The sequence below is a fragment of the Kogia breviceps genome, chromosome 7, assembly GCF_026419965.1.
Source record: "Kogia breviceps isolate mKogBre1 chromosome 7, mKogBre1 haplotype 1, whole genome shotgun sequence".
NCBI classification, from domain to species: Eukaryota; Metazoa; Chordata; class Mammalia; order Artiodactyla; family Physeteridae; genus Kogia; species Kogia breviceps.
The window spans coordinates 95,208,855-95,279,552 of record NC_081316.1 but is presented as its reverse complement, the minus strand read 5'-3'; positions in this window follow the sequence as shown (position 1 = coordinate 95,279,552).

The window sequence follows — 70,698 nt, the reverse complement described above, 5'->3', positions numbered from 1 at the left end:
CAGAAAACGGACATTTTTCCCTGCACGAAAAGGGCTCTTGGTTTCTCAAACGGAAAAACAAGCTGTCAAAAGTAAGTCAGTATTGGAGAGAGGCAGAAGGCTGTACTTGGCAGAGGCTAGGGTAAGAGGTTCCTCAAAGCAGCCCTCTCAAAGGGCATAGAAGCAGAGGCCTTATCCAGCGGGCTCTCCTCCACAGTCTATCCACAAAAGGAACACCTTGAAGCTGGCTGCGAATGTACAGCTTAGGAGGAAAGCAGTACCCGCATGCTACGAATGTGATCTCTTGATGGTGCCCCAGAAAGGAACTCTGGCACTTGTACTTCCCAAGTGAGCTTAGCTGCACAACGTTTGCCCCACAGTGGCGAGCAGAAACATTGCTAGTGGCCAGTGAGCCACCCCATACACCGGGGCAGTAGCACCACACACAACTCCCAGAGAACAGAGACTTCCCAATCCGTGCGTGTTGTCTTCGAATGGAGAGGGTAGTTTGCAGTCTGCGAAGCACAGACATGGCCCACAGCGCTGCAGGAGTGCCATCTCCAAAGTGAATGGGAAGCTGCCCTCCCTCGAGTGGGTAAAAGCCTAACCACAGCCCTGAAAGCACGTCACCGTGTGCAAAAGAAGAACAGAAAACGGACATTTTTCCCTGCACGAAAAGGGCTCTTGGTTTCTCAAACGGAAAGACAAGCTGTCAAAAGTAAGTCAGTATTGGAGAGAGGCAGAAGGCTGTACTTGGCACACGCTAGGGTAAGAGGTTCCTCACAGCAGCCTTCTCAAAGGGCATAGAAGCAGAGGCCTTCTCCAGCGGCCTCTCCACCAGAGTCTATCCACAAAAGGAACACTTTGAAGCTGGCTGCGAATTCACAGCTTAGGAGGAAAGCAGTACCCGCATGCTACGAATGTGATCTCTTGATGGTGCCCCAGAAAGGAACTCTGGCACTTGTACTTCCCAAGTGAGCTTAGCTGCACAACGTTTGCCTCACAGTGGCGAGCAGAAACATTGCTAGTGGCCAGTGAGCCACCCCATACACCGGGGCAGTAGCACCACACACAACTCCCAGAGAACAGAGACTTCCCAATCCGTGCGTGTTCTCTTCGAATGGAGAGGGTAGTTTGCAGTCTGCGAAGCACAGACATGGCCCACAGCGCTGCAGGAGTGCCATCTCCAAAGTGAATGGGAAGCTGCCCTCCCTCGAGTGGGTAAAAGCCTAACACCAGCCCTGAAAGCACGTCACCGTGTGCAAAAGAAGAACAGAAAAAGGACATTTTTCCCTGCACGAAAAGGGCTCTTGGTTTCTCAAACGGAAAGACAAGCTGTCAGAAGTAAGTCAGTATTGGAGAGAGGCAGAAGGCTGTACTTGGCAGAGGCTAGGGTAAGAGGTTCCTCAAAGCAGCCCTCTCAAAGGGCATAGAAGCAGAGGCCTTCTCCAGCGGCCTCTCCTCCAGAGTCTATCCACAAAAGGAACACCTTGAAGCTGACTGCGAATGCACAGCTTAGGAGGAAAGCAGTACCCGCATGCTACGAATGTGATCTCTTGATGGTGCCCCAGAAAGGAACTCTGGCACTTGTACTTCCCAAGTGAGCTTAGCTGAACAACGTTTGCCCCACAGTGGCGAGCAGAAACATTGCTAGTGGCCAGTGAGCCACCCCATACACCGGGGCAGTAGCACCACACACAACTCCCAGAGAACAGAGACTTCCCAATCCGTGCGTGTTCTCTTCGAATGGAGAGGGTAGTTTGCAGTCTGCGAAGCACAGACATGGCCCACAGCGCTGCAGGAGTGCCATCTCCAAAGTGAATGGGAAGCTGCCCTCCCTCGAGTGGGTAAAAGCCTAACCACAGCCCTGAAAGCACGTCACCGTGTGCAAAAGAAGAACAGAAAACGGACATTTTTCCCTGCACGAAAAGGGCTCTTGCTTTCTCAAACGGAAAGACAAGCTGTCCAAAGTAAGTCAGTATTGGAGAGAGGCAGAAGGCTGTACTTGGCACACGCTAGGGTAAGAGGTTCCTCAAAGCAGCCTTCTCAAAGGGCATAGAAGCAGAGGCCTTCTCCAGCGGCCTCTCCACCAGAGTCTATCCACAAAAGGAACACTTTGAAGCTGGCTGCGAATGCACAGCTTAGGAGGAAAGCAGTACCCGCATGCTACGAATGTGATCTCTTGATGGTGCCCCAGAAAGGAACTCTGGCACTTGTACTTCCCAAGTGAGCTTAGCTGCACAACGTTTGCCCCACAGTGGCGAGCAGAAACATTGCTAGTGGCGAGTGAGCCACCCCATACACCGGGGCAGTAGCACCACACACATCTCCCAGAGAACAGAGACTTCCCAATCCGTGCGTGTTCTCTTCGAATGGAGAGGGTAGTTTACAGTCTGCGAAGCACAGTCTTGGCCCACAGCGCTGCAGGAGTGCCATCTCCAAAGTGAATGGGAAGCTGCCCTCCCTCGAGTGGGTAAAAGCCTAACCCAGGCCTGAAAGCACGTCACCGTGTGCAAAAGAAGAACAGAAAACGGACATTTTTCCCTGCACGAAAAGGGCTCTTGGTTTCTCAAACGGAAAGACAAGCTGTCAAAAGTAAGTCAGTATTGGAGAGAGGCAGAAGGCTGTACTTGGCAGAGGCTAGGGTAAGAGGTTCCTCAAAGCAGCCTTCTCAAAGGGCATAGAAGCAGAAGCCTTCTCCAGCGGCCTCTCCACCAGAGTCTATCCGCAAAAGGAACACCTTGAAGCTGGCTGCGAATGCACAGCTGAGGAGGAAAGCAGTACCCGCATGCTACGAATGAGATCTCTTGATGGTGCCCCAGAAAGGAACTCTGGCACTTGTACTTCCCAAGTGAGCTTAGCTGCACAACGTTTTCCCCACAGTGGCGAGCAGAAACATTGCTAGTGGCCAGTGAGCCACCCCATACACCGGGGCAGTAGCACCACACACAACTCCCAGAGAACAGAGACTTCCCAATCCGTGCGTGTTCTCTTCGAATGGAGAGGGTAGTTTGCAGTCTGCGAAGCACAGACATGTCCCACAGCGCTGCAGGAGTGCCATCTACAAAGTGAATGGGAAGCTGCCCTCCCTCGAGTGGGTAAAAGCCTAACCCCAGCCCTGAAAGCACGTCACCGTGTGCAAAAGAAGAACAGAAAACGGACATTTTTCCCTGCACGAAAAGGGCTCTTGGTTTCTCAAACGGAAAGACAAGCTGTCAGAAGTAAGTCAGTATTGGAGAGAGGCAGAAGGCTGTACTTGGCACACGCTAGGTAAGAGGTTTTTCAAAGCAGCCTTCTCAAAGGGCATAGAAGCAGAAGCCTTCTCCAGCGGCCTCTCCACCAGAGTCTATCCACAAAAGGAACACCTTGAAGCTGGCTGCGAATGCACAGCTTAGGAGGAAAGCAGTACCCGCATGCTACGAATGTGATCTCTTGATGGTGCCCCAGAAAGGAACTCTGGCACTTGTACTTCCCAAGTGAGCTTAGCTGCACAACGTTTGCCCCACAGTGGCGAGCAGAAACATTGCTAGTGGCCAGTGAGCCACCCCATACACCGGGGCAGTAGCACCACACACAACTCCCAGAGAACAGAGACTTCCCAATCCGTGCGTGTTCTCTTCGAATGGAGAGGGTAGTTTGCAGTCTGCGAAGCACAGACATGGCCCACAGCGCTGCAGGAGTGCCATCTCCAAAGTGAATGGGAAGCTGCCCTCCCTCGAGTGGGTAAAAGCCTAACCACAGCCCTGAAAGCACGTCACCTTGTGCAAAAGAAGAACAGAAAACGGACATTTTTCCCTGCACGAAAAGGGCTCTTGCTTTCTCAAACGGAAAGACAAGCTGTCAAAAGTAAGTCAGTATTGGAGAGAGGCAGAAGGCTGTACTTGGCACACGCTAGGGTAAGAGGTTCCTCAAAGCAGCCTTCTCAAAGGGCATAGAAGCAGAAGCCTTCTCCAGCGGCCTCTCCACCAGAGTCTATCCACAAAAGGAACACCTTGAAGCTGGCTGCGAAAGCACAGCTGAGGAGAAAAGCAGAACCCGCATGCTACGAATGTGATCTCTTGATGGTGCCCCAGAAAGGAACTCTGGCACTTGTACTTCCCAAGTGAGCTTAGCTGCACAACGTTTGCCCCACAGTGGCGAGCAGAAACATTGCTAGTGGCCAGTGAGCCACCCCATACACCGGGGCAGTAGCACCACACACAACTCCCAGAGAACAGAGACTTCCCAATCCGTGCGTGTTCTCTTCGAATGGAGAGGGTAGTTTGCAGTCTGCGAAGCACAGACATGGCCCACAGCGCTGCAGGAGTGCCATCTCCAAAGTGAATGGGAAGCTGCCCTCCCTCGAGTGGGTAAAAGCCTAACCACAGCCCTGAAAGCACGTCACCGTGTGCAAAAGAAGAACAGAAAACGGACATTTTTCCCTGCACGAAAAGGGCTCTTGGTTTCTCAAACGGAAAGACAAGCTGTCAAAAGTAAGTCAGTATTGGAGAGAGGCAGAAGGCTGTACTTGGCACACGCTAGGTAAGAGGTTTTTCAAAGCAGCCTTCTCAAAGGGCATAGAAGCAGAAGCCTTCTCCTGCGGCCTCTCCAACAGAGTCTATCCACAAAAGGAACACCTTGAAGCTGGCTGCGAATGCACAGCTGAGGAGGAAAGCAGTACCCGCATGCTACGAATGTGATCTCTTGATGGTGCCCCAGAAAGGAACTCTGGCACTTGTACTTCCCAAGTGAGCTTAGCTGCACAACGTTTGCCCCACAGTGGCGAGCAGAAACATTGCTAGTGGCCAGTGAGCCACCCCATACACCGGGGCAGTAGCACCACACACAACTCCCAGAGAACAGAGACTTCCCAATCCGTGCGTGTTCTCTTAGAATGGAGAGGGTAGTTTGCAGTCTGCGAAGCACAGACATGGCCCACAGCGCTGCAGGAGTGCCATCTCCAAAGTGAATGGGAAGCTGCCCTCCCTCGAGTGGGTAAAAGCCTAACCACAGCCCTGAAAGCACGTCACCGTGTGCAAAAGAAGAACAGAAAACGGACATTTTTCCCTGCACGAAAAGGGCTCTTGGTTTCTCAAACGGAAAGACAAGCTGTCAGAAGTAAGTCAGTATTGGAGAGAGGCAGAAGGCTGTACTTGGCAGAGGCTAGGGTAAGAGGTTCCTCAAAGCAGCCTTCTCAAAGGGCATAGAAGCAGAAGCCTTCTCCAGCGGCCTCTCCACAAGAGTCTATCCACAAAAGGAACACCTTGAAGCTGGCTGCGAATGCACAGCTTAGGAGGAAAGCAGTACCCGCATGCTACGAATGTGATCTCTTGATGGTGCCCCAGAAAGGAACTCTGGCACTTGTACTTCCCAAGTGAGCTTAGCTGCACAACGTTTGCCCCACAGTGGCGAGCAGAAACATTGCTAGTGGCCAGTGAGCCACCCCATACACCGGGGCAGTAGCACCACACACAGCTCCCAGAGAACAGAGACTTCCCAATCCGTGCGTGTTCTCTTCAAATGGAGAGGGTAGTTTGCAGTCTGCGAAGCACAGACATGGCCCACAGCGCTGCAGGAGTGCCATCTCCAAAGTGAATGGGAAGCTGCCCTCCCTCGAGTGGGTAAAAGCCTAACCACAGCCCTGAAAGCACGTCACCGTGTGCAAAAGAAGAACAGAAAACGGACATTTTTCCCTGCACGAAAAGGGCTCTTGGTTTCTCAAACGGAAAAACAAGCTGTCAAAAGTAAGTCAGTATTGGAGAGAGGCAGAAGGCTGTACTTGGCAGAGGCTAGGGTAAGAGGTTCCTCAAAGCAGCCCTCTCAAAGGGCATAGAAGCAGAGGCCTTATCCAGCGGGCTCTCCTCCACAGTCTATCCACAAAAGGAACACCTTGAAGCTGGCTGCGAATGTACAGCTTAGGAGGAAAGCAGTACCCGCATGCTACGAATGTGATCTCTTGATGGTGCCCCAGAAAGGAACTCTGGCACTTGTACTTCCCAAGTGAGCTTAGCTGAACAACGTTTGCCCCACAGTGGCGAGCAGAAACATTGCTAGTGGCCAGTGAGCCACCCCATACACCGGGGCAGTAGCACCACACACAACTCCCAGAGAACAGAGACTTCCCAATCCGTGCGTGTTGTCTTCGAATGGAGAGGGTAGTTTGCAGTCTGCGAAGCACAGACATGGCCCACAGCGCTGCAGGAGTGCCATCTCCAAAGTGAATGGGAAGCTGCCCTCCCTCGAGTGGGTAAAAGCCTAACCACAGCCCTGAAAGCACGTCACCGTGTGCAAAAGAAGAACAGAAAACGGACATTTTTCCCTGCACGAAAAGGGCTCTTGGTTTCTCAAACGGAAAGACAAGCTGTCAAAAGTAAGTCAGTATTGGAGAGAGGCAGAAGGCTGTACTTGGCACACGCTAGGGTAAGAGGTTCCTCACAGCAGCCTTCTCAAAGGGCATAGAAGCAGAGGCCTTCTCCAGCGGCCTCTCCACCAGAGTCTATCCACAAAAGGAACACTTTGAAGCTGGCTGCGAATTCACAGCTTAGGAGGAAAGCAGTACCCGCATGCTACGAATGTGATCTCTTGATGGTGCCCCAGAAAGGAACTCTGGCACTTGTACTTCCCAAGTGAGCTTAGCTGCACAACGTTTGCCTCACAGTGGCGAGCAGAAACATTGCTAGTGGCCAGTGAGCCACCCCATACACCGGGGCAGTAGCACCACACACAACTCCCAGAGAACAGAGACTTCCCAATCCGTGCGTGTTCTCTTCGAATGGAGAGGGTAGTTTGCAGTCTGCGAAGCACAGACATGGCCCACAGCGCTGCAGGAGTGCCATCTCCAAAGTGAATGGGAAGCTGCCCTCCCTCGAGTGGGTAAAAGCCTAACACCAGCCCTGAAAGCACGTAACCGTGTGCAAAAGAAGAACAGAAAAAGGACATTTTTCCCTGCACGAAAAGGGCTCTTGGTTTCTCAAACGGAAAGACAAGCTGTCAGAAGTAAGTCAGTATTGGAGAGAGGCAGAAGGCTGTACTTGGCAGAGGCTAGGGTAAGAGGTTCCTCAAAGCAGCCCTCTCAAAGGGCATAGAAGCAGAGGCCTTCTCCAGCGGCCTCTCCTCCAGAGTCTATCCACAAAAGGAACACCTTGAAGCTGACTGCGAATGCACAGCTTAGGAGGAAAGCAGTACCCGCATGCTACGAATGTGATCTCTTGATGGTGCCCCAGAAAGTAACTCTGGCACTTGTACTTCCCAAGTGAGCTTAGCTGAACAACGTTTGCCCCACAGTGGCGAGCAGAAACATTGCTAGTGGCCAGTGAGCCACCCCATACACCAGGGCAGTAGCACCACACACAACTCCCAGAGAACAGAGACTTCCCAATCCGTGCGTGTTCTCTTCGAATGGAGAGGGTAGTTTGCAGTCTGCGAAGCACAGACATGGCCCACAGCGCTGCAGGAGTGCCATCTCCAAAGTGAATGGGAAGCTGCCCTCCCTCGAGTGGGTAAAAGCCTAACCACAGCCCTGAAAGCACGTCACCGTGTGCAAAAGAAGAACAGAAAACGGACATTTTTCCCTGCACGAAAAGGGCTCTTGCTTTCTCAAACGGAAAGACAAGCTGTCCAAAGTAAGTCAGTATTGGAGAGAGGCAGAAGGCTGTACTTGGCACACGCTAGGGTAAGAGGTTCCTCAAAGCAGCCTTCTCAAAGGGCATAGAAGCAGAGGCCTTCTCCAGTGGCCTCTCCACCAGAGTCTATCCACAAAAGGAACACTTTGAAGCTGGCTGCGAATGCACAGCTTAGGAGGAAAGCAGTACCCGCATGCTACGAATGTGATCTCTTGATGGTGCCCCAGAAAGGAACTCTGGCACTTGTACTTCCCAAGTGAGCTTAGCTGCACAACGTTTGCCCCACAGTGGCGAGCAGAAACATTGCTAGTGGCGAGTGAGCCACCCCATACACCGGGGCAGTAGCACCACACACATCTCCCAGAGAACAGAGACTTCCCAATCCGTGCGTGTTCTCTTCGAATGGAGAGGGTAGTTTACAGTCTGCGAAGCACAGTCTTGGCCCACAGCGCTGCAGGAGTGCCATCTCCAAAGTGAATGGGAAGCTGCCCTCCCTCGAGTGGGTAAAAGCCTAACCCAGGCCTGAAAGCACGTCACCGTGTGCAAAAGAAGACCAGAAAACGGACATTTTTCCCTGCACGAAAAGGGCTCTTGGTTTCTCAAACGGAAAGACAAGCTGTCAAAAGTAAGTCAGTATTGGAGAGAGGCAGAAGGCTGTACTTGGCAGAGGCTAGGGTAAGAGGTTCCTCAAAGCAGCCTTCTCAAAGGGCATAGAAGCAGAAGCCTTCTCCAGCGGCCTCTCCACCAGAGTCTATCCGCAAAAGGAACACCTTGAAGCTGGCTGCGAATGCACAGCTGAGGAGGAAAGCAGTACCCGCATGCTACGAATGAGATCTCTTGATGGTGCCCCAGAAAGGAACTCTGGCACTTGTACTTCCCAAGTGAGCTTAGCTGCACAACGTTTTCCCCACAGTGGCGAGCAGAAACATTGCTAGTGGCCAGTGAGCCACCCCATACACCGGGGCAGTAGCACCACACACAACTCCCAGAGAACAGAGACTTCCCAATCCGTGCGTGTTCTCTTCGAATGGAGAGGGTAGTTTGCAGTCTGCGAAGCACAGACATGGCCCACAGCGCTGCAGGAGTGCCATCTCCAAAGTGAATGGGAAGCTGCCCTCCCTCGAGTGGGTAAAAGCCTAACCCCAGCCCTGAAAGCACGTCACCGTGTGCAAAAGAAGAACAGAAAACGGACATTTTTCCCTGCACGAAAAGGGCTCTTGGTTTCTCAAACGGAAAGACAAGCTGTCAGAAGTAAGTCAGTATTGGAGAGAGGCAGAAGGCTGTACTTGGCACACGCTAGGTAAGAGGTTTTTCAAAGCAGCCTTCTCAAAGGGCATAGAAGCAGAAGCCTTCTCCAGCGGCCTCTCCACAAGAGTCTATCCACAAAAGGAACACCTTGAAGCTGGCTGCGAATGCACAGCTTAGGAGGAAAGCAGTACCCGCATGCTACGAATGTGATCTCTTGATGGTGCCCCAGAAAGGAACTCTGGCACTTGTACTTCCCAAGTGAGCTTAGCTGCACAACGTTTGCCCCACAGTGGCGAGCAGAAACATTGCTAGTGGCCAGTGAGCCACCCCATACACCGGGGCAGTAGCACCACACACAGCTCCCAGAGAACAGAGACTTCCCAATCCGTGCGTGTTCTCTTCAAATGGAGAGGGTAGTTTGCAGTCTGCGAAGCACAGACATGGCCCACAGCGCTGCAGGAGTGCCATCTCCAAAGTGAATGGGAAGCTGCCCTCCCTCGAGTGGGTAAAAGCCTAACCACAGCCCTGAAAGCACGTCACCGTGTGCAAAAGAAGAACAGAAAACGGACATTTTTCCCTGCACGAAAAGGGCTCTTGGTTTCTCAAACGGAAAAACAAGCTGTCAAAAGTAAGTCAGTATTGGAGAGAGGCAGACGGCTGTACTTGGCAGAGGCTAGGGTAAGAGGTTCCTCAAAGCAGCCCTCTCAAAGGGCATAGAAGCAGAGGCCTTATCCAGCGGGCTCTCCTCCACAGTCTATCCACAAAAGGAACACCTTGAAGCTGGCTGCGAATGTACAGCTTAGGAGGAAAGCAGTACCCGCATGCTACGAATGTGATCTCTTGATGGTGCCCCAGAAAGGAACTCTGGCACTTGTACTTCCCAAGTGAGCTTAGCTGCACAACGTTTGCCCCACAGTGGCGAGCAGAAACATTGCTAGTGGCCAGTGAGCCACCCCATACACCGGGGCAGTAGCACCACACACAACTCCCAGAGAACAGAGACTTCCCAATCCGTGCGTGTTGTCTTCGAATGGAGAGGGTAGTTTGCAGTCTGCGAAGCACAGACATGGCCCACAGCGCTGCAGGAGTGCCATCTCCAAAGTGAATGGGAAGCTGCCCTCCCTCGAGTGGGTAAAAGCCTAACCACAGCCCTGAAAGCACGTCACCGTGTGCAAAAGAAGAACAGAAAACGGACATTTTTCCCTGCACGAAAAGGGCTCTTGCTTTCTCAAACGGAAAGACAAGCTGTCCAAAGTAAGTCAGTATTGGAGAGAGGCAGAAGGCTGTACTTGGCACACGCTAGGGTAAGAGGTTCCTCAAAGCAGCCTTCTCAAAGGGCATAGAAGCAGAGGCCTTCTCCAGCGGCCTCTCCACCAGAGTCTATCCACAAAAGGAACACTTTGAAGCTGGCTGCGAATGCACAGCTTAGGAGGAAAGCAGTACCCGCATGCTACGAATGTGATCTCTTGATGGTGCCCCAGAAAGGAACTCTGGCACTTGTACTTCCCAAGTGAGCTTAGCTGCACAACGTTTGCCCCACAGTGGCGAGCAGAAACATTGCTAGTGGCGAGTGAGCCACCCCATACACCGGGGCAGTAGCACCACACACATCTCCCAGAGAACAGAGACTTCCCAATCCGTGCGTGTTCTCTTCGAATGGAGAGGGTAGTTTACAGTCTGCGAAGCACAGTCTTGGCCCACAGCGCTGCAGGAGTGCCATCTCCAAAGTGAATGGGAAGCTGCCCTCCCTCGAGTGGGTAAAAGCCTAACCCAGGCCTGAAAGCACGTCACCGTGTGCAAAAGAAGACCAGAAAACGGACATTTTTCCCTGCACGAAAAGGGCTCTTGGTTTCTCAAACGGAAAGACAAGCTGTCAAAAGTAAGTCAGTATTGGAGAGAGGCAGAAGGCTGTACTTGGCAGAGGCTAGGGTAAGAGGTTCCTCAAAGCAGCCTTCTCAAAGGGCATAGAAGCAGAAGCCTTCTCCAGCGGCCTCTCCACCAGAGTCTATCCGCAAAAGGAACACCTTGAAGCTGGCTGCGAATGCACAGCTGAGGAGGAAAGCAGTACCCGCATGCTACGAATGAGATCTCTTGATGGTGCCCCAGAAAGGAACTCTGGCACTTGTACTTCCCAAGTGAGCTTAGCTGCACAACGTTTTCCCCACAGTGGCGAGCAGAAACATTGCTAGTGGCCAGTGAGCCACCCCATACACCGGGGCAGTAGCACCACACACAACTCCCAGAGAACAGAGACTTCCCAATCCGTGCGTGTTCTCTTCGAATGGAGAGGGTAGTTTGCAGTCTGCGAAGCACAGACATGGCCCACAGCGCTGCAGGAGTGCCATCTACAAAGTGAATGGGAAGCTGCCCTCCCTCGAGTGGGTAAAAGCCTAACACCAGCCCTGAAAGCACGTCACCGTGTGCAAAAGAAGAACAGAAAACGGACATTTTTCCCTGCACGAAAAGGGCTCTTGGTTTCTCAAACGGAAAGACAAGCTGTCAGAAGTAAGTCAGTATTGGAGAGAGGCAGAAGGCTGTACTTGGCACACGCTAGGTAAGAGGTTTTTCAAAGCAGCCTTCTCAAAGGGCATAGAAGCAGAAGCCTTCTCCAGCGGCCTCTCCACCAGAGTCTATCCACAAAAGGAACACCTTGAAGCTGGCTGCGAATGCACAGCTTAGGAGGAAAGCAGTACCCGCATGCTACGAATGTGATCTCTTGATGGTGCCCCAGAAAGGAACTCTGGCACTTGTACTTCCCAAGTGAGCTTAGCTGCACAACGTTTGCCCCACAGTGGCGAGCAGAAACATTGCTAGTGGCCAGTGAGCCACCCCATACACCGGGGCAGTAGCACCACACACAACTCCCAGAGAACAGAGACTTCCCAATCCGTGCGTGTTCTCTTCGAATGGAGAGGGTAGTTTGCAGTCTGCGAAGCACAGACATGGCCCACAGCGCTGCAGGAGTGCCATCTCCAAAGTGAATGGGAAGCTGCCCTCCCTCGAGTGGGTAAAAGCCTAACCACAGCCCTGAAAGCACGTCACCTTGTGCAAAAGAAGAACAGAAAACGGACATTTTTCCCTGCACGAAAAGGGCTCTTGCTTTCTCAAACGGAAAGACAAGCTGTCAAAAGTAAGTCAGTATTGGAGAGAGGCAGAAGGCTGTACTTGGCACACGCTAGGGTAAGAGGTTCCTCAAAGCAGCCTTCTCAAAGGGCATAGAAGCAGAAGCCTTCTCCAGCGGCCTCTCCACCAGAGTCTATCCACAAAAGGAACACCTTGAAGCTGGCTGCGAAAGCACAGCTGAGGAGAAAAGCAGAACCCGCATGCTACGAGTGTGATCTCTTGATGGTGCCCCAGAAAGGAACTCTGGCACTTGTACTTCCCAAGTGAGCTTAGCTGCACAACGTTTGCCCCACAGTGGCGAGCAGAAACATTGCTAGTGGCCAGTGAGCCACCCCATACACCGGGGCAGTAGCACCACACACAACTCCCAGAGAACAGAGACTTCCCAATCCGTGCGTGTTCTCTTCGAATGGAGAGGGTAGTTTGCAGTCTGCGAAGCACAGACATGGCCCACAGCGCTGCAGGAGTGCCATCTCCAAAGTGAATGGGAAGCTGCCCTCCCTCGAGTGGGTAAAAGCCTAACCACAGCCCTGAAAGCACGTCACCGTGTGCAAAAGAAGAACAGAAAACGGACATTTTTCCATGCACGAAAAGGGCTCTTGCTTTCTCAAACGGAAAGACAAGCTGTCAAAAGTAAGTCAGTATTGGAGAGAGGCAGAAGGCTGTACTTGGCACACGCTAGGTAAGAGGTTTTTCAAAGCAGCCTTCTCAAAGGGCATAGAAGCAGAAGCCTTCTCCTGCGGCCTCTCCAACAGAGTCTATCCACAAAAGGAACACCTTGAAGCTGGCTGCGAATGCACAGCTGAGGAGGAAAGCAGTACCCGCATGCTACGAATGTGATCTCTTGATGGTGCCCCAGAAAGGAACTCTGGCACTTGTACTTCCCAAGTGAGCTTAGCTGCACAACGTTTGCCCCACAGTGGCGAGCAGAAACATTGCTAGTGGCCAGTGAGCCACCCCATACACCGGGGCAGTAGCACCACACACAACTCCCAGAGAACAGAGACTTCCCAATCCGTGCGTGTTCTCTTAGAATGGAGAGGGTAGTTTGCAGTCTGCGAAGCACAGACATGGCCCACAGCGCTGCAGGAGTGCCATCTCCAAAGTGAATGGGAAGCTGCCCTCCCTCGAGTGGGTAAAAGCCTAACCACAGCCCTGAAAGCACGTCACCGTGTGCAAAAGAAGAACAGAAAACGGACATTTTTCCCTGCACGAAAAGGGCTCTTGGTTTCTCAAACGGAAAGACAAGCTGTCAAAAGTAAGTCAGTATTGGAGAGAGGCAGAAGGCTGTACTTGCCAGAGGCTAGGGTAAGAGGTTCCTCAAAGCAGCCTTCTCAAAGGGAATAGAAGCAGAAGCCTTCTCCAGCGGCCTCTCCACAAGAGTCTATCCACAAAAGGAACACCTTGAAGGTGGCTGCGAATGCACCGATTAGGAGGAAAGCAGTACCCGCATGCTACGAATGTGATCTCTTGATGGTGCCCCAGAAAGGAACTCTGGCACTTGTACTTCCCAAGTGAGCTTAGCTGCACAACGTTTGCCCCACAGTGGCGAGCAGAAACATTGCTAGTGGCCAGTGAGCCACCCCATACACCGGGGCAGTAGCACCACACACAACTCCCAGAGAACAGAGACTTCCCAATCCGTGCGTGTTCTCTTCGAATGGAGAGGGTAGTTTGCAGTCTGCGAAGCACAGACATGGCCCACAGCGCTGCAGGAGTGCCATCTCCAAAGTGAATGGGAAGCTGCCCTCCCTCGAGTGGGTAAAAGCCTAACCACAGCCCTGAAAGCACGTCACCGTGTGCAAAAGAAGAACAGAAAACGGACATTTTTCCCTGCACGAAAAGGGCTCTTGGTTTCTCAAACGGAAAGACAAGCTGTCAAAAGTAAGTCAGTATTGGAGAGAGGCAGAAGGCTGTACTTGCCAGAGGCTAGGGTAAGAGGTTCCTCAAAGCAGCCTTCTCAAAGGGAATAGAAGCAGAAGCCTTCTCCAGCGGCCTCTCCACAAGAGTCTATCCACAAAAGGAACACCTTGAAGGTGGCTGCGAATGCACCGATTAGGAGGAAAGCAGTACCCGCATGCTACGAATGTGATCTCTTGATGGTGCCCCAGAAAGGAACTCTGGCACTTGTACTTCCCAAGTGAGCTTAGCTGCACAACGTTTGCCCCACAGTGGCGAGCAGAAACATTGCTAGTGGCCAGTGAGCAACCCCATACACCGGGGCAGTAGCACCACACACAACTCCCAGAGAACAGAGACTTCCCAATCCGTGCGTGTTGTCTTCGAATGGAGAGGGTAGTTTGCAGTCTGCGAAGCACAGACATGGCCCACAGCGCTGCAGGAGTGCCATCTCCAAAGTGAATGGGAAGCTGCCCTCCCTCGAGTGGGTAAAAGCCTAACCACAGCCCTGAAAGCACGTCACCGTGTGCAAAAGAAGAACAGAAAACGGACATTTTTCCCTGCACGAAAAGGGCTCTTGGTTTCTCAAACGGAAAGACAAGCTGTCAAAAGTAAGTCAGTATTGGAGAGAGGCAGAAGGCTGTACTTGGCACACGCTAGGGTAAGAGGTTCCTCACAGCAGCCTTCTCAAAGGGCATAGAAGCAGAGGCCTTCTCCAGCGGCCTCTCCACCAGAGTCTATCCACAAAAGGAACACTTTGAAGCTGGCTGCGAATTCACAGCTTAGGAGGAAAGCAGTACCCGCATGCTACGAATGTGATCTCTTGATGGTGCCCCAGAAAGGAACTCTGGCACTTGTACTTCCCAAGTGAGCTTAGCTGCACAACGTTTGCCCCACAGTGGCGAGCAGAAACATTGCTAGTGGCCAGTGAGCCACCCCATACACCGGGGCAGTAGCACCACACACAGCTCCCAGAGAACAGAGACTTCCCAATCCGTGCGTGTTCTCTTCAAATGGAGAGGGTAGTTTGCAGTCTGCGAAGCACAGACATGGCCCACAGCGCTGCAGGAGTGCCATCTCCAAAGTGAATGGGAAGCTGCCCTCCCTCGAGTGGGTAAAAGCCTAACCCAGGCCTGAAAGCACGTCACCGTGTGCAAAAGAAGACCAGAAAACGGACATTTTTCCCTGCACGAAAAGGGCTCTTGGTTTCTCAAACGGAAAGACAAGCTGTCAAAAGTAAGTCAGTATTGGAGAGAGGCAGAAGGCTGTACTTGGCAGAGGCTAGGGTAAGAGGTTCCTCAAAGCAGCCTTCTCAAAGGGCATAGAAGCAGAAGCCTTCTCCAGCGGCCTCTCCACCAGAGTCTATCCACAAAAGGAACACCTTGAAGCTGGCTGCGAATGCACAGCTTAGGAGGAAAGCAGTACCCGCATGCTACGAATGTGATCTCTTGATGGTGCCCCAGAAAGGAACTCTGGCACTTGTACTTCCCAAGTGAGCTTAGCTGCACAACGTTTGCCTCACAGTGGCGAGCAGAAACATTGCTAGTGGCCAGTGAGCCACCCCATACACCGGGGCAGTAGCACCACACACAACTCCCAGAGAACAGAGACTTCCCAATCCGTGCGTGTTCTCTTCGAATGGAGAGGGTAGTTTGCAGTCTGCGAAGCACAGACATGGCCCACAGCGCTGCAGGAGTGCCATCTCCAAAGTGAATGGGAAGCTGCCCTCCCTCGAGTGGGTAAAAGCCTAACCCCAGCCCTGAAAGCACGTAACCGTGTGCAAAAGAAGAACAGAAAAAGGACATTTTTCCCTGCACGAAAAGGGCTCTTGGTTTCTCAAACGGAAAGACAAGCTGTCAGAAGTAAGTCAGTATTGGAGAGAGGCAGAAGGCTGTACTTGGCAGAGGCTAGGGTAAGAGGTTCCTCAAAGCAGCCCTCTCAAAGGGCATAGAAGCAGAGGCCTTCTCCAGCGGCCTCTCCTCCAGAGTCTATCCACAAAAGGAACACCTTGAAGCTGACTGCGAATGCACTGCTTAGGAGGAAAGCAGTACCAGCATGCTACGAATGTGATCTCTTGATGGTGCCCCAGAAAGGAACTCTGGCACTTGTACTTCCCAAGTGAGCTTAGCTGCACAACGTTTGCCCCACAGTGGCGAGCAGAAACATTGCTAGTGGCCAGTGAGCCACCCCATACACCGGGGCAGTAGCACCACACACAACTCCCAGAGAACAGAGACTTCCCAATCCGTGCGTGTTCTCTTCGAATGGAGAGGGTAGTTTGCAGTCTGCGAAGCACAGACATGGCCCACAGCGCTGCAGGAGTGCCATCTCCAAAGTGAATGGGAAGCTGCCCTCCCTCGAGTGGGTAAAAGCCTAACCACAGCCCTGAAAGCACGTCACCGTGTGCAAAAGAAGAACAGAAAACGGACATTTTTCCCTGCACGAAAAGGGCTCTTGCTTTCTCAAACGGAAAGACAAGCTGTCCAAAGTAAGTCAGTATTGGAGAGAGGCAGAAGGCTGTACTTGGCACACGCTAGGGTAAGAGGTTCCTCAAAGCAGCCTTCTCAAAGGGCATAGAAGCAGAGGCCTTCTCCAGCGGCCTCTCCACCAGAGTCTATCCACAAAAGGAACACTTTGAAGCTGGCTGCGAATGCACAGCTTAGGAGGAAAGCAGTACCCGCATGCTACGAATGTGATCTCTTGATGGTGCCCCAGAAAGGAACTCTGGCACTTGTACTTCCCAAGTGAGCTTAGCTGCACAACGTTTGCCCCACAGTGGCGAGCAGAAACATTGCTAGTGGCGAGTGAGCCACCCCATACACCGGGGCAGTAGCACCACACACATCTCCCAGAGAACAGAGACTTCCCAATCCGTGCGTGTTCTCTTCGAATGGAGAGGGTAGTTTACAGTCTGCGAAGCACAGTCTTGGCCCACAGCGCTGCAGGAGTGCCATCTCCAAAGTGAATGGGAAGCTGCCCTCCCTCGAGTGGGTAAAAGCCTAACCCAGGCCTGAAAGCACGTCACCGTGTGCAAAAGAAGAACAGAAAACGGACATTTTTCCCTGCACGAAAAGGGCTCTTGGTTTCTCAAACGGAAAGACAAGCTGTCAAAAGTAAGTCAGTATTGGAGAGAGGCAGAAGGCTGTACTTGGCAGAGGCTAGGGTAAGAGGTTCCTCAAAGCAGCCTTCTCAAAGGGCATAGAAGCAGAAGCCTTCTCCAGCGGCCTCTCCACCAGAGTCTATCCGCAAAAGGAACACCTTGAAGCTGGCTGCGAATGCACAGCTGAGGAGGAAAGCAGTACCCGCATGCTACGAATGAGATCTCTTGATGGTGCCCCAGAAAGGAACTCTGGCACTTGTACTTCCCAAGTGAGCTTAGCTGCACAACGTTTGCCCCACAGTGGCGAGCAGAAACATTGCTAGTGGCCAGTGAGCCACCCCATACACCGGGGCAGTAGCACCACACACAACTCCCAGAGAACAGAGACTTCCCAATCCGTGCGTGTTCTCTTCGAATGGAGAGGGTAGTTTGCAGTCTGCGAAGCACAGACATGGCCCACAGCGCTGCAGGAGTGCCATCTCCAAAGTGAATGGGAAGCTGCCCTCCCTCGAGTGGGTAAAAGCCTAACCCCAGCCCTGAAAGCACGTCACCGTGTGCAAAAGAAGAACAGAAAACGGACATTTTTCCCTGCACGAAAAGGGCTCTTGGTTTCTCAAACGGAAAGACAAGCTGTCAGAAGTAAGTCAGTATTGGAGAGAGGCAGAAGGCTGTACTTGGCACACGCTAGGTAAGAGGTTTTTCAAAGCAGCCTTCTCAAAGGGCATAGAAGCAGAAGCCTTCTCCAGCGGCCTCTCCACCAGAGTCTATCCACAAAAGGAACACCTTGAAGCTGGCTGCGAATGCACAGCTGAGGAGGAAAGCAGTACCCGTATGCTACGAATGTGATCTCTTGATGGTGCCCCAGAAAGGAACTCTGGCACTTGTACTTCCCAAGTGAGCTTAGCTGCACAACGTTTGCCCCACAGTGGCGAGCAGAAACATTGCTAGTGGCCAGTGAGCCACCCCATACACCGGGGCAGTAGCACCACACACAACTCCCAGAGAACAGAGACTTCCCAATCCGTGCGTGTACTCTTAGAATGGAGAGGGTAGTTTGCAGTCTGCGAAGCACAGACATGGCCCACAGCGCTGCAGGAGTGCCATCTCCAAAGTGAATGGGAAGCTGCCCTCCCTCGAGTGGGTAAAACCTAACCACAGCCCTGAAAGCACGTCACCGTGTGCAAAAGAAGAACAGAAAACGGACATTTTTCCCTGCACGAAAAGGGCTCTTGGTTTCTCAAACGGAAAGACAAGCTGTCAGAAGTAAGTCAGTATTGGAGAGAGGCAGAAGGCTGTACTTGGCAGAGGCTAGGGTAAGAGGTTCCTCAAAGCAGCCCTCTCAAAGGGCATAGAAGCAGAGGCCTTCTCCAGCGGCCTCTCCTCCAGAGTCTATCCACAAAAGGAACACCTTGAAGCTGGCTGCGAATGCACAGCTTAGGAGGAAAGCAGTACCCGCATGCTACGAATGTGATCTCTTGATGGTGCCCCAGAAAGGAACTCTGGCACTTGTACTTCCCAAGTGAGCTTAGCTGCACAACGTTTGCCCCACAGTGGCGAGCAGAAACATTGCTAGTGGCCAGTGAGCCACCCCATACACCGGGGCAGTAGCACCACACACAACTCCCAGAGAACAGAGACTTCCCAATCCGTGCGTGTTCTCTTCGAATGGAGAGGGTAGTTTGCAGTCTGCGAAGCACAGACATGGCCCACAGCGCTGCAGGAGTGCCATCTCCAAAGTGAATGGGAAGCTGCCCTCCCTCTAGTGGGTAAAAGCCTAACCACAGCCCTGAAAGCACGTCACCGTGTGCAAAAGAAGAACAGAAAACGGACATTTTTCCCTGCACGAAAAGGGCTCTTGCTTTCTCAAACGGAAAGACAAGCTGTCAAAAGTAAGTCAGTATTGGAGAGAGGCAGAAGGCTGTACTTGGCACACGCTAGGTAAGAGGTTTTTCAAAGCAGCCTTCTCAAAGGGCATAGAAGCAGAAGCCTTCTCCTGCGGCCTCTCCAACTGAGTCTATCCACAAAAGGAACACCTTGAAGCTGGCTGCGAATGCACAGCTGAGGAGGAAAGCAGTACCTGCATGCTACGAATGTGATCTCTTGATGGTGCCCCAGAAAGGAACTCTGGCACTTGTACTTCCCAAGTGAGCTTAGCTGCACAACGTTTGCCCCACAGTGGCGAGCAGAAACATTGCTAGTGGCCAGTGAGCCACCCCATACACCGGGGCAGTAGCACCACACACAACTCCCAGAGAACAGAGACTTCCCAATCCGTGCGTGTTCTCTTAGAATGGAGAGGGTAGTTTGCAGTCTGCGAAGCACAGACATGGCCCACAGCGCTGCAGGAGTGCCATCTCCAAAGTGAATGGGAAGCTGCCCTCCCTCGAGTGGGTAAAAGCCTAACCACAGCCCTGAAAGCACGTCACCGTGTGCAAAAGAAGAACAGAAAACGGACATTTTTCCCTGCACGAAAAGGGCTCTTGGTTTCTCAAACGGAAAGACAAGCTGTCAAAAGTAAGTCAGTATTGGAGAGAGGCAGAAGGCTGTACTTGCCAGAGGCTAGGGTAAGAGGTTCCTCAAAGCAGCCTTCTCAAAGGGAATAGAAGCAGAAGCCTTCTCCAGCGGCCTCTCCACCAGAGTCTATCCACAAAAGGAACACCTTGAAGGTGGCTGCGAATGCACAGCTTAGGAGGAAAGCAGTACCCGCATGCTACGAATGTGATCTCTTGATGGTGCCCCAGAAAGGAACTCTGGCACTTGTACTTCCCAAGTGAGCTTAGCTGCACAACGTTTGCCCCACAGTGGCGAGCAGAAACATTGCTAGTGGCCAGTGAGCCACCCCATACACCGGGGCAGTAGCACCACACACAACTCCCAGAGAACAGAGACTTCCCAATCCGTGCGTGTTCTCTTCGAATGGAGAGGGTAGTTTGCAGTCTGCGAAGCACAGACATGGCCCACAGCGCTGCAGGAGTGCCATCTCCAAAGTGAATGGGAAGCTGCCCTCCCTCGAGTGGGTAAAAGCCTAACCACAGCCCTGAAAGCACGTCACCGTGTGCAAAAGAAGAACAGAAAACGGACATTTTTCCCTGCACGAAAAGGGCTCTTGGTTTCTCAAACGGAAAGACAAGCTGTCAGAAGTAAGTCAGTATTGGAGAGAGGCAGAAGGCTGTACTTGGCAGAGGCTAGGGTAAGAGGTTCCTCAAAGCAGCCTTCTCAAAGGGCATAGAAGCAGAAGCCTTCTCCAGCGGCCTCTCCACAAGAGTCTATCCACAAAAGGAACACCTTGAAGCTGGCTGCGAATGCACAGCTTAGGAGGAAAGCAGTACCCGCATGCTACGAATGTGATCTCTTGATGGTGCCCCAGAAAGGAACTCTGGCACTTGTACTTCCCAAGTGAGCTTAGCTGCACAACGTTTGCCCCACAGTGGCGAGCAGAAACATTGCTAGTGGCCAGTGAGCCACCCCATACACCGGGGCAGTAGCACCACACACAACTCCCAGAGAACAGAGACTTCCCAATCCGTGCGTGTTCTCTTCGAATGGAGAGGGTAGTTTGCAGTCTGCGAAGCACAGACATGGCCCACAGCGCTGCAGGAGTGCCATCTCCAAAGTGAATGGGAAGCTGCCCTCCCTCGAGTGGGTAAAACCTAACCACAGCCCTGAAAGCACGTCACCGTGTGCAAAAGAAGAACAGAAAACGGACATTTTTCCCTGCACGAAAAGGGCTCTTGGTTTCTCAAACGGAAAGACAAGCTGTCAGAAGTAAGTCAGTATTGGAGAGAGGCAGAAGGCTGTACTTGGCAGAGGCTAGGGTAAGAGGTTCCTCAAAGCAGCCCTCTCAAAGGGCATAGAAGCAGAGGCCTTCTCCAGCGGCCTCTCCTCCAGAGTCTATCCACAAAAGGAACACCTTGAAGCTGGCTGCGAATGCACAGCTTAGAAGGAAAGCAGTACCCGCATGCTACGAATGTGATCTCTTGATGGTGCCCCAGAAAGGAACTCTGGCACTTGTACTTCCCAAGTGAGCTTAGCTGCACAACGTTTGCCCCACAGTGGCGAGCAGAAACATTGCTAGTGGCCAGTGAGCCACCCCATACACCGGGGCAGTAGCACCACACACAACTCCCAGAGAACAGAGACTTCCCAATCCGTGCGTGTTCTCTTCGAATGGAGAGGGTAGTTTGCAGTCTGCGAAGCACAGACATGGCCCACAGCGCTGCAGGAGTGCCATCTCCAAAGTGAATGGGAAGCTGCCCTCCCTCGAGTGGGTAAAAGCCTAACCACAGCCCTGAAAGCACGTCACCGTGTGCAAAAGAAGAACAGAAAACGGACATTTTTCCCTGCACGAAAAGGGCTCTTGCTTTCTCAAACGGAAAGACAAGCTGTCAGAAGTAAGTCAGTATTGGGGAGAGGCAGAAGGCTGTACGTGGCAGAGGCTAGGGTAAGAGCTTCCTCAAAGAAGCCTTCTCAAAGGGCATAGAAGCAGAGGCCTTCTCCAGCGGCCTCTCCACCAGAGTCTATCCACAAAAGGAAAACCTTGAAGCTGGCTGCGAATGCACATCTTAGGAGGAAAGCAGTACCCGCATGCTACGAATGTGATCTCTTGATGGTGCCCCAGAAAGGAACTCTGGCACTTGTACTTCCCAAGTGAGCTTAGCTGCACAACGTTTGCCCCACAGTGGAGAGCAGAAACATTGCTAGTGGCCATTGAGCCACCCCATACACCGGGGCAGTAGCACCACACACATCTCCCAGAGAACAGAGACTTCCCAATCCGTGCGTGTTCTCTTCGAATGGAGAGGGTAGTTTACAGTCTGCGAAGCACAGTCATGACCCACAGCGCTGCAGGAGTGCCATCTCCAAAGTGAATGGGAAGCTGCCCTCCCTCGAGTGGGTAAAAGCCTAACCCAGGCCTGAAAGCACGTCACCGTGTGCAAAAGAAGAACAGAAAACGGACATTTTTCCCTGCACGAAAAGGGCTCTTGGTTTCTCAAACGGAAAGACAAGCTGTCAAAAGTAAGTCAGTATTGGAGAGAGGCAGAAGGCTGTACTTGCCAGAGGCTAGGGTAAGAGGTTCCTCAAAGCAGCCTTCTCAAAGGGAATAGAAGCAGAAGCCTTCTCCAGCGGCCTCTCCACCAGAGTCTATCCACAAAAGGAACACCTTGAAGGTGGCTGCGAATGCACAGCTTAGGAGGAAAGCAGTACCCGCATGCTACGAATGTGATCTCTTGATGGTGCCCCAGAAAGGAACTCTGGCACTTGTACTTCCCAAGTGAGCTTAGCTGCACAACGTTTGCCCCACAGTGGCGAGCAGAAACATTGCTAGTGGCCAGTGAGCCACCCCATACACCGGGGCAGTAGCACCACACACAACTCCCAGAGAACAGAGACTTCCCAATCCGTGCGTGTTATCTTCGAATGGAGAGGGTAGTTTGCAGTCTGCGAAGCACAGACATGGCCCACAGCGCTGCAGGAGTGCCATCTCCAAAGTGAATGGGAAGCTGCCCTCCCTCGAGTGGGTAAAAGCCTAACCACAGCCCTGAAAGCACGTCACCGTGTGCAAAAGAAGAACAGAAAACGGACATTTTTCCCTGCACGAAAAGGGCTCTTGGTTTCTGAAACGGAAAGACAAGCTGTCAGAAGTAAGTCAGTATTGGAGAGAGGCAGAAGGCTGTACTTGGCAGAGGCTAGGGTAAGAGGTTCCTCAAAGCAGCCTTCTCAAAGGGCATAGAAGCAGAAGCCTTCTCCAGCGGCCTCTCCACAAGAGTCTATCCACAAAAGGAACACCTTGAAGCTGGCTGCGAATGCACATCTTAGGAGGAAAGCAGTACCCGCATGCTACGAATGTGATCACTTGATGGTTCCCCAGAAAGGAACTCTGGCACTTGTACTTCCCAAGTGAGCTTAGCTGCACAACGTTTGCCCCACAGTGGCGAGCAGAAACATTGCTAGTGGCCAGTGAGCCACCCCATACACCGGGGCAGTAGCACCACACACAACTCCCAGAGAACAGAGACTTCCCAATCCGTGCGTGTTCTCTTCGAATGGAGAGGGTAGTTTGCAGTCTGCGAAGCACAGACATGGCCCACAGCGCTGCAGGAGTGCCATCTCCAAAGTGAATGGGAAGCTGCCCTCCCTCGAGTGGGTAAAAGCCTAACCACAGCCCTGAAAGCACGTCACCGTGTGCAAAAGAAGAAGAGAAAACGGACATTTCTCCCTGCACGAAAAGGGCTCTTGGTTTCTCAAACGGAAAGACAGGCTGTCAAAACTAAGTCAGTATTGGAGAGAGGCAGAAGGCTGTACTTGGCAGAGGCTAGGGTAAGAGGTTCCTCAAAGCAGCCTTCTCAAAGGGCATAGAAGCAGAGGCCTTCTCCAGCGGCCTCTCCACCAGAGTCTATCCACAAAAGGAACACCTTGAAGCTGGCTGCGAATGCACAGCTTAGGAGGAAAGCAGTACCCGCATGCTACGAATGTGATCTCTTGATGGTGCCCCAGAAAGGAACTCTGGCACTTGTACTTCCCAAGTGAGCTTAGCTGCACAACGTTTGCCCCACAGTGGCGAGCAGAAACATTGCTAGTGGCCAGTGAGCCACCCCATACACCGGGGCAGTAGCACCACACACAACTCCCAGAGAACAGAGACTTCCCAATCCGTGCGTGTTCTCTTCGAATGGAGAGGGCAGTTTGCAGTCTGCGAAGCACAGTCATGGCCCACAGCGCTGCAGGAGTGCCATCTCCAAAGTGAATGGGAAGCTGCCCTCCCTCGAGTGGGTAAAAGCCTAACCCAGGCCTGAAAGCACGTCACCGTGTGCAAAAGAAGAACAGAAAACGGACATTTTTCCCTGCACGAAAAGGGCTCTTGGTTTCTCAAACGGAAAGACAAGCTGTCAGAAGTAAGTCAGTATTGGAGAGAGGCAGAAGGCTGTACTTGGCAGAGGCTAGGGTAAGAGGTTCCTCAAAGCAGCCCTCTCAAAGGGCATAGAAGCAGAGGCCTTCTCCAGCGGCCTCTCCTCCAGAGTCTATCCACAAAAGGAACACCTTGAAGCTGGCTGCGAATGCACAGCTTAGGAGGAAAGCAGTACCCGCATGCTACGAATGTGATCTCTTGATGGTGCCCCAGAAAGGAACTCTGGCACTTGTACTTCCCAAGTGAGCTTAGCTGCACAACGTTTGCCCCACAGTGGCGAGCAGAAACATTGCTAGTGGCCAGTGAGCCACCCCATACACCGGGGCAGTAGCACCACACACAACTCCCAGAGAACAGAGACTTCCCAATCCGTGCGTGTTCTCTTCGAATGGAGAGGGTAGTTTGCAGTCTGCGAAGCACAGACATGGCCCACAGCGCTGCAGGAGTGCCATCTCCAAAGTGAATGGGAAGCTGCCCTCCCTCGAGTGGGTAAAAGCCTAACCACAGCCCTGAAAGCACGTCACCGTGTGCAAAAGAAGAACAGAAAACGGACATTTTTCCCTGCACGAAAAGGGCTCTTGCTTTCTCAAACGGAAAGACAAGCTGTCAAAAGTAAGTCAGTATTGGAGAGAGGCAGAAGGCTGTACTTGGCACACGCTAGGGTAAGAGGTTCCTCAAAGCAGCCTTCTCAAAGGGCATAGAAGCAGAAGCCTTCTCCAGCGGCCTCTCCACCAGAGTCTATCCACAAAAGGAACACCTTGAAGCTGGCTGCGAAAGCACAGCTGAGGAGGAAAGCAGAGTTCTCCGCATGCTACGAATGTGATCTCTTGATGGTGCCCCAGAAAGGAACTCTGGCACTTGTACTTCCCAAGTGAGCTTAGCTGCACAACGTTTGCCCCACAGTGGCGAGCAGAAACATTGCTAGTGGCCAGTGAGCCACCCCATACACCGGGGCAGTAGCACCACACACAACTCCCAGAGAACAGAGACTTCCCAATCCGTGCGTGTTCTCTTCGAATGGAGAGGTTAGTTTACAGTCTGCGAAGCACAGTCATGACCCACAGCGCTGCAGGAGTGCCATCTCCAAAGTGAATGGGAAGCTGCCCTCCCTCGAGTGGGTAAAAGCCTAACCCAGGCCTGAAAGCATGTCACCGTGTGCAAAAGAAGAACAGAAAACGGACATTTTTCCCTGCACGAAAAGGGCTCTTGGTTTCTCAAACGGAAAGATAAGCTGTCAAAAGTAAGTCAGTATTGGAGAGAGGCAGAAGGCTGTACTTGCCAGAGGCTAGGGAAAGAGGTTCCTCAAAGCAGCCTTCTCAAAGGGAATAGAAGCAGAAGCCTTCTCCAGCGGCCTCTCCACCAGAGTCTATCCACAAAAGGAACACCTTGAAGGTGGCTGCGAATGCACCGATTAGGAGGAAAGCAGTACCCGCATGCTACGAATGTGATCTCTTGATGGTGCCCCAGAAAGGAACTCTGGCACTTGTACTTCCCAAGTGAGCTTAGCTGCACAACGTTTGCCCCACAGTGGCGAGCAGAAACATTGCTAGTGGCCAGTGAGCAACCCCATACACCGGGGCAGTAGCACCACACACAACTCCCAGAGAACAGAGACTTCCCAATCCGTGCGTGTTCTCTTCGAATGGAGAGGGTAGTTTGCAGTCTGCGAAGCACAGACATGGCCCACAGCGCTGCAGGAGTGCCATCTCCAAAGTGAATGGGAAGCTGCCCTCCCTCGAGTGGGTAAAAGCCTAACCCAGGCCTGAAAGCACGTCACCGTGTGCAAAAGAAGAACAGAAAACGGACATTATTCCCTGCACGAAAAGGGCTCTTGGTTTCTCAAACGGAAAGACAAGCTGTCAGAAGTAAGTCAGTATTGGAGAGAGGCAGAAGGCTGTACTTGGCAGAGGCTAGGGTAAGAGGTTCCTCAAAGCAGCCTTCTCAAAGGGCATAGAAGCAGAAGCCTTCTCCAGCTGCCTCTCCACAAGAGTCTATCCACAAAAGGAACACCTTGAAGCTGGCTGCGAATGCAGAGCTTAGGAGGAAAGCAGTACCCGCATGCTACGAATGTGATCTCTTGATGGTGCCCCAGAAAGGAACTCTGGCACTTGTACTTCCCAAGTGAGCTTAGCTGCACAACGTTTGCCCCACAGTGGCGAGCAGAAACATTGCTAGTGGCCAGTGAGCCACCCCATACACCGGGGCAGTAGCACCACACACAACTCCCAGAGAACAGAGACTTCCCAATCCGTGCGTGTTCTCTTCGAATGGAGAGGGTAGTTTGCAGTCTGCGAAGCACAGTCATGGCCCACAGCGCTGCAGGAGTGCCATCTCCAAAGTGAATGGGAAGCTGCCCTCCCTCGAGTGGGTAAAAGCCTAACTCCAGCCCTGAAAGCACGTAACCGTGTGCAAAAGAAGAACAGAAAACGGACATTTTTCCCTGCACGAAAAGGGCTCTTGGTTTCTCAAACGGAAAGACAAGCTGTCAAAAGTAAGTCAGTATTGGAGAGAGGCAGAAGGCTGTACTTGGCAGAGGCTAGGGTAAGAGGTTCCTCAAAGCAGCCTTCTCAAAGGGCAGAGAAGCAGAGGCCTTATCCAGCGGCCTCTCCTCCAGAGTCTATCCACAAAAGGAACACCTTGAAGCTGGCTGCGAATGCACAGCTTAGGAGGAAAGCAGTACCCGCATGCTACGAATGTGATCTCTTGATGGTGCCCCAGAAAGGAACTCTGGCACTTGTACTTCCCAAGTGAGCTTAGCTGCACAACGTTTGCCCCACAGTGGCGAGCAGAAACATTGCTAGTGGCCAGTGAGCCACCCCATACACCGGGGCAGTAGCACCACACACAACTCCCAGAGAACAGAGACTTCCCAATCCGTGCGTGTTCTCTTCGAATGGAGAGGGTAGTTTGCAGTCTGCGAAGCACAGACATGGCCCACAGCGCTGCAGGAGTGCCATCTCCAAAGTGAATGGGAAGCTGCCCTCCCTCGAGTGGGTAAAAGCCTAACCACAGCCTTGAAAGCACGTCACCGTGTGCAAAAGAAGAACAGAAAACGGACATTTTTCCCTGCACGAAAAGGGCTCTTGGTTTCTCAAACGGAAAGACAAGCTGTCAGAAGTAAGTCAGTATTGGAGAGAGGCAGAAGGCTGTACTTGGCAGAGGCTAGGGTAAGAGGTTCCTCAAAGCAGCCCTCTCAAAGGGCATAGAAGCAGAGGCCTTATCCAGCGGCCTCTCCTACAGAGTCTATCCACAAAAGGAACACCTTGAAGCTGGCTGCGAATGCACAGCTTAGGAGGAAAGCAGTACCCGCATGCTACGAATGTGATCTCTTGATGGTGCCCCAGAAAGGAACTCTGGCACTTGTACTTCCCAAGGGAGCTTAGCTGCACAACGTTTGCCCCACAGTGGTGAGCAGAAACATTGCTAGTGGCCAGTGAGCCACCCCATACACCGGGGCAGTAGCACCACACACAACTCCAGAGAACAGAGACTTCCCAATCCGTGCGTGTTCTGTTCGAATGGAGAGGGTAGTTTGCAGTCTGCGAAGCACAGACATGGCCCACAGCGCTGCAGGAGTGCCATCTCCAAAGTGAATGGGAAGCTGCCCTCCCTCGAGTGTGTAAAAGCCTAACCCAGGCCTGAAAGCACGTCACCGTGTGCAAAAGAAGAACAGAAAACGGACATTTTTCCCTGCACGAAAAGGCCTCTTGGTTTCTCAAACGGAAAGACAAGCTGTCAGAAGTAAGTCAGTATTGGAGAGAGGCAGAAGGCTGTACTTGGCAGAGGCTAGGGTAAGAGGTTCCTCAAAGCAGCCCTCTCAAAGGGCATAGAAGCAGAGGCCTTATCCAGCGGCCTCTCCACCAGAGTCTATCCACAAAAGGAACACTTTGAAGCTGGCTGCGAATGCACAGCTTAGGAGGAAAGCAGTACCCGCATGCTACGAATGTGATCTCTTGATGGTGCCCCAGAAAGTAACTCTGGCACTTGTACTTCCCAAGTGAGCTTAGCTGCACAACGTTTGCCCCACAGTGGCGAGCAGAAACATTGCTAGTGGCCAGTGAGCCACCCCATACACCGGGGCAGTAGCACCACACACAGCTCCCAGAGAACAGAGACTTCCCAATCCGTGCGTGTTCTCTTCAAATGGAGAGGGTAGTTTGCAGTCTGCGAAGCACAGACATGGCCCACAGCGCTGCAGGAGTGCCATCTCCAAAGTGAATGGGAAGCTGCCCTCCCTCGAGTGGGTAAAAGCCTAACCACAGCCCTGAAAGCACGTCACCGTGTGCAAAAGAAGACCAGAAAACGGACATTTTTCCCTGCACGAAAAGGGCTCTTGGTTTCTCAAACGGAAAAACAAGCTCTCAAAAGTAAGTCAGTATTGGAGAGAGGCAGAAGGCTGTACTTGGCAGAGGCTAGGGTAAGAGGTTCCTCAAAGCAGCCTTCTCAAAGGGCATAGAAGCAGAAGCCTTCTCCAGCGGCCTCTCCACCAGAGTCTATCCACAAAAGGAACACCTTGAAGCTGGCTGCGAATGCACAGCTGAGGAGGAAAGCAGTACCCGCATGCTACGAATGTGATCTCTTGATGGTGCCCCAGAAAGGAACTCTGGCACTTGTACTTCCCAAGTGAGCTTAGCTGCACAACGTTTGCCCCACAGTGGCGAGCAGAAACATTGCTAGTGGCCAGTGAGCCACCCCATACACCGGGGCAGTAGCACCACACACAACTCCCAGAGAACAGAGACTTCCCAATCCGTGCGTGTTCTCTTCGAATGGAGAGGGTAGTTTGCAGTCTGCGAAGCACAGACATGGCCCACAGCGCTGCAGGAGTGCCATCTCCAAAGTGAATGGGAAGCTGCCCTCCCTCGAGTGGGTAAAAGCCTAACCCCAGCCCTGAAAGCACGTAACCGTGTGCAAAAGAAGAACAGAAAAAGGACATTTTTCCCTGCACGAAAAGGGCTCTTGGTTTCTCAAAAGGAAAGACAAGGTGTCAAAAGTAAGTCAGTATTGGAGAGAGGCAGAAGGCTGTACTTGGCAGAGGCTAGGGTAAGAGGTTCCTCAAAGCAGCCCTCTCAAAGGGCATAGAAGCAGAGGCCTTCTCCAGCGGCCTCTCCTCCAGAGTCTATCCACAAAAGGAACACCTTGAAGCTGACTGCGAATGCACAGCTTAGGAGGAAAGCAGTACCCGCATGCTACGAATGTGATCTCTTGATGGTGCCCCAGAAAGGAACTCTGGCACTTGTACTTCCCAAGTGAGCTTAGCTGAACAACGTTTGCCCCACAGTGGCGAGCAGAAACATTGCTAGTGGCCAGTGAGCCACCCCATACACCGGGGCAGTAGCACCACACACAACTCCCAGAGAACAGAGACTTCCCAATCCGTGCGTGTTCTCTTCGAATGGAGAGGGTAGTTTGCAGTCTGCGAAGCACAGACATGGCCCACAGCGCTGCAGGAGTGCCATCTCCAAAGTGAATGGGAAGATGCCCTCCCTCGAGTGGGTAAAAGCCTAACCACAGCCCTGAAAGCACGTCACCGTGTGCAAAAGAAGAACAGAAAACGGACATTTTTCCCTGCACGAAAACGGCTCTTGGTTTCTCAAACGGAAAGACAAGCTGTCAAAAGTAAGTCAGTATTGGAGAGAGGCAGAAGGCTGTACTTGGCACACGCTAGGGTAAGAGGTTCCTCACAGCAGCCTTCTCAAAGGGCATAGAAGCAGAGACCTTCTCCAGCGGCCTCTCCACCAGAGTCTATCCACAAAAGGAACACTTTGAAGCTGGCTGCGAATGCACAGCTTAGGAGGAAAGCAGTACCCGCATGCTACGAATGTGATCTCTTGATGGTGCCCCAGAAAGGAACTCTGGCACTTGTACTTCCCAAGTGAGCTTAGCTGCACAACGTTTGCCCACAGTGGCGAGCAGAAACATTGCTAGTGGCCAGTGAGCCACCCCATACACCGGGGCAGTAGCACCACACACATCTCCCAGAGAACAGAGACTTCCCAATCCGTGCGTGTTCTCTTCGAATGGAGAGGGTAGTTTGCAGTCTGCGAAGCACAGACATGGCCCACAGCGCTGCAGGAGTGCCATCTCCAAAGTGAATGGGAAGCTGCCCTCCCTCGAGTGGGTAAAAGCCTAACCACAGCCCTGAAAGCACGTCACCGTGTGCAAAAGAAGAACAGAAAACGGACATTTTTCCCTGCACGAAAAGGGCTCTTGCTTTCTCAAACGGAAAGACAAGCTGTCAAAAGTAAGTCAGTATTGGAGAGAGGCAGAAGGCTGTACTTGGCACACGCTAGGGTAAGAGGTTCCTCAAAGAAGCCTTCTCAAAGGGCATAGAAGCAGAGGCCTTCTCCAGCGGCCTCTCCACCAGAGTCTATCCAGAAAAGGAACACTTTGAAGCTGGCTGCGAATGCACAGCTTAGGAGGAAAGCAGTACCCGCATGCTACGAATGTGATCTCTTGATGGTGCCCCAGAAAGGAACTCTGGCACTTGTACTTCCCAAGTGAGCTTAGCTGCACAACGTTTGCCCCACAGTGGCGAGCAGAAACATTGCTAGTGGCGAGTGAGCCACCCCATACACCGGGGCAGTAGCACCACACACATCTCCCAGAGAACAGAGACTTCCCAATCCGTGCGTGTTCTCTTCGAATGGAGAGGGTAGTTTACAGTCTGCGAAGCACAGTCTTGGCCCACAGCGCTGCAGGAGTGCCATCTCCAAAGTGAATGGGAAGCTGCCCTCCCTCGAGTGGGTAAAAGCCTAACCCAGGCCTGAAAGCACGTCACCGTGTGCAAAAGAAGACCAGAAAACGGACATTTTTCCCTGCACGAAAAGGGCTCTTGGTTTCTCAAACGGAAAGACAAGCTGTCAAAAGTAAGTCAGTATTGGAGAGAGGCAGAAGGCTGTACTTGGCAGAGGCTAGGGTAAGAGGTTCCTCAAAGCAGCCCTCTCAAAGGGCATAGAAGCAGAGGCCTTATCCAGCGGCCTCTCCACCAGAGTCTATCCACAAAAGGAACACCTTGAAGCTGGCTGCGAATGCACATCTTAGGAGGAAAGCAGTACCCGCATGCTACGAATGTGATCTTTTGATGGTGCCCCAGAAAGGAACTCTGGCACTTGTACTTCCCAAGTGAGCTTAGCTGCACAACGTTTGACCCACAGTGGCGAGCAGAAACATTGCTAGTGGCCAGTGAGCCACCCCATACACCGGGGCAGTAGCACCACACACAACTCCCAGAGAACAGAGACTTCCCAATCCGTGCGTGTTCTCTTCGAATGGAGAGGGTAGTTTGCAGTCTGCGAAGCACAGACATGGCCCACAGGGCTGCAGGAGTGCCATCTCCAAAGTGAATGGGAAGCTGCCCTCCCTCGAGTGGGTAAAAGCCTAACCACAGCCCTGAAAGCACGTCACCTTGTGCAAAAGAAGAACAGAAAACGGACATTTTTCCCTGCACGAAAAGGGCTCTTGGTTTCTCAAACGGAAAGACAAGCTGTCAAAAGTAAGTCAGTATTGGAGAGAGGCAGAAGGCAGTACTTGGCACACGCTAGGGTAAGAGGTTCCTCAAAGAAGCCTTCTCAAAGGGCATAGCAGCAGAAGCCTTCTCCAGCGGCCTCTCCACCAGAGTCTATCCACAAAAGGAACACCTTGAAGCTGGCTGCGAAAGCACAGCTGAGGAGGAAAGCAGAACCCGCATGCTACGAATCTGATCTCTTGATGGTGCCCTAGAAAGGAACTCTGGCACTTGTACTTCCCAAGTGAGCTTAGCTGCACAACGTTTGCCCCACAGTGGCGAGCAGAAACATTGCTAGTGGCCAGTGAGCCACCCCGTACACCGGGGCAGTAGCACCACACACAACTCCCAGAGAACAGAGACTTCCCAATCCGTGCGTGTTCTCTTCGAATGGAGAGGGTAGTTTGCAGTCTGCGAAGCACAGACATGGCCCAGAGCGCTGCAGGAGTGCCATCTCCAAAGTGAATGGGAAGCTGCCCTCGCTCGAGTGGGTAAAAGCCTAACCACAGCCCTGAAAGCACGTCACCGTGTGCAAAAGAAGAACAGAAAACGGACATTTTTCCCTGCACGAAAAGGGCTCTTGGTTTCTCAAACGGAAAGACAAGCTGTCAAAAGTAAGTCAGTATTGGAGAGAGGCAGAAGGCTGTACTTGGCACACGCTAGGTAAGAGGTTTTTCAAAGCAGCCTTCTCAAAGGGCATAGAAGCAGAAGCCTTCTCCAGCGGCCTCTCCACCAGAGTCTATCCACAAAAGGAACACCTTGAAGCTGGCTGCGAATGCACAGCTGAGGAGGAAAGCAGTACCCGTATGCTACGAATGTGATCTCTTGATGGTGCCCCAGAAAGGAACTCTGGCACTTGTACTTCCCAAGTGAGCTTAGCTGCACAACGTTTGCCCCACAGTGGCGAGCAGAAACATTGCTAGTGGCCAGTGAGCCACCCCATACACCGGGGCAGTAGCACCACACACAACTCCCAGAGAACAGAGACTTCCCAATCCGTGCGTGTTCTCTTCGAATGGAGAGGGTAGTTTGCAGTCTGCGAAGCACAGACATGGCCCACAGCGCTGCAGGAGTGCCATCTCCAAAGTGAATGGGAAGCTGCCCTCCCTCGAGTGGGTAAAAGCCTAACCACAGCCCTGAAAGCACGTCACCGTGTGCAAAAGAAGAACAGAAAACGGACATTTTTCCCTGCACGAAAAGGGCTCTTGGTTTCTCAAACGGAAAGACAAGCTGTCAGAAGTAAGTCAGTATTGGAGAGAGGCAGAAGGCTGTACTTGGCAGAGGCTAGGGTAAGAGGTTCCTCAAAGCAGCCCTCTCAAAGGGCATAGAAGCAGAGGCCTTCTCCAGCGGCCTCTCCTCCAGAGTCTATCCACAAAAGGAACACCTTGAAGCTGGCTGCGAATGCACAGCTTAGGAGGAAAGCAGAAACCGCATGCTACGAATGTGATCTCTTGATGGTGCCCCAGAAAGGAACTCTGGCACTTGTACTTCCCAAGTGAGCTTAGCTGCACAACGTTTGCCCCACAGTGGCGAGCAGAAACATTGCTAGTGGCCAGTGAGCAACCCCATACACCGGGGCAGTAGCACCACACACAACTCCCAGAGAACAGAGACTTCCCAATCCGTGCGTGTTCTCTTCGAATGGAGAGGGTAGTTTGCAGTCTGCGAAGCACAGACATGGCCCACAGCGCTGCAGGAGTGCCATCTCCAAAGTGAATGGGAAGCTGCCCTCCATCGAGTGGGTAAAAGCCTAACCCAGGCCTGAAAGCACGTCACCGTGTGCAAAAGAAGACCAGAAAACGGACATTTTTCCCTGCACGAAAAGGGCTCTTGGTTTCTCAAACGGAAAGACAAGCTGTCAAAAGTAAGTCAGTATTGGAGAGAGGCAGAAGGCTGTACTTGGCAGAGGCTAGGGTAAGAGGTTCCTCAAAGCAGCCCTCTCAAAGGGCATAGAAGCAGAGGCCTTATCCAGCGGCCTCTCCACCAGAGTCTATCCACAAAAGGAACACCTTGAAGCTGGCTGCGAATGCACAGCTTAGGAGGAAAGCAGTACCCGCATGCTACGAATGTGATCTCTTGATGGTGCCCCAGAAAGGAACTCTGGCACTTGTACTTCCCAAGTGAGCTTAGCTGCACAACGTTTGCCCCACAGTGGCGAGCAGAAACATTGCTAGTGGCCAGTGAGCCACCCCATACACCGGGGCAGTAGCACCACACACAACTCCCAGAGAACAGAGACTTCCCAATCCGTGCGTGTTCTCTTCGAATGGAGAGGGTAGTTTGCAGTCTGCGAAGCACAGACATGGCCCACAGCGCTGCAGGAGTGCCATCTCCAAAGTGAATGGGAAGTTGCCCTCCCTCGAGTGGTTAAAAGCCTAACCACAGCCCTGAAAGCACGTCACCTTGTGCAAAAGAAGAACAGAAAACGGACATTTTTCCCTGCACGAAAAGGGCTCTTGCTTTCTCAAACGGAAAGACAAGCTGTCAAAAGTAAGTCAGTATTGGAGAGAGGCAGAAGGCTGTACTTGGCACACGCTAGGGTAAGAGGTTCCTCAAAGAAGCCTTCTCAAAGGGCATAGAAGCAGAAGCCTTCTCCAGCGGCCTCTCCACCAGAGTCTATCCACAAAAGGAACACCTTGAAGCTGGCTGCGAAAGCACAGCTGAGGAGGAAAGCAGTACCCGCATGCTACGAATGTGATCTCTTGATGGTGCCCCAGAAAGGAACTCTGGCACTTGTACTTCCCAAGTGAGCTTAGCTGCACAACGTTTGCCCCACAGTGGCGAGCAGAAACATTGCTAGTGGCCAGTGAGCCACCCCATACACCGGGGCAGTAGCACCACACACAACTCCCAGAGAACAGAGACTTCCCAATCCGTGAGTGTTCTCTTAGAATGGAGAGGGTAGTTTGCAGTCTGCGAAGCACAGACATGGCCCACAGCGCTGCAGGAGTGCCATCTCCAAAGTGAATGGGAAGCTGCCCTCCCTCGAGTGGGTAAAAGCCTAACCACAGCCCTGAAAGCACGTCACCGTGTGCAAAAGAAGAACAGAAAACGGATATTTTTCCCTGCACGAAAAGGGCTCTTGGTTTCTCAAACGGAAAGACAAGCTGTCAGAAGTAAGTCAGTATTGGAGAGAGGCAGAAGGCTGTACTTGGCAGAGGCTAGGGTAAGAGGTTCCTCAAAGCAGCCCTCTCAAAGGGCATAGAAGCAGAGGGCTTCTCCAGCGGCCTCTCCTCCAGAGTCTATCCACAAAAGGAACACCTTGAAGCTGGCTGCGAATGCACAGCTTAGGAGGAAAGCAGTACCCGCATGCTACGAATGTGATCTCTTGATGGTGCCCCAGAAAGGAACTCTGGCACTTGTACTTCCCAAGTGAGCTTAGCTGCACAACGTTTGCCCCACAGTGGCGAGCAGAAACATTGCTAGTGGCCAGTGAGCCACCCCATACACCGGGGCAGTAGCACCACACACAACTCCCAGAGAACAGAGACTTCCCAATCCGTGCGTGTTCTCTTCGAATGGAGAGGGTAGTTTGCAGTCTGCGAAGCACAGACATGGCCCACAGCGCTGCAGGAGTGCCATCTCCAAAGTGAATGGGAAGCTGCCCTCCCTCGAGTGGGTAAAAGCCTAACCACAGCCCTGAAAGCACGTCACCGTGTGCAAAAGAAGAACAGAAAACGGACATTTTTCCCTGCACGAAAAGGGCTCTTGCTTTCTCAAACGGAAAGACAAGCTGTCAAAAGTAAGTCAGTATTGGAGAGAGGCAGAAGGCTGTACTTGGCACACGCTAGGTAAGAGGTTTTTCAAAGCAGCCTTCTCAAAGGGCATAGAAGCAGAAGCTTTCTCCAGCGGCCTCTCCACCAGAGTCTATCCACAAAAGGAACACCTTGAAGCTGGCTGCGAATGCACAGCTGAGGAGGAAAGCAGTACCCGCATGCTACGAATGTGATCTCTTGATGGTGCCCCAGAAAGGAACTCTGGCACTTGTACTTCCCAAGTGAGCTTAGCTGCACAACGTTTGCCCCACAGTGGCGAGCAGAAACATTGCTAGTGGCCAGTGAGCCACCCCATACACCGGGGCAGTAGCACCACACACAACTCCCAGAGAACAGAGACTTCCCAATCCGTGAGTGTTCTCTTCGAATGGAGAGGGTAGTTTGCAGTCTGCGAAGCACAGACATGGCCCACAGCGCTGCAGGAGTGCCATCTCCAAAGTGAATGGGAAGCTGCCCTCCCTCGAGTGGGTAAAAGCCTAACCACAGCCCTGAAAGCACGTCACCGTGTGCAAAAGAAGAACAGAAAACGGATATTTTTCCCTGCACGAAAAGGGCTCTTGGTTTCTCAAACGGAAAGACAAGCTGTCAGAAGTAAGTCAGTATTGGAGAGAGGCAGAAGGCTGTACTTGGCAGAGGCTAGGGTAAGAGGTTCCTCAAAGCAGCCCTCTCAAAGGGCATAGAAGCAGAGGCCTTCTCCAGCGGCCTCTCCTCCAGAGTCTATCCACAAAAGGAACACCTTGAAGCTGGCTGCGAATGCACAGCTTAGGAGGAAAGCAGAAACCGCATGCTACGAATGTGATCTCTTGATGGTGCCCCAGAAAGGAACTCTGGCACTTGTACTTCCCAAGTGAGCTTAGCTGCACAACGTTTGCCCCACAGTGGCGAGCAGAAACATTGCTAGTGGCCAGTGAGCAACCCCATACACCGGGGCAGTAGCACCACACACAACTCCCAGAGAACAGAGACTTCCCAATCCGTGCGTGTTCTCTTCGAATGGAGAGGGTAGTTTGCAGTCTGCGAAGCACAGACATGGCCCACAGCGCTGCAGGAGTGCCATCTCCAAAGTGAATGGGAAGCTGCCCTCCATCGAGTGGGTAAAAGCCTAACCCAGGCCTGAAAGCACGTCACCGTGTGCAAAAGAAGACCAGAAAACGGACATTTTTCCCTGCACGAAAAGGGCTCTTGGTTTCTCAAACGGAAAGACAAGCTGTCAAAAGTAAGTCAGTATTGGAGAGAGGCAGAAGGCTGTACTTGGCAGAGGCTAGGGTAAGAGGTTCCTCAAAGCAGCCCTCTCAAAGGGCATAGAAGCAGAGGCCTTATCCAGCGGCCTCTCCACCAGAGTCTATCCACAAAAGGAACACCTTGAAGCTGGCTGCGAATGCACATCTTAGGAGGAAAGCAGTACCCGCATGCTACGAATGTGATCTCTTGATGGTGCCCCAGAAAGGAACTCTGGCACTTGTACTTCCCAAGTGAGCTTAGCTGCACAACGTTTGCCCCACAGTGGCGAGCAGAAACATTGCTAGTGGCCAGTGAGCCACCCCATACACCGGGGCAGTAGCACCACACACAACTCCCAGAGAACAGAGACTTCCCAATCCGTGCGTGTTCTCTTCGAATGGAGAGGGTAGTTTGCAGTCTGCGAAGCACAGACATGGCCCACAGCGCTGCAGGAGTGCCATCTCCAAAGTGAATGGGAAGTTGCCCTCCCTCGAGTGGGTAAAAGCCTAACCACAGCCCTGAAAGCACGTCACCTTGTGCAAAAGAAGAAAAGAAAACGGACATTTTTCCCTGCACGAAAAGGGCTCTTGCTTTCTCAAACGGAAAGACAAGCTGTCAAAAGTAAGTCAGTATTGGAGAGAGGCAGAAGGCTGTACTTGGCACACGCTAGGGTAAGAGGTTCCTCAAAGAAGCCTTCTCAAAGGGCATAGAAGCAGAAGCCTTCTCCAGCGGCCTCTCCACCAGAGTCTATCCACAAAAGGAACACCTTGAAGCTGGCTGCGAAAGCACAGCTGAGGAGGAAAGCAGAACCCGCATGCTACGAATGTGATCTCTTGATGGTGCCCCAGAAAGGAACTCTGGCACTTGTACTTCCCAAGTGAGCTTAGCTGCACAACGTTTGCCCCACAGTGGCGAGCAGAAACATTGCTAGTGGCCAGTGAGCCACCCCATACACCGGGGCAGTAGCACCACACACAACTCCCAGAGAACAGAGACATCCCAATCCGTGCGTGTTCTCTTCGAATGGAGAGGGTAGTTTGCAGTCTGCGAAGCACAGACATGGCCCACAGCGCTGCAGGAGTGCCATCTCCAAAGTGAATGGGAAGCTGCCCTCCCTCGAGTGGGTAAAAGCCTAACCACAGCCCTGAAAGCACGTCACCGTGTGCAAAAGAAGAACAGAAAACGGACATTTTTCCCTGCACGAAAAGGGCTCTTGCTTTCTCAAACGGAAAGACAAGCTGTCAAAAGTAAGTCAGTATTGGAGAGAGGCAGAAGGCTGTACTTGGCACACGCTAGGTAAGAGGTTTTTCAAAGCAGCCTTCTCAAAGGGCATAGAAGCAGAAGCCTTCTCCAGCGGCCTCTCCACCAGAGTCTATCCACAAAAGGAACACCTTGAAGCTGGCTGCGAATGCACAGCTGAGGAGGAAAGCAGTACCCGCATGCTACGAATGTGATCTCTTGATGGTGACCCAGAAAGGAACTCTGGCACTTGTACTTCCCAAGTGAGCTTAGCTGCACAACGTTTGCCCCACAGTGGCGAGCAGAAACATTGCTAGTGGCCAGTGAGCCACCCCATACACCGGGGCAGTAGCACCACACACAACTCCCAGAGAACAGAGACTTCCCAATCCGTGAGTGTTCTCTTAGAATGGAGAGGGTAGTTTGCAGTCTGCGAAGCACAGACATGGCCCACAGCGCTGCAGGAGTGCCATCTCCAAAGTGAATGGGAAGCTGCCCTCCCTCGAGTGGGTAAAAGCCTAACCACAGCCCTGAAAGCACGTCACCGTGTGCAAAAGAAGAACAGAAAACGGATATTTTTCCCTGCACGAAAAGGGCTCTTGGTTTCTCAAACGGAAAGACAAGCTGTCAGAAGTAAGTCAGTATTGGAGAGAGGCAGAAGGCTGTACTTGGCAGAGGCTAGGGTAAGAGGTTCCTCAAAGCAGCCCTCTCAAAGGGCATAGAAGCAGAGGCCTTCTCCAGCGGCCTCTCCTCCAGAGTCTATCCACAAAAGGAACACCTTGAAGCTGGCTGCGAATGCACAGCTTAGGAGGAAAGCAGTACCCGCATGCTACGAATGTGATCTCTTGATGGTGCCCCAGAAAGGAACTCTGGCACTTGTACTTCCCAAGTGAGCTTAGCTGCACAACGTTTGCCGCACAGTGGCGAGCAGAAACATTGCTAGTGGCGAGTGAGCCACACCACACACCGGGGCAGTAGCACCACACACAACTCCCAGAGAACAGAGACTTCCCAATCCGTGCGTGTTCTCTTCGAATGGAGAGGGTAGTTTGCAGTCTGCGAAGCACAGACATGGCCCACAGCGCTGCAGGAGTGCCATCTCCAAAGTGAATGGGAAGCTGCCCTCCCTCGAGTGGGTAAAAGCCTAACCACAGCCCTGAAAGCACGTCACCGTGTGCAAAAGAAGAACAGAAAACGGACATTTTTCCCTGCACGAAAAGGGCTCTTGGTTTCTCAAACGGAAAGACAAGCTGTCAGAAGTAAGTCAGTATTGGAGAGAGGCAGAAGGCTGTACTTGGCACACGCTAGGTAAGAGGTTTTTCAAAGCAGCCTTCTCAAAGGGCATAGAAGCAGAAGCCTTCTCCAGCGGCCTCTCCACCAGAGTCTATCCACAAAAGGAACACCTTGAAGCTGGCTGCGAATGCACATCTTAGGAGGAAAGCAGTACCCGCATGCTACGAAGGTGATCCCTTGATGGTGCCCCAGAAACGAACTCTGGCACTTGTACTTCCCAAGTGAGCTTAGCTGCACAACGATTGCCCCACAGTGGAGAGCAGAAACATTGCTAGTGGCCAGTGAGCCACCCCATACACCGGGGCAGTAGCACCACACACATCTCCCAGAGAACTGAGACTTCCCAATCCGTGCGTGTTCTCTTCGAATGGAGAGGGTAGTTTACAGTCTGCGAAGCACAGTCATGACCCACAGCGCTGCAGGAGTGCCATCTCCAAAGTGAATGGGAAGCTGCCCTCCCTCGAGTGGGTAAAAGACTAACCCAGGCCTGAAAGCACGTCACCGTGAGCAAAAGAAGAACAGAAAACGGACATTTTTCCCTGCACGAAAAGGGCTCTTGGTTTCTCAAACGGAAAGACAAGCTGTCAAAAGTAAGTCAGTATTGGAGAGAGGCAGAAGGCTGTACTTGCCAGAGGCTAGGGTAAGAGGTTCCTCAAAGCAGCCTTCTCAAAGGGAATAGAAGCAGAAGCCTTCTCCAGCGGCCTCTCCACCAGAGTCTATCCACAAAAGGAACACCTTGAAGCTGGCTGCGAATGCACAGCTGAGGAGGAAAGCAGTACCCGCATGCTACGAATGTGATCTCTTGATGGTGCCCCAGAAAGGAACTCTGGCACTTGTACTTACCAAGTGAGCTTAGCTGCACAACCTTTGCCCCACAGTGGCGAGCAGAAACATTGCTAGTGGCCAGTGAGCAACCCCATACACCGGGGCAGTAGCACCACACACAACTCCCAGAGAACAGAGACTTCCCAATCCGTGCGTGTTCTCTTCGAATGGAGAGGGTAGTTTGCAGTCTGCGAAGCACAGACATGGCCCACAGCGCTGCAGGAGTGCCATCTCCAAAGTGAATGGGAAGCTGCCCTCCCTCGAGTGGGTAAAAGCCTAACCACAGCCCTGAAAGCACGTCACCGTGTGCAAAAGAAGAACAGAAAACGGACATTTTTCCCTGCACGAAAAGGGCTCTTGGTTTCTCAAACGGAAAGACAAGCTGTCAGAAGTAAGTCAGTATTGGAGAGAGGCAGAAGGCTGTACTTGGCAGAGGCTAGGGTAAGAGGTTCCTCAAAGCAGCCTTCTCAAAGGGCATAGAAGCAGAAGCCTTCTCCAGCGGCCTCTCCACCAGAGTCTATCCACAAAAGGAACACCTTGAAGCTGGCTGCGAATGCACAGCTTAGGAGGAAAGCAGTACCCGCATGCTACGAATGTGATCTCTTGATGGTGCCCCAGAAAGGAACTCTGGCACTTGTACTTCCCAAGTGAGCTTAGCTGCACAACGTTTGCCCCACAGTGGCGAGCAGAAACATTGCTAGTGGCCAGTGAGCCACCCCATACACCGGGGCAGTAGCACCACACACAACTCCCAGAGAACAGAGACTTCCCAATCCGTGCGTGTTCTCTTCGAATGGAGAGGGTAGTTTGCAGTCTGCGAAGCACAGACATGGCCCACAGCGCTGCAGGAGTGCCATCTCCAAAGTGAATGGGAAGCTGCCCTCCCTCGAGTGGGTAAAAGCCTAACCACAGCCCTGAAAGCACGTCACCGTGTGGAAAAGAAGAAGAGAAAACGGACATTTCTCCCTGCACGAAAAGGGCTCTTGGTTTCTCAAACGGAAAGACAAGCTGTCAAAAGTAAGTCAGTATTGGAGAGAGGCAGAAGGCTGTACTTGGCAGACGCTAGGGTAAGAGGTTCCTCAAAGCAGCCTTCTCAAAGGGCATAGAAGCAGAGGCCTTTTCCAGCGGCCTCTCCACCAGAGTCTATCCACAAAAGGAACACCTTAAAGCTGGCTGCGAATGCACAGCTTAGGAGGAAAGCAGTACCCGCATGCTACGAATGTGATCTCTTGATGGTGCCCCAGAAAGGAACTCTGGCACTTGTACTTCCCAAGTGAGCTTAGCTGCACAACGTTTGCCCCACAGTGGCGAGCAGAAACATTGCTAGTGGCCAGTGAGCCACCCCATACACCGGGGCAGTAGCACCACACACAACTCCCAGAGAACAGAGACTTCCCAATCCGTGAGTGTTCTCTTAGAATGGAGAGGGTAGTTTGCAGTCTGCGAAGCACAGACATGGCCCACAGCGCTGCAGGAGTGCCATCTCCAAAGTGAATGGGAAGCTGCCCTCCCTCGAGTGGGTAAAAGCCTAACCACAGCCCTGAAAGCACGTCACCGTATGCAAAAGAAGAACAGAAAACGGATATTTTTCCCTGCACGAAAAGGGCTCTTGGTTTCTCAAACGGAAAGACAAGCTGTCAGAAGTAAGTCAGTATTGGAGAGAGGCAGAAGGCTGTACTTGGCAGAGGCTAGGGTAAAAGGTTCCTCAAAGCAGCCCTCTCAAAGGGCATAGAAGCAGAGTCCTTCTCCAGCGGCCTCTCCTCCAGAGTCTATCCACAAAAGGAACACCTTGAAGCTGGCTGCGAATGCACAGCTTAGGAGGAAAGCAGTACCCGCATGCTACGAATGTGATCTCTTGATGGTGCCCCAGAAAGGAACTCTGGCACTTGTACTTCCCAAGTGAGCTTAGCTGCACAACGTTTGCCCCACAGTGGCGAGCAGAAACATTGCTAGTGGCGAGTGAGCCACCCCACACACCGGGGCAGTAGCACCACACACAACTCCCAGAGAACAGAGACTTCCCAATCCGTGCGTGTTCTCTTCGAATGGAGAGGGTAGTTTGCAGTCTGCGAAGCACAGACATGGCCCACAGCGCTGCAGGAGTGCCATCTCCAAAGTGAATGGGAAGCTGCCCTCCCTCGAGTGGGTAAAAGCCTAACCACAGCCCTGAAAGCACGTCACCATGTGCAAAAGAAGAACAGAAAACGGACATTTTTCCCTGCACGAAAAGGCCTCTTGGTTTCTCAAACGGAAAGACAAGCTGTCAGAAGTAAGTCAGTATTGGAGAGAGGCAGAAGGCTGTCCTTGGCACACGCTAGGTAAGAGGTTTTTCAAAGCAGCCTTCTCAAAGGGCATAGAAGCAGAAGCCTTCTCCAGCGGCCTCTCCACCAGAGTCTATCCACAAAAGGAACACCTTGAAGCTGGCTGCGAATGCACATCTTAGGAGGAAAGCAGTACCCGCATGCTACGAATGTGATCTCTTGATGGTGCCCCAGAAAGGAACTCTGGCACTTGTACTTCCCAAGTGAGCTTAGCTGCACAACGATTGCCCCACAGTGGAGAGCAGAAACATTGCTAGTGGCCAGTGAGCCACCCCATACACCGGGGCAGTAGCACCACACACATCTCCCAGAGAACTGAGACTTCCCAATCCGTGCGTGTTCTCTTCGAATGGAGAGGGTAGTTTACAGTCTGCGAAGCACAGTCATGACCCACAGCGCTGCAGGAGTGCCATCTCCAAAGTGAATGGGAAGCTGCCCTCCCTCGAGTGGGTAAAAGCCTAACCCAGGCCTGAAAGCACGTCACCGTGTGCAAAAGAAGAACAGAAAACGGACATTTTTCCCTGCACGAAAAGGGCTCTTGGTTTCTCAAACGGAAAGACAAGCTGTCAAAAGTAAGTCAGTATTGGAGAGAGGCAGAAGGCTGTACTTGCCAGAGGCTAGGGTAAGAGGTTCCTCAAAGCAGCCTTCTCAAAGGGAATAGAAGCAGAAGCCTTCTCCAGCGGCCTCTCCACCAGAGTCTATCCACAAAAGGAACACCTTGAAGCTGGCTGCGAATGCACAGCTGAGGAGGAAAGCAGTACCCGCATGCTACGAATGTGATCTCTTGATGGTGCCCCAGAAAGGAACTCTGGCACTTGTACTTCCCAAGTGAGCTTAGCTGCACAACGTTTGCCCCACAGTGGCGAGCAGAAACATTGCTAGTGGCCAGTGAGCAACCCCATACACCGGGGCAGTAGCACCACACACAACTCCCAGAGAACAGAGACTTCCCAATCCGTGCGTGTTCTCTTCGAATGGAGAGGGTAGTTTGCAGTCTGCGAAGCACAGACATGGCCCACAGCGCTGCAGGAGTGCCATCTCCAAAGTGAATGGGAAGCTGCCCTCCCTCGAGTGGGTAAAAGCCTAACCACAGCCCTGAAAGCACGTCACCGTGTGCAAAAGAAGAACAGAAAACGGACATTTTTCCCTGCACGAAAAGGGCTCTTGGTTTCTCAAACGGAAAGACAAGCTGTCAGAAGTAAGTCAGTATTGGAGAGAGGCAGAAGGCTGTACTTGGCAGAGGCTAGGGTAAGAGGTTCCTCAAAGCAGCCTTCTCAAAGGGCATAGAAGCAGAAGCCTTCTCCAGCGGCCTCTCCACAAGAGTCTATCCACAAAAGGAACACCTTGAAGCTGGCTGCGAATGCACAGCTTAGGAGGAAAGCAGTACCCGCATGCTACGAATGTGATCTCTTGATGGTGCCCCAGAAAGGAACTCTGGCACTTGTACTTCCCAAGTGAGCTTAGCTGCACAACGTTTGCCCCACAGTGGCGAGCAGAAACATTGCTAGTGGCCAGTGAGCCACCCCATACACCGGGGCAGTAGCACCACACACAACTCCCAGAGAACAGAGACTTCCCAATCCGTGCGTGTTCTCTTCGAATGGAGAGGGTAGTTTGCAGTCTGCGAAGCACAGACATGGCCCACAGCGCTGCAGGAGTGCCATCTCCAAAGTGAATGGGAAGCTGCCCTCCCTCGAGTGGGTAAAAGCCTAACCACAGCCCTGAAAGCACGTCACCGTGTGCAAAAGAAGAAGAGAAAACGGACATTTCTCCCTGCACGAAAAGGGCTCTTGGTTTCTCAAACGGAAAGACAAGCTGTCAAAAGTAAGTCAGTATTGGAGAGAGGCAGAAGGCTGTACTTGGCAGACGCTAGGGTAAGAGGTTCCTCAAAGCAGCCTTCTCAAAGGGCATAGAAGCAGAAGCCTTCTCCAGCGGCCTCTCCACCAGAGTCTATCCACAAAAGGAACACCTTGAAGCTGGCTGCGAATGCACAGCTTAGGAGGAAAGCAGTACCCGCATGCTACGAAGGTGATCCCTTGATGGTGCCCCAGAAACGAACTCTGGCACTTGTACTTCCCAAGTGAGCTTAGCTGCACAACGATTGCCCCACAGTGGAGAGCAGAAACATTGCTAGTGGCCAGTGAGCCACCCCATACACCGGGGCAGTAGCACCACACACATCTCCCAGAGAACTGAGACTTCCCAATCCGTGCGTGTTCTCTTCGAATGGAGAGGGTAGTTTACAGTCTGCGAAGCACAGTCATGACCCACAGCGCTGCAGGAGTGCCATCTCCAAAGTGAATGGGAAGCTGCCCTCCCTCGAGTGGGTAAAAGACTAACCCAGGCCTGAAAGCACGTCACCGTGAGCAAAAGAAGAACAGAAAACGGACATTTTTCCCTGCACGAAAAGGGCTCTTGGTTTCTCAAACGGAAAGACAAGCTGTCAAAAGTAAGTCAGTATTGGAGAGAGGCAGAAGGCTGTACTTGCCAGAGGCTAGGGTAAGAGGTTCCTCAAAGCAGCCTTCTCAAAGGGAATAGAAGCAGAAGCCTTCTCCAGCGGCCTCTCCACCAGAGTCTATCCACAAAAGGAACACCTTGAAGCTGGCTGCGAATGCACAGCTGAGGAGGAAAGCAGTACCCGCATGCTACGAATGTGATCTCTTGATGGTGCCCCAGAAAGGAACTCTGGCACTTGTACTTACCAAGTGAGCTTAGCTGCACAACCTTTGCCCCACAGTGGCGAGCAGAAACATTGCTAGTGGCCAGTGAGCAACCCCATACACCGGGGCAGTAGCACCACACACAACTCCCAGAGAACAGAGACTTCCCAATCCGTGCGTGTTCTCTTCGAATGGAGAGGGTAGTTTGCAGTCTGCGAAGCACAGACATGGCCCACAGCGCTGCAGGAGTGCCATCTCCAAAGTGAATGGGAAGCTGCCCTCCCTCGAGTGGGTAAAAGCCTAACCACAGCCCTGAAAGCACGTCACCGTGTGCAAAAGAAGAACAGAAAACGGACATTTTTCCCTGCACGAAAAGGGCTCTTGGTTTCTCAAACGGAAAGACAAGCTGTCAGAAGTAAGTCAGTATTGGAGAGAGGCAGAAGGCTGTACTTGGCAGAGGCTAGGGTAAGAGGTTCCTCAAAGCAGCCTTCTCAAAGGGCATAGAAGCAGAAGCCTTCTCCAGCGGCCTCTCCACCAGAGTCTATCCACAAAAGGAACACCTTGAAGCTGGCTGCGAATGCACAGCTTAGGAGGAAAGCAGTACCCGCATGCTACGAATGTGATCTCTTGATGGTGCCCCAGAAAGGAACTCTGGCACTTGTACTTCCCAAGTGAGCTTAGCTGCACAACGTTTGCCCCACAGTGGCGAGCAGAAACATTGCTAGTGGCCAGTGAGCCACCCCATACACCGGGGCAGTAGCACCACACACAACTCCCAGAGAACAGAGACTTCCCAATCCGTGCGTGTTCTCTTCGAATGGAGAGGGTAGTTTGCAGTCTGCGAAGCACAGACATGGCCCACAGCGCTGCAGGAGTGCCATCTCCAAAGTGAATGGGAAGCTGCCCTCCCTCGAGTGGGTAAAAGCCTAACCACAGCCCTGAAAGCACGTCACCGTGTGGAAAAGAAGAAGAGAAAACGGACATTTCTCCCTGCACGAAAAGGGCTCTTGGTTTCTCAAACGGAAAGACAAGCTGTCAAAAGTAAGTCAGTATTGGAGAGAGGCAGAAGGCTGTACTTGGCAGACGCTAGGGTAAGAGGTTCCTCAAAGCAGCCTTCTCAAAGGGCATAGAAGCAGAGGCCTTTTCCAGCGGCCTCTCCACCAGAGTCTATCCACAAAAGGAACACCTTAAAGCTGGCTGCGAATGCACAGCTTAGGAGGAAAGCAGTACCCGCATGCTACGAATGTGATCTCTTGATGGTGCCCCAGAAAGGAACTCTGGCACTTGTACTTCCCAAGTGAGCTTAGCTGCACAACGTTTGCCCCACAGTGGCGAGCAGAAACATTGCTAGTGGCCAGTGAGCCACCCCATACACCGGGGCAGTAGCACCACACACAACTCCCAGAGAACAGAGACTTCCCAATCCGTGAGTGTTCTCTTAGAATGGAGAGGGTAGTTTGCAGTCTGCGAAGCACAGACATGGCCCACAGCGCTGCAGGAGTGCCATCTCCAAAGTGAATGGGAAGCTGCCCTCCCTCGAGTGGGTAAAAGCCTAACCACAGCCCTGAAAGCACGTCACCGTATGCAAAAGAAGAACAGAAAACGGATATTTTTCCCTGCACGAAAAGGGCTCTTGGTTTCTCAAACGGAAAGACAAGCTGTCAGAAGTAAGTCAGTATTGGAGAGAGGCAGAAGGCTGTACTTGGCAGAGGCTAGGGTAAAAGGTTCCTCAAAGCAGCCCTCTCAAAGGGCATAGAAGCAGAGTCCTTCTCCAGCGGCCTCTCCTCCAGAGTCTATCCACAAAAGGAACACCTTGAAGCTGGCTGCGAATGCACAGCTTAGGAGGAAAGCAGTACCCGCATGCTACGAATGTGATCTCTTGATGGTGCCCCAGAAAGGAACTCTGGCACTTGTACTTCCCAAGTGAGCTTAGCTGCACAACGTTTGCCCCACAGTGGCGAGCAGAAACATTGCTAGTGGCGAGTGAGCCACCCCACACACCGGGGCAGTAGCACCACACACAACTCCCAGAGAACAGAGACTTCCCAATCCGTGCGTGTTCTCTTCGAATGGAGAGGGTAGTTTGCAGTCTGCGAAGCACAGACATGGCCCACAGCGCTGCAGGAGTGCCATCTCCAAAGTGAATGGGAAGCTGCCCTCCCTCGAGTGGGTAAAAGCCTAACCACAGCCCTGAAAGCACGTCACCATGTGCAAAAGAAGAACAGAAAACGGACATTTTTCCCTGCACGAAAAGGCCTCTTGGTTTCTCAAACGGAAAGACAAGCTGTCAGAAGTAAGTCAGTATTGGAGAGAGGCAGAAGGCTGTCCTTGGCACACGCTAGGTAAGAGGTTTTTCAAAGCAGCCTTCTCAAAGGGCATAGAAGCAGAAGCCTTCTCCAGCGGCCTCTCCACCAGAGTCTATCCACAAAAGGAACACCTTGAAGCTGGCTGCGAATGCACATCTTAGGAGGAAAGCAGTACCCGCATGCTACGAATGTGATCCCTTGATGGTGCCCCAGAAAGGAACTCTGGCACTTGTACTTCCCAAGTGAGCTTAGCTGCACAACGATTGCCCCACAGTGGAGAGCAGAAACATTGCTAGTGGCCAGTGAGCCACCCCATACACCGGGGCAGTAGCACCACACACATCTCCCAGAGAACTGAGACTTCCCAATCCGTGCGTGTTCTCTTCGAATGGAGAGGGTAGTTTACAGTCTGCGAAGCACAGTCATGACCCACAGCGCTGCAGGAGTGCCATCTCCAAAGTGAATGGGAAGCTGCCCTCCCTCGAGTGGGTAAAAGCCTAACCCAGGCCTGAAAGCACGTCACCGTGTGCAAAAGAAGAACAGAAAACGGACATTTTTCCCTGCACGAAAAGGGCTCTTGGTTTCTCAAACGGAAAGACAAGCTGTCAAAAGTAAGTCAGTATTGGAGAGAGGCAGAAGGCTGTACTTGCCAGAGGCTAGGGTAAGAGGTTCCTCAAAGCAGCCTTCTCAAAGGGAATAGAAGCAGAAGCCTTCTCCAGCGGCCTCTCCACCAGAGTCTATCCACAAAAGGAACACCTTGAAGCTGGCTGCGAATGCACAGCTGAGGAGGAAAGCAGTACCCGCATGCTACGAATGTGATCTCTTGATGGTGCCCCAGAAAGGAACTCTGGCACTTGTACTTCCCAAGTGAGCTTAGCTGCACAACGTTTGCCCCACAGTGGCGAGCAGAAACATTGCTAGTGGCCAGTGAGCAACCCCATACACCGGGGCAGTAGCACCACACACAACTCCCAGAGAACAGAGACTTCCCAATCCGTGCGTGTTCTCTTCGAATGGAGAGGGTAGTTTGCAGTCTGCGAAGCACAGACATGGCCCACAGCGCTGCAGGAGTGCCATCTCCAAAGTGAATGGGAAGCTGCCCTCCCTCGAGTGGGTAAAAGCCTAACCACAGCCCTGAAAGCACGTCACCGTGTGCAAAAGAAGAACAGAAAACGGACATTTTTCCCTGCACGAAAAGGGCTCTTGGTTTCTCAAACGGAAAGACAAGCTGTCAGAAGTAAGTCAGTATTGGAGAGAGGCAGAAGGCTGTACTTGGCAGAGGCTAGGGTAAGAGGTTCCTCAAAGCAGCCTTCTCAAAGGGCATAGAAGCAGAAGCCTTCTCCAGCGGCCTCTCCACAAGAGTCTATCCACAAAAGGAACACCTTGAAGCTGGCTGCGAATGCACAGCTTAGGAGGAAAGCAGTACCCGCATGCTACGAATGTGATCTCTTGATGGTGCCCCAGAAAGGAACTCTGGCACTTGTACTTCCCAAGTGAGCTTAGCTGCACAACGTTTGCCCCACAGTGGCGAGCAGAAACATTGCTAGTGGCCAGTGAGCCACCCCATACACCGGGGCAGTAGCACCACACACAACTCCCAGAGAACAGAGACTTCCCAATCCGTGCGTGTTCTCTTCGAATGGAGAGGGTAGTTTGCAGTCTGCGAAGCACAGACATGGCCCACAGCGCTGCAGGAGTGCCATCTCCAAAGTGAATGGGAAGCTGCCCTCCCTCGAGTGGGTAAAAGCCTAACCACAGCCCTGAAAGCACGTCACCGTGTGCAAAAGAAGAAGAGAAAACGGACATTTCTCCCTGCACGAAAAGGGCTCTTGGTTTCTCAAACGGAAAGACAAGCTGTCAAAAGTAAGTCAGTATTGGAGAGAGGCAGAAGGCTGTACTTGGCAGACGCTAGGGTAAGAGGTTCCTCAAAGCAGCCTTCTCAAAGGGCATAGAAGCAGAAGCCTTCTCCAGCGGCCTCTCCACCAGAGTCTATCCACAAAAGGAACACCTTGAAGCTGGCTGCGAATGCACATCTTAGGAGGAAAGCAGTACCCGCATGCTACGAAGGTGATCCCTTGATGGTGCCCCAGAAACGAACTCTGGCACTTGTACTTCCCAAGTGAGCTTAGCTGCACAACGATTGCCCCACAGTGGAGAGCAGAAACATTGCTAGTGGCCAGTGAGCCACCCCATACACCGGGGCAGTAGCACCACACACATCTCCCAGAGAACTGAGACTTCCCAATCCGTGCGTGTTCTCTTCGAATGGAGAGGGTAGTTTACAGTCTGCGAAGCACAGTCATGACCCACAGCGCTGCAGGAGTGCCATCTCCAAAGTGAATGGGAAGCTGCCCTCCCTCGAGTGGGTAAAAGACTAACCCAGGCCTGAAAGCACGTCACCGTGAGCAAAAGAAGAACAGAAAACGGACATTTTTCCCTGCACGAAAAGGGCTCTTGGTTTCTCAAACGGAAAGACAAGCTGTCAAAAGTAAGTCAGTATTGGAGAGAGGCAGAAGGCTGTACTTGCCAGAGGCTAGGGTAAGAGGTTCCTCAAAGCAGCCTTCTCAAAGGGAATAGAAGCAGAAGCCTTCTCCAGCGGCCTCTCCACCAGAGTCTATCCACAAAAGGAACACCTTGAAGCTGGCTGCGAATGCACAGCTGAGGAGGAAAGCAGTACCCGCATGCTACGAATGTGATCTCTTGATGGTGCCCCAGAAAGGAACTCTGGCACTTGTACTTACCAAGTGAGCTTAGCTGCACAACCTTTGCCCCACAGTGGCGAGCAGAAACATTGCTAGTGGCCAGTGAGCAACCCCATACACCGGGGCAGTAGCACCACACACAACTCCCAGAGAACAGAGACTTCCCAATCCGTGCGTGTTCTCTTCGAATGGAGAGGGTAGTTTGCAGTCTACGAAGCACAGACATGGCCCACAGCGCTGCAGGAGTGCCATCTCCAAAGTGAATGGGAAGCTGCCCTCCCTCGAGTGGGTAAAAGCCTAACCACAGCCCTGAAAGCACGTCACCGTGTGCAAAAGAAGAACAGAAAACGGACATTTTTCCCTGCACGAAAAGGGCTCTTGGTTTCTCAAACGGAAAGACAAGCTGTCAGAAGTAAGTCAGTATTGGAGAGAGGCAGAAGGCTGTACTTGGCAGAGGCTAGGGTAAGAGGTTCCTCAAAGCAGCCTTCTCAAAGGGCATAGAAGCAGAAGCCTTCTCCAGCGGCCTCTCCACCAGAGTCTATCCACAAAAGGAACACCTTGAAGCTGGCTGCGAATGCACAGCTTAGGAGGAAAGCAGTACCCGCATGCTACGAATGTGATCTCTTGATGGTGCCCCAGAAAGGAACTCTGGCACTTGTACTTCCCAAGTGAGCTTAGCTGCACAACGTTTGCCCCACAGTGGCGAGCAGAAACATTGCTAGTGGCCAGTGAGCCACCCCATACACCGGGGCAGTAGCACCACACACAACTCCCAGAGAACAGAGACTTCCCAATCCGTGCGTGTTCTCTTCGAATGGAGAGGGTAGTTTGCAGTCTGCGAAGCACAGACATGGCCCACAGCGCTGCAGGAGTGCCATCTCCAAAGTGAATGGGAAGCTGCCCTCCCTCGAGTGGGTAAAAGCCTAACCACAGCCCTGAAAGCACGTCACCGTGTGGAAAAGAAGAAGAGAAAACGGACATTTCTCCCTGCACGAAAAGGGCTCTTGGTTTCTCAAACGGAAAGACAAGCTGTCAAAAGTAAGTCAGTATTGGAGAGAGGCAGAAGGCTGTACTTGGCAGACGCTAGGGTAAGAGGTTCCTCAAAGCAGCCTTCTCAAAGGGCATAGAAGCAGAGGCCTTTTCCAGCGGCCTCTCCACCAGAGTCTATCCACAAAAGGAACACCTTAAAGCTGGCTGCGAATGCACAGCTTAGGAGGAAAGCAGTACCCGCATGCTACGAATGTGATCTCTTGATGGTGCCCCAGAAAGGAACTCTGGCACTTGTACTTCCCAAGTGAGCTTAGCTGCACAACGTTTGCCCCACAGTGGCGAGCAGAAACATTGCTAGTGGCCAGTGAGCCACCCCATACACCGGGGCAGTAGCACCACACACAACTCCCAGAGAACAGAGACTTCCCAATCCGTGAGTGTTCTCTTAGAATGGAGAGGGTAGTTTGCAGTCTGCGAAGCACAGACATGGCCCACAGCGCTGCAGGAGTGCCATCTCCAAAGTGAATGGGAAGCTGCCCTCCCTCGAGTGGGTAAAAGCCTAACCACAGCCCTGAAAGCACGTCACCGTATGCAAAAGAAGAACAGAAAACGGATATTTTTCCCTGCACGAAAAGGGCTCTTGGTTTCTCAAACGGAAAGACAAGCTGTCAGAAGTAAGTCAGTATTGGAGAGAGGCAGAAGGCTGTACTTGGCAGAGGCTAGGGTAAAAGGTTCCTCAAAGCAGCCCTCTCAAAGGGCATAGAAGCAGAGTCCTTCTCCAGCGGCCTCTCCTCCAGAGTCTATCCACAAAAGGAACACCTTGAAGCTGGCTGCGAATGCACAGCTTAGGAGGAAAGCAGTACCCGCATGCTACGAATGTGATCTCTTGATGGTGCCCCAGAAAGGAACTCTGGCACTTGTACTTCCCAAGTGAGCTTAGCTGCACAACGTTTGCCCCACAGTGGCGAGCAGAAACATTGCTAGTGGCGAGTGAGCCACCCCACACACCGGGGCAGTAGCACCACACACAACTCCCAGAGAACAGAGACTTCCCAATCCGTGCGTGTTCTCTTCGAATGGAGAGGGTAGTTTGCAGTCTGCGAAGCACAGACATGGCCCACAGCGCTGCAGGAGTGCCATCTCCAAAGTGAATGGGAAGCTGCCCTCCCTCGAGTGGGTAAAAGCCTAACCACAGCCCTGAAAGCACGTCACCATGTGCAAAAGAAGAACAGAAAACGGACATTTTTCCCTGCACGAAAAGGCCTCTTGGTTTCTCAAACGGAAAGACAAGCTGTCAGAAGTAAGTCAGTATTGGAGAGAGGCAGAAGGCTGTCCTTGGCACACGCTAGGTAAGAGGTTTTTCAAAGCAGCCTTCTCAAAGGGCATAGAAGCAGAAGCCTTCTCCAGCGGCCTCTCCACCAGAGTCTATCCACAAAAGGAACACCTTGAAGCTGGCTGCGAATGCACATCTTAGGAGGAAAGCAGTACCCGCATGCTACGAATGTGATCTCTTGATGGTGCCCCAGAAAGGAACTCTGGCACTTGTACTTCCCAAGTGAGCTTAGCTGCACAACGATTGCCCCACAGTGGAGAGCAGAAACATTGCTAGTGGCCAGTGAGCCACCCCATACACCGGGGCAGTAGCACCACACACATCTCCCAGAGAACTGAGACTTCCCAATCCGTGCGTGTTCTCTTCGAATGGAGAGGGTAGTTTACAGTCTGCGAAGCACAGTCATGACCCACAGCGCTGCAGGAGTGCCATCTCCAAAGTGAATGGGAAGCTGCCCTCCCTCGAGTGGGTAAAAGCCTAACCCAGGCCTGAAAGCACGTCACCGTGTGCAAAAGAAGAACAGAAAACGGACATTTTTCCCTGCACGAAAAGGGCTCTTGGTTTCTCAAACGGAAAGACAAGCTGTCAAAAGTAAGTCAGTATTGGAGAGAGGCAGAAGGCTGTACTTGCCAGAGGCTAGGGTAAGAGGTTCCTCAAAGCAGCCTTCTCAAAGGGAATAGAAGCAGAAGCCTTCTCCAGCGGCCTCTCCACCAGAGTCTATCCACAAAAGGAACACCTTGAAGCTGGCTGCGAATGCACAGCTGAGGAGGAAAGCAGTACCCGCATGCTACGAATGTGATCTCTTGATGGTGCCCCAGAAAGGAACTCTGGCACTTGTACTTCCCAAGTGAGCTTAGCTGCACAACGTTTGCCCCACAGTGGCGAGCAGAAACATTGCTAGTGGCCAGTGAGCAACCCCATACACCGGGGCAGTAGCACCACACACAACTCCCAGAGAACAGAGACTTCCCAATCCGTGCGTGTTCTCTTCGAATGGAGAGGGTAGTTTGCAGTCTGCGAAGCACAGACATGGCCCACAGCGCTGCAGGAGTGCCATCTCCAAAGTGAATGGGAAGCTGCCCTCCCTCGAGTGGGTAAAAGCCTAACCACAGCCCTGAAAGCACGTCACCGTGTGCAAAAGAAGAACAGAAAACGGACATTTTTCCCTGCACGAAAAGGGCTCTTGGTTTCTCAAACGGAAAGACAAGCTGTCAGAAGTAAGTCAGTATTGGAGAGAGGCAGAAGGCTGTACTTGGCAGAGGCTAGGGTAAGAGGTTCCTCAAAGCAGCCTTCTCAAAGGGCATAGAAGCAGAAGCCTTCTCCAGCGGCCTCTCCACAAGAGTCTATCCACAAAAGGAACACCTTGAAGCTGGCTGCGAATGCACAGCTTAGGAGGAAAGCAGTACCCGCATGCTACGAATGTGATCTCTTGATGGTGCCCCAGAAAGGAACTCTGGCACTTGTACTTCCCAAGTGAGCTTAGCTGCACAACGTTTGCCCCACAGTGGCGAGCAGAAACATTGCTAGTGGCCAGTGAGCCACCCCATACACCGGGGCAGTAGCACCACACACAACTCCCAGAGAACAGAGACTTCCCAATCCGTGCGTGTTCTCTTCGAATGGAGAGGGTAGTTTGCAGTCTGCGAAGCACAGACATGGCCCACAGCGCTGCAGGAGTGCCATCTCCAAAGTGAATGGGAAGCTGCCCTCCCTCGAGTGGGTAAAAGCCTAACCACAGCCCTGAAAGCACGTCACCGTGTGCAAAAGAAGAAGAGAAAACGGACATTTCTCCCTGCACGAAAAGGGCTCTTGGTTTCTCAAACGGAAAGACAAGCTGTCAAAAGTAAGTCAGTATTGGAGAGAGGCAGAAGGCTGTACTTGGCAGACGCTAGGGTAAGAGGTTCCTCAAAGCAGCCTTCTCAAAGGGCACAGAAGCAGAAGCCTTCTCCAGCGGCCTCTCCACCAGAGTCTATCCACAAAAGGAACACCTTGAAGCTGGCTGCGAATGCACATCTTAGGAGGAAAGCAGTACCCGCATGCTACGAAGGTGATCCCTTGATGGTGCCCCAGAAACGAACTCTGGCACTTGTACTTCCCAAGTGAGCTTAGCTGCACAACGATTGCCCCACAGTGGAGAGCAGAAACATTGCTAGTGGCCAGTGAGCCACCCCATACACCGGGGCAGTAGCACCACACACATCTCCCAGAGAACTGAGACTTCCCAATCCGTGCGTGTTCTCTTCGAATGGAGAGGGTAGTTTACAGTCTGCGAAGCACAGTCATGACCCACAGCGCTGCAGGAGTGCCATCTCCAAAGTGAATGGGAAGCTGCCCTCCCTCGAGTGGGTAAAAGACTAACCCAGGCCTGAAAGCACGTCACCGTGAGCAAAAGAAGAACAGAAAACGGACATTTTTCCCTGCACGAAAAGGGCTCTTGGTTTCTCAAACGGAAAGACAAGCTGTCAAAAGTAAGTCAGTATTGGAGAGAGGCAGAAGGCTGTACTTGCCAGAGGCTAGGGTAAGAGGTTCCTCAAAGCAGCCTTCTCAAAGGGAATAGAAGCAGAAGCCTTCTCCAGCGGCCTCTCCACCAGAGTCTATCCACAAAAGGAACACCTTGAAGCTGGCTGCGAATGCACAGCTGAGGAGGAAAGCAGTACCCGCATGCTACGAATGTGATCTCTTGATGGTGCCCCAGAAAGGAACTCTGGCACTTGTACTTACCAAGTGAGCTTAGCTGCACAACCTTTGCCCCACAGTGGCGAGCAGAAACATTGCTAGTGGCCAGTGAGCAACCCCATACACCGGGGCAGTAGCACCACACACAACTCCCAGAGAACAGAGACTTCCCAATCCGTGCGTGTTCTCTTCGAATGGAGAGGGTAGTTTGCAGTCTGCGAAGCACAGACATGGCCCACAGCGCTGCAGGAGTGCCATCTCCAAAGTGAATGGGAAGCTGCCCTCCCTCGAGTGGGTAAAAGCCTAACCACAGCCCTGAAAGCACGTCACCGTGTGCAAAAGAAGAACAGAAAACGGACATTTTTCCCTGCACGAAAAGGGCTCTTGGTTTCTCAAACGGAAAGACAAGCTGTCAGAAGTAAGTCAGTATTGGAGAGAGGCAGAAGGCTGTACTTGGCAGAGGCTAGGGTAAGAGGTTCCTCAAAGCAGCCTTCTCAAAGGGCATAGAAGCAGAAGCCTTCTCCAGCGGCCTCTCCACCAGAGTCTATCCACAAAAGGAACACCTTGAAGCTGGCTGCGAATGCACAGCTTAGGAGGAAAGCAGTACCCGCATGCTACGAATGTGATCTCTTGATGGTGCCCCAGAAAGGAACTCTGGCACTTGTACTTCCCAAGTGAGCTTAGCTGCACAACGTTTGCCCCACAGTGGCGAGCAGAAACATTGCTAGTGGCCAGTGAGCCACCCCATACACCGGGGCAGTAGCACCACACACAACTCCCAGAGAACAGAGACTTCCCAATCCGTGCGTGTTCTCTTCGAATGGAGAGGGTAGTTTGCAGTCTGCGAAGCACAGACATGGTCCACAGCGCTGCAGGAGTGCCATCTCCAAAGTGAATGGGAAGCTGCCCTCCCTCGAGTGGGTAAAAGCCTAACCACAGCCCTGAAAGCACGTCACCGTGTGGAAAAGAAGAAGAGAAAACGGACATTTCTCCCTGCACGAAAAGGGCTCTTGGTTTCTCAAACGGAAAGACAAGCTGTCAAAAGTAAGTCAGTATTGGAGAGAGGCAGAAGGCTGTACTTGGCAGACGCTAGGGTAAGAGGTTCCTCAAAGCAGCCTTCTCAAAGGGCATAGAAGCAGAGGCCTTTTCCAGCGGCCTCTCCACCAGAGTCTATCCACAAAAGGAACACCTTAAAGCTGGCTGCGAATGCACAGCTTAGGAGGAAAGCAGTACCCGCATGCTACGAATGTGATCTCTTGATGGTGCCCCAGAAAGGAACTCTGGCACTTGTACTTCCCAAGTGAGCTTAGCTGCACAACGTTTGCCCCACAGTGGCGAGCAGAAACATTGCTAGTGGCCAGTGAGCCACCCCATACACCGGGGCAGTAGCACCACACACAACTCCCAGAGAACAGAGACTTCCCAATCCGTGAGTGTTCTCTTAGAATGGAGAGGGTAGTTTGCAGTCTGCGAAGCACAGACATGGCCCACAGCGCTGCAGGAGTGCCATCTCCAAAGTGAATGGGAAGCTGCCCTCCCTCGAGTGGGTAAAAGCCTAACCACAGCCCTGAAAGCACGTCACCGTATGCAAAAGAAGAACAGAAAACGGATATTTTTCCCTGCACGAAAAGGGCTCTTGGTTTCTCAAACGGAAAGACAAGCTGTCAGAAGTAAGTCAGTATTGGAGAGAGGCAGAAGGCTGTACTTGGCAGAGGCTAGGGTAAAAGGTTCCTCAAAGCAGCCCTCTCAAAGGGCATAGAAGCAGAGTCCTTCTCCAGCGGCCTCTCCTCCAGAGTCTATCCACAAAAGGAACACCTTGAAGCTGGCTGCGAATGCACAGCTTAGGAGGAAAGCAGTACCCGCATGCTACGAATGTGATCTCTTGATGGTGCCCCAGAAAGGAACTCTGGCACTTGTACTTCCCAAGTGAGCTTAGCTGCACAACGTTTGCCCCACAGTGGCGAGCAGAAACATTGCTAGTGGCGAGTGAGCCACCCCACACACCGGGGCAGTAGCACCACACACAACTCCCAGAGAACAGAGACTTCCCAATCCGTGCGTGTTCTCTTCGAATGGAGAGGGTAGTTTGCAGTCTGCGAAGCACAGACATGGCCCACAGCGCTGCAGGAGTGCCATCTCCAAAGTGAATGGGAAGCTGCCCTCCCTCGAGTGGGTAAAAGCCTAACCACAGCCCTGAAAGCACGTCACCATGTGCAAAAGAAGAACAGAAAACGGACATTTTTCCCTGCACGAAAAGGCCTCTTGGTTTCTCAAACGGAAAGACAAGCTGTCAGAAGTAAGTCAGTATTGGAGAGAGGCAGAAGGCTGTCCTTGGCACACGCTAGGTAAGAGGTTTTTCAAAGCAGCCTTCTCAAAGGGCATAGAAGCAGAAGCCTTCTCCAGCGGGCTCTCCACCAGAGTCTATCCACAAAAGGAACACCTTGAAGCTGGCTGCGAATGCACATCTTAGGAGGAAAGCAGTACCCGCATGCTACGAATGTGATCTCTTGATGGTGCCCCAGAAAGGAACTCTGGCACTTGTACTTCCCAAGTGAGCTTAGCTGCACAACGATTGCCCCACAGTGGAGAGCAGAAACATTGCTAGTGGCCAGTGAGCCACCCCATACACCGGGGCAGTAGCACCACACACATCTCCCAGAGAACTGAGACTTCCCAATCCGTGCGTGTTCTCTTCGAATGGAGAGGGTAGTTTACAGTCTGCGAAGCACAGTCATGACCCACAGCGCTGCAGGAGTGCCATCTCCAAAGTGAATGGGAAGCTGCCCTCCCTCGAGTGGGTAAAAGCCTAACCCAGGCCTGAAAGCACGTCACCGTGTGCAAAAGAAGAACAGAAAACGGACATTTTTCCCTGCACGAAAAGGGCTCTTGGTTTCTCAAACGGAAAGACAAGCTGTCAAAAGTAAGTCAGTATTGGAGAGAGGCAGAAGGCTGTACTTGCCAGAGGCTAGGGTAAGAGGTTCCTCAAAGCAGCCTTCTCAAAGGGAATAGAAGCAGAAGCCTTCTCCAGCGGCCTCTCCACCAGAGTCTATCCACAAAAGGAACACCTTGAAGCTGGCTGCGAATGCACAGCTGAGGAGGAAAGCAGTACCCGCATGCTACGAATGTGATCTCTTGATGGTGCCCCAGAAAGGAACTCTGGCACTTGTACTTCCCAAGTGAGCTTAGCTGCACAACGTTTGCCCCACAGTGGCGAGCAGAAACATTGCTAGTGGCCAGTGAGCAACCCCATACACCGGGGCAGTAGCACCACACACAACTCCCAGAGAACAGAGACTTCCCAATCCGTGCGTGTTCTCTTCGAATGGAGAGGGTAGTTTGCAGTCTGCGAAGCACAGACATGGCCCACAGCGCTGCAGGAGTGCCATCTCCAAAGTGAATGGGAAGCTGCCCTCCCTCGAGTGGGTAAAAGCCTAACCACAGCCCTGAAAGCACGTCACCGTGTGCAAAAGAAGAACAGAAAACGGACATTTTTCCCTGCACGAAAAGGGCTCTTGGTTTCTCAAACGGAAAGACAAGCTGTCAGAAGTAAGTCAGTATTGGAGAGAGGCAGAAGGCTGTACTTGGCAGAGGCTAGGGTAAGAGGTTCCTCAAAGCAGCCTTCTCAAAGGGCATAGAAGCAGAAGCCTTCTCCAGCGGCCTCTCCACAAGAGTCTATCCACAAAAGGAACACCTTGAAGCTGGCTGCGAATGCACAGCTTAGGAGGAAAGCAGTACCCGCATGCTACGAATGTGATCTCTTGATGGTGCCCCAGAAAGGAACTCTGGCACTTGTACTTCCCAAGTGAGCTTAGCTGCACAACGTTTGCCCCACAGTGGCGAGCAGAAACATTGCTAGTGGCCAGTGAGCCACCCCATACACCGGGGCAGTAGCACCACACACAACTCCCAGAGAACAGAGACTTCCCAATCCGTGCGTGTTCTCTTCGAATGGAGAGGGTAGTTTGCAGTCTGCGAAGCACAGACATGGCCCACAGCGCTGCAGGAGTGCCATCTCCAAAGTGAATGGGAAGCTGCCCTCCCTCGAGTGGGTAAAAGCCTAACCACAGCCCTGAAAGCACGTCACCGTGTGCAAAAGAAGAAGAGAAAACGGACATTTCTCCGTGCACGAAAAGGGCTCTTGGTTTCTCAAACGGAAAGACAAGCTGTCAAAAGTAAGTCAGTATTGGAGAGAGGCAGAAGGCTGTACTTGGCAGACGCTAGGGTAAGAGGTTCCTCAAAGCAGCCTTCTCAAAGGGCATAGAGGCAGAGGTCTTCTCCAGCGGCCTCTCCACCAGAGTCTATCCACAAAAGGAACACCTTGAAGCTGGCTGCGAATGCACAGCTTAGGAGGAAAGCAGTACCCGCATGCTACGAATGTGATCTCTTGATGGTGCCCCAGAAAGGAACTCTGGCACTTGTACTTCCCAAGTGAGCTTAGCTGCACAACGTTTGCCCCACAGTGGCGAGCAGAAACATTGCTAGTGGCCAGTGAGCCACCCCATACACCGGGGCAGTAGCACCACACACAACTCCCAGAGAACAGAGACTTCCCAATCCGTGCGTGTTCTCTTCGAATGGAGAGGGTAGTTTGCAGTCTGCGAAGCACAGACATGGCCCACAGCGCTGCAGGAGTGCCATCTCCAAAGTGAATGGGAAGCTGCCCTCCCTCGAGTGGGTAAAAGCCTAACTCCAGCCCTGAAAGCACGTAACCGTGTGCAAAAGAAGAACAGAAAACGGACATTTTTCCCTGCACGAAAAGGGCTCTTGGTTTCTCAAACGGAAAGACAAGCTGTCAAAAGTAAGTCAGTATTGGAGAGAGGCAGAAGGCTGTACTTGGCAGAGGCTAGGGTAAGAGGTTCCTCAAAGCAGCCTTCTCAAAGGGCATAGAAGCAGAGGCCTTATCCAGCGGCCTCTCCTCCAGAGTCTATCCACAAAAGGAACACCTTGAAGCTGGCTGCGAATGCGCAGCTTAGGAGGAAAGCAGTACCCGCATGCTACGAATGTGATCTCTTGATGGTGCCCCAGAAAGGAACTCTGGCACTTGTACTTCCCAAGTGAGCTTAGCTGCACAACGTTTGCCCCACAGTGGCGAGCAGAAACATTGCTAGTGGCCAGTGAGCCACCCCATACACCGGGGCAGTAGCACCACACACAACTCCCAGAGAACAGAGACTTCCCAATCCGTGCGTGTTCTCTTCGAATGGAGAGCGTAGTTTGCAGTCTGCGAAGCACAGACATGGCCCACAGCGCTGCAGGAGTGCCATCTCCAAAGTGAATGGGAAGCTGCCCTCCCTCGAGTGGGTAAAAGCCTAACCACAGCCCTGAAAGCACGTCACCGTGTGCAAAAGAAGAACAGAAAACGGACATTATTCCCTGCACGAAAAGGGCTCTTGGTTTCTCAAACGGAAAGACAAGCTGTCAGAATTAAGTCAGTATTGGAGAGAGGCAGAAGGCTGTACTTGGCAGAGGCTAGGGTAAGAGGTTCCTCAAAGCAGCCCTCTCAAAGGGCATAGGAGCAGAGGCCTTATCCAGCGGCCTCTTCTACAGAGTCTATCCACAAAAGGAACACCTTGAAGCTGGCTGCGAATGCACAGCTTAGGAGGAAAGCAGTACCCGCATGCTACGAATGTGATCTCTTGATGGTGCCCCAGAAAGGAACTCTGGCACTTGTACTTCCCAAGTGAGCTTAGCTGCACAACGTTTGCCCCACAGTGGTGAGCAGAAACATTGCTAGTGGCCAGTGAGCCACCCCATACACCGGGGCAGTAGCACCACACACAACTCCAGAGAACAGAGACTTCCCAATCCGTGCGTGTTCTCTTCGAATGGAGAGGGTAGTTTGCAGTCTGCGAAGCACAGACATGGCCCACAGCGCTGCAGGAGTGCCATCTCCAAAGTGAATGGGAAGCTGCCCTCCCTCGAGTGGGTAAAAGCCTAACCACAGCCCTGAAAGCACGTCACCGTGTGCAAAAGAAGAACAGAAAATGGACATTTTTCCCTGCACGAAAAGGGCTCATGTTTTCTCAAATAGAAAGACAAGCTGTCAAAAGTAAGTCAGTATTGGAGAGAGGCAGAAGACTGTACTTGGCAGACGCTAGGGTAAGAGGTTCCTCAAAGAAGCCTTCTCAAAGGGCATAGAAGCAGAGGCCTTCTCCAGCGGCCTCTCCACCAGAGTCTATCCACAAAAGGAACACCTTGAAGCTGGCTGCGAATGCACAGCTTAGGAGGAAAGCAGTACCCGCATGCTACGAATGTGATCTGTTGATGGTGCCCCAGAAAGGAACTCTGGCACTTGTACTTCCCAAGTGAGCTTAGCTGCACAACGTTTGCCCCACAGTGGCGAGCAGAAACATTGCTAGTGGCCAGTGAGCCACCCCATACACCGGGGCAGTAGCACCACACACAACTCCCAGAGAACAGAGACTTCCCAATCCGTGCGTGTTCTCTTCGAATGGAGAGGGTAGTTTGCAGTCTGCGAAGCACAGACATGGTCCACAGCGCTGCAGGAGTGCCATCTCCAAAGTGAATGGGAAGCTGCCCTCCCTCGAGTGGGTAAAAGCCTAAACCAGGCCTGAAAGCACGTCACCGTGTGCAAAAGAAGAACAGAAAACGGACATTTTTCCCTGCACGAAAAGGCCTCTTGGTTTCTCAAACGGAAAGACAAGCTGTCAGAAGTAAGTCAGTATTGGAGAGAGGCAGAAGGCTGTACTTGGCAGAGGCTAGGGTAAGAGGTTCCTCAAAGCAGCCCTCTCAAAGGGCATAGAAGCAGAGGCCTTATCCAGCGGCCTCTCCTCCAGAGTCTATCCACAAAAGGAACACCTTGAAGCTGGCTGCGAATGCACAGCTTAGGAGGAAAGCAGTACCCGCATGCTACGAATGTGATCTCTTGATGGTGCCCCAGAAAGGAACTCTGACACTTGTACTTCCCAAGTGAGCTTAGCTGCACAACGTTTGCCCCAGAGTGGCGAGCAGAAACATTGCTAGTGGCCAGTGAGCCACCCCATACACCGGGGCAGTAGCACCATACACAACACCCAGAGAACAGAGACTTCCCAATCCGTGCGTGTTCTCTTCGAATGGAGAGGGTAGTTTGCAGTCTGCGAAGCACAGACATGGCCCACAGCGCTGCACGTGTGCCATCTCCAAAGTGAATGGGAAGCTGCCCTCCCTCGAGTGGGTAAAAGCCTAACCCCAGCCCTGAAAGCACGTCACCGTGTGCAAAAGAAGAACAGATAACGGACATTTTTCCCTGCACGAAAAGGGCTCTTGGTTTCTCAAACGGAAAGACAAGCTGTCAAAAGTAAGTCAGTATTGGAGAGAGGCAGAAGGCTGTACTTGGCAGACGCTAGGGTTAGAGGTTCCTCAAAGAAGCCTTCTCAAAGGGCATAGAAGCAGAGGCCTTCTCCAGCGGCCTCTCCACCAGAGTCTATCCACAAAAGGAACACCTTGAAGCTGGCTGCGAATGCACAGCTTAGGAGGAAAGCAGTACCCGCATGCTACGAATGTGATCTCTTGATGGTGCCCCAGAAAGGAACTCTGGCACTTGTACTTCCCAAGTGAGCTTAGCTGCACAACGTTTGCCCCACAGTGGCGAGCAGAAACATTGCTAGTGGCCAGTGAGCCACCCCATACACCGGGGCAGTAGCACCACACACAACTCCCAGAGAACAGAGACTTCCCAATCCGTGCGTGTTCTCTTCGAATGGAGAGGGTAGTTTGCAGTCTGCGAAGCACAGACATGGCCCACAGCGCTGCAGGAGTGCCATCTCCAAAGTGAATGGGAAGCTGCCCTCCCTCGAGTGGGTAAAAGCCTAACCACAGCCCTGAAAGCACGTCACCGTGTGCAAAAGAAGAACAGAAAACGGACATTTTTCCCTGCACGAAAAGGGCTCTTGGTTTCTCAAACGGAAAAACAAGCTGTCAAAAGTAAGTCAGTATTGGAGAGAGGCAGAAGACTGTACTTGGCAGACGCTAGGGTAAGAGGTTCCTCAAAGAAGCCTTCTCAAAGGGCATAGAAGCAGAGGCCTTCTCCAGCGGCCTCTCCACCAGAGTCTATCCACAAAAGGAACACCTTGAAGCTGGCTGCGAATGCACAGCTTAGGAGGAAAGCAGTACCCGCATGCTACGAATGTGATCTCTTGATGGTGCCCCAGAAAGGAACTCTGGCACTTGTACTTCCCAAGTGAGCTTAGCTGCACAACGTTTGCCCCACAGTGGCGAGCAGAAACATTGCTAGTGGCCAGTGAGACACCCCATACACCGGGGCAGTAGCACCACACACAACTCCCAGAGAACAGAGACTTCCCAATCCGTGCGTGTTCTCTTCGAATGGAGAGGGTAGTTTGCAGTCTGCGAAGCACAGACATGGCCCACAGCGCTGCAGGAGTGCCATCTCCAAAGTGAATGGGAAGCTGCCCTCCCTCGAGTGGGTAAAAGCCTAACCACAGCCCTGAAAGCACGTCACCGTGTGCAAAAGAAGAACAGAAAACGGACAATTTTCCCTGCACGAAAAGGGCTCTTGGTTTCTCAAACGGAAAGACAAGCTGTCAGAAGTAAGTCAGTATTGGAGAGAGGCAGAAGGCTGTACTTGGCAGAGGCTAGGGTAAGAGGTTCCTCAAAGCAGCCTTCTCAATGGGCATAGAAGCAGAAGACTTCTCCAGCGGCCTCTCCACAAGAGGCTATCCACAAAAGGAACACCTTGAAGCTGGCTGCGAATGCACAGCTTAGGAGGAAAGCAGTACCCGCATGCTACGCATGTGATCTCTTGATGGTGCCCCAGAAAGGAACTCTGGCACTTGTACTTCCCAAGTGAGCTTAGCTGCACAACGTTTGACCCACAGTGGCGAGCAGAAACATTGCTAGTGGCCAGTGAGCCACCCCATACACCGGGGCAGTAGCACCACACACAACTCCCAGAGAACAGAGACTTCCCAATCCGTGCGTGTTCTCTTCGAATGGAGAGGGTAGTTTGCAGTCTGCGAAGCACAGACATGGCCCACAGCGCTGCAGGAGTGCCATCTCCAAAGTGAATGGGAAGCTGCCCTCCCTCGAGTGGGTAAAAGCCTAACCCTAGCCCTGAAAGCACGTCACCGTGTGCAAAAGAAGAACAGAAAACGGACATTTTTCCCTGCACGAAAAGGGCTCTTGGTTTCTCAAACGGAAAAACAAGCTGTCAAAAGTAAGTCAGTATTGGAGAGAGGCAGAAGACTGTACTTGGCAGACGCTAGGGTAAGAGGTTCCTCAAAGAAGCCTTCTCAAAGGGCATAGAAGCAGAGGCCTTCTCCAGCGGCCTCTCCACCAGAGTCTATCCACAAAAGGAACACCTTGAAGCTGGCTGCGAATGCACAGCTTAGGAGGAAAGCAGTACCCGCATGCTACGAATGTGATCTCTTGATGGTGCCCCAGAAAGGAACTCTGGCACTTGTACTTCCCAAGTGAGCTTAGCTGCACAACGTTTGCCCCACAGTGGCGAGCAGAAACATTGCTAGTGGCCAGTGAGACACCCCATACACCGGGGCAGTAGCACCACACACAACTCCCAGAGAACAGAGACTTCCCAATCCGTGCGTGTTCTCTTCGAATGGAGAGGGTAGTTTGCAGTCTGCGAAGCACAGACATGGTCCACAGCGCTGCAGGAGTGTCATCTCCAAAGTGAATGGGAAGCTGCCCTCCCTCGAGTGGGTAAAAGCCTAACCCAGGCCTGAAAGCACGTCACCGTGTGCAAAAGAAGAACAGAAAACGGACATTTTTCCCTGCACGAAAAGGCCTCTTGGTTTCTCAAACGGAACGACAAGCTGTCAGAAGTAAGTCAGTATTGGAGAGAGGCAGAAGGCTGTACTTGCCAGAGGCTAGGGTAAGAGGTTCCTCAAAGCAGCCTTCTCAAATGGCATAGAAGCAGAAGCCTTCTCCAGCGGCCTCTCCACCAGAGTCTATCCACAAAAGGAACACCTTGAAGCTGGCTGCGACTGCACAGCTTAGGAGGAAAGCAGTACCCGCATGCTACGAATGTGATCTCTTGATGGTGCCCCAGAAAGGAACTCTGGCACTTGTACTTCCCAAGTGAGCTTAGCTGCACAACGTTTGCCCCACAGTGGCGAGCAGAAACATTGCTAGTGGCCAGTGAGCCACCCCATACACCGGGGCAGTAGCACCACACACAACTCCCAGAGAACAGAGACTTCCCAATCCGTGCGTGTTCTCTTCGAATGGAGAGGGTAGTTTGCAGTCTGCGAAGCACAGACATGGCCCACAGCGCTGCAGGAGTGCCATCTGCAAAGTGAATGGGAAGCTGCCCTCCCTCGAGTGGGTAAAAGCCTAACCACAGCCCTGAAAGCACGTCACCGTGTGCAAAAGAAGAAGAGAAAACGGACATTTCTCCCTGCACGAAAAGGGCTCTTGGTTTCTCAAACGGAAAGACAAGCTGTCAAAAGTAAGTCAGTATTGGAGAGAGGCAGAAGGCTGTACTTGGCAGACGATAGGGTAAGAGGTTCCTCAAAGCAGCCTTCTCAAAGGGCATAGAGGCAGAGGTCTTCTCCAGCGGCCTCTCCACCAGAGTCTATCCACAAAAGGAACACCTTGAAGCTGGCTGCGAATGCACAGCTTAGGAGGAAAGCAGTACCCGCATGCTACGAATGTGATCTCTTGATGGTGCCCCAGAAAGGAACTCTGGCACTTGTACTTCCCAAGTGAGCTTAGCTGCACAACGTTTGCCCCACAGTGGCGAGCAGAAACATTGCTAGTGGCCAGTGAGCCACCCCATACACCGGGGCAGTAGCACCACACACAACTCCCAGAGAACAGAGACTTCCCAATCCGTGCGTGTTCTCTTCGAATGGAGAGGGTAGTTTGCAGTCTGCGAAGCACAGACATGGCCCACAGCGCTGCAGGAGTGCCATCTCCAAAGTGAATGGGAAGCTGCCCTCCCTCGAGTGGGTAAAAGCCTAACTCCAGCCCTGAAAGCACGTAACCGTGTGCAAAAGAAGAACAGAAAACGGACATTTTTCCCTGCACGAAAAGGGCTCTTGGTTTCTCAAACGGAAAGACAAGCTGTCAAAAGTAAGTCAGTATTGGAGAGAGGCAGAAGGCTGTACTTGGCAGAGGCTAGGGTAAGAGGTTCCTCAAAGCAGCCTTCTCAAAGGGCATAGAAGCAGAGGCCTTATCCAGCGGCCTCTCCTCCAGAGTCTATCCACAAAAGGAACACCTTGAAGCTGGCTGCGAATGCACAGCTTAGGAGGAAAGCAGTACCCGCATGCTACGAATGTGATCTCTTGATGGTGCCCCAGAAAGGAACTCTGGCACTTGTACTTCCCAAGTGAGCTTAGCTGCACAACGTTTGCCCCACAGTGGCGAGCAGAAACATTGCTAGTGGCCAGTGAGCCACCCCATACACCGGGGCAGTAGCACCACACACAACTCCCAGAGAACAGAGACTTCCCAATCCGTGCGTGTTCTCTTCGAATGGAGAGCGTAGTTTGCAGTCTGCGAAGCACAGACATGGCCCACAGCGCTGCAGGAGTGCCATCTCCAAAGTGAATGGGAAGCTGCCCTCCCTCGAGTGGGTAAAAGCCTAACCACAGCCCTGAAAGCACGTCACCGTGTGCAAAAGAAGAACAGAAAACGGACATTTTTCCCTGCACGAAAAGGGCTCTTGGTTTCTCAAACGGAAAGACAAGCTGTCAGAAGTAAGTCAGTATTGGAGAGAGGCAGAAGGCTGTACTTGGCAGAGGCTAGGGTAAGAGGTTCCTCAAAGCAGCCCTCTCAAAGGGCATAGGAGCAGAGGCCTTATCCAGCGGCCTCTTCTACAGAGTCTATCCACAAAAGGAACACCTTGAAGCTGGCTGCGAATGCACAGCTTAGGAGGAAAGCAGTACCCGCATGCTACGAATGTGATCTCTTGATGGTGCCCCAGAAAGGAACTCTGGCACTTGTACTTCCCAAGTGAGCTTAGCTGCACAACGTTTGCCCCACAGTGGTGAGCAGAAACATTGCTAGTGGCCAGTGAGCCACCCCATACACCGGGGCAGTAGCACCACACACAACTCCAGAGAACAGAGACTTCCCAATCCGTGCGTGTTCTCTTCGAATGGAGAGGGTAGTTTGCAGTCTGCGAAGCACAGACATGGCCCACAGCGCTGCAGGAGTGCCATCTCCAAAGTGAATGGGAAGCTGCCCTCCCTCGAGTGGGTAAAAGCCTAACCACAGCCCTGAAAGCACGTCACCGTGTGCAAAAGAAGAACAGAAAATGGACGTTTTTCCCTGCACGAAAAGGGCTCATGTTTTCTCAAATAGAAAGACAAGCTGTCAAAAGTAAGTCAGTATTGGAGAGAGGCAGAAGACTGTACTTGGCAGACGCTAGGGTAAGAGGTTCCTCAAAGAAGCCTTCTCAAAGGGCATAGAAGCAGAGGCCTTCTCCAGCGGCCTCTCCACCAGAGTCTATCCACAAAAGGAACACCTTGAAGCTGGCTGCGAATGCACAGCTTAGGAGGAAAGCAGTACCCGCATGCTACGAATGTGATCTGTTGATGGTGCCCCAGAAAGGAACTCTGGCACTTGTACTTCCCAAGTGAGCTTAGCTGCACAACGTTTGCCCCACAGTGGCGAGCAGAAACATTGCTAGTGGCCAGTGAGCCACCCCATACACCGGGGCAGTAGCACCACACACAACTCCCAGAGAACAGAGACTTCCCAATCCGTGCGTGTTCTCTTCGAATGGAGAGGGTAGTTTGCAGTCTGCGAAGCACAGACATGGTCCACAGCGCTGCAGGAGTGCCATCTCCAAAGTGAATGGGAAGCTGCCCTCCCTCGAGTGGGTAAAAGCCTAAACCAGGCCTGAAAGCACGTCACCGTGTGCAAAAGAAGAACAGAAAACGGACATTTTTCCCTGCACGAAAAGGCCTCTTGGTTTCTCAAACGGAAAGACAAGCTGTCAGAAGTAAGTCAGTATTGGAGAGAGGCAGAAGGCTGTACTTGGCAGAGGCTAGGGTAAGAGGTTCCTCAAAGCAGCCCTCTCAAAGGGCATAGAAGCAGAGGCCTTATCCAGCGGCCTCTCCTCCAGAGTCTATCCACAAAAGGAACACCTTGAAGCTGGCTGCGAATGCACAGCTTAGGAGGAAAGCAGTACCCGCATGCTACGAATGTGATCTCTTGATGGTGCCCCAGAAAGGAACTCTGGCACTTGTACTTCCCAAGTGAGCTTAGCTGCACAACGTTTGCCCCACAGTGGCGAGCAGAAACATTGCTAGTGGCCAGTGAGCCACCCCATACACCGGGGCAGTAGCACCATACACAACACCCAGAGAACAGAGACTTCCCAATCCGTGCGTGTTCTCTTCGAATGGAGAGGGTAGTTTGCAGTCTGCGAAGCACAGACATGGCCCACAGCGCTGCACGTGTGCCATCTCCAAAGTGAATGGGAAGCTGCCCTCCCTCGAGTGGGTAAAAGCCTAACCCCAGCCCTGAAAGCACGTCACCGTGTGCAAAAGAAGAACAGATAACGGACATTTTTCCCTGCACGAAAAGGGCTCTTGGTTTCTCAAACGGAAAGACAAGCTGTCAAAAGTAAGTCAGTATTGGAGAGAGGCAGAAGGCTGTACTTGGCAGACGCTAGGGTTAGAGGTTCCTCAAAGAAGCCTTCTCAAAGGGCATAGAAGCAGAGGCCTTCTCCAGCGGCCTCTCCACCAGAGTCTATCCACAAAAGGAACACCTTGAAGCTGGCTGCGAATGCACAGCTTAGGAGGAAAGCAGTACCCGCATGCTACGAATGTGATCTCTTGATGGTGCCCCAGAAAGGAACTCTGGCACTTGTACTTCCCAAGTGAGCTTAGCTGCACAACGTTTGCCCCACAGTGGCGAGCAGAAACATTGCTAGTGGCCAGTGAGCCACCCCATACACCGGGGCAGTAGCACCACACACAACTCCCAGAGAACAGAGACTTCCCAATCCGTGCGTGTTCTCTTCGAATGGAGAGGGTAGTTTGCAGTCTGCGAAGCACAGACATGGTCCACAGCGCTGCAGGAGTGCCATCTCCAAAGTGAATGGGAAGCTGCCCTCCCTCGAGTGGGTAAAAGCCTAAACCAGGCCTGAAAGCACGTCACCGTGTGCAAAAGAAGAACAGAAAACGGACATTTTTCCCTGCACGAAAAGGCCTCTTGGTTTCTCAAACGGAAAGACAAGCTGTCAGAAGTAAGTCAGTATTGGAGAGAGGCAGAAGGCTGTACTTGGCAGAGGCTAGGGTAAGAGGTTCCTCAAAGCAGCCCTCTCAAAGGGCATAGAAGCAGAGGCCTTATCCAGCGGCCTCTCCTCCAGAGTCTATCCACAAAAGGAACACCTTGAAGCTGGCTGCGAATGCACAGCTTAGGAGGAAAGCAGTACCCGCATGCTACGAATGTGATCTCTTGATGGTGCCCCAGAAAGGAACTCTGGCACTTGTACTTCCCAAGTGAGCTTAGCTGCACAACGTTTGCCCCACAGTGGCGAGCAGAAACATTGCTAGTGGCCAGTGAGCCACCCCATACACCGGGGCAGTAGCACCATACACAACACCCAGAGAACAGAGACTTCCCAATCCGTGCGTGTTCTCTTCGAATGGAGAGGGTAGTTTGCAGTCTGCGAAGCACAGACATGGCCCACAGCGCTGCACGTGTGCCATCTCCAAAGTGAATGGGAAGCTGCCCTCCCTCGAGTGGGTAAAAGCCTAACCCCAGCCCTGAAAGCACGTCACCGTGTGCAAAAGAAGAACAGATAACGGACATTTTTCCCTGCACGAAAAGGGCTCTTGGTTTCTCAAACGGAAAGACAAGCTGTCAAAAGTAAGTCAGTATTGGAGAGAGGCAGAAGGCTGTACTTGGCAGACGCTAGGGTTAGAGGTTCCTCAAAGAAGCCTTCTCAAAGGGCATAGAAGCAGAGGCCTTCTCCAGCGGCCTCTCCACCAGAGTCTATCCACAAAAGGAACACCTTGAAGCTGGCTGCGAATGCACAGCTTAGGAGGAAAGCAGTACCCGCATGCTACGAATGTGATCTCTTGATGGTGCCCCAGAAAGGAACTCTGGCACTTGTACTTCCCAAGTGAGCTTAGCTGCACAACGTTTGCCCCACAGTGGCGAGCAGAAACATTGCTAGTGGCCAGTGAGCCACCCCATACACCGGGGCAGTAGCACCACACACAACTCCCAGAGAACAGAGACTTCCCAATCCGTGCGTGTTCTCTTCGAATGGAGAGGGTAGTTTGCAGTCTGCGAAGCACAGACATGGCCCACAGCGCTGCAGGAGTGCCATCTCCAAAGTGAATGGGAAGCTGCCCTCCCTCGAGTGGGTAAAAGCCTAACCACAGCCCTGAAAGCACGTCACCGTGTGCAAAAGAAGAACAGAAAACGGACATTTTTCCCTGCACGAAAAGGGCTCTTGCTTTCTCAAATGGAAAGACAAGCTGTCAGAAGTAAGTCAGTATTGGGGAGAGGCAGAAGGCTGTACGTGGCAGAGGCTAGGGTAAGAGGTTCCTCAAAGAATCCTTCTCAAAGGGCATAGAAGCAGAGGCCTTCTCCAGCGGCCTCTCCACCAGAGTCTATCCACAAAAGGAACACCTTGAAGCTGGCTGCGAATGCACAGCTTAGGAGGAAAGCAGTACCCGCATGCTACGAATGTGATCTCTTGATGGTGCCCCAGAAAGGAACTCTGGCACTTGTACTTCCCAAGTGAGCTTAGCTGCACAACGTTTGCCCCACAGTGGAGAGCAGAAACATTGCTAGTGGCCAGTGAGCCACCCCATACACCGGGGCAGTAGCACCACACACATCTCCCAGAGAACAGAGACTTCCCAATCCGTGCGTGTTCTCTTCGAATGGAGAGGGTAGTTTACAGTCTGCGAAGCACAGTCATGACCCACAGCGCTGCAGGAGTGCCATCTCCAAAGTGAATGGGAAGCTGCCCTCCCTCGAGTGGGTAAAAGCCTAACCCAGGCCTGAAAGCACGTCACCGTGTGCAAAAGAAGAACAGA